The sequence below is a fragment of the Perognathus longimembris genome, chromosome 5, assembly GCF_023159225.1.
Source record: "Perognathus longimembris pacificus isolate PPM17 chromosome 5, ASM2315922v1, whole genome shotgun sequence".
In the NCBI taxonomy this organism is placed as follows: domain Eukaryota; kingdom Metazoa; phylum Chordata; class Mammalia; order Rodentia; family Heteromyidae; genus Perognathus; species Perognathus longimembris.
Window position 1 is genome coordinate 34,323,759 of NC_063165.1, and position 72,089 is coordinate 34,395,847.

General features: G+C 34.9%; 1 long non-coding RNA gene across 1 annotated transcript; it reads right to left on the bottom strand.

The window, feature by feature from the left end:
* Positions 1-23,537: 23,537 nt before the first annotated feature.
* LOC125351280 lies at positions 23,538-50,398 on the bottom strand. The gene is made up of 3 exons (XR_007210922.1): positions 50,230-50,398; positions 33,570-33,577; positions 23,538-23,548 (listed from the first exon to the last, which is right to left on the bottom strand). It is a non-coding gene; the product is annotated as an uncharacterized LOC125351280 (long non-coding RNA).
* Between the last annotated feature and the right edge of the window lie 21,691 nt (positions 50,399-72,089).

Here is a 72,089-nt window from a genome sequence, read left to right on the forward strand (position 1 = left end):
ACATTCTAGCTATGACAAATTGTGCTGCAATGAACATTGTTGTGCTGGTGGCTTTAGTGTGTTCTTGTTTGTGGTCTTTTGGGTAGATGCCCAAAAGTGGGGCTGCTGGGTCATAGGGGAGCTCTATGTTTAGCCTCCTGAGGAATCTTCATAGTGCTTTCCAGAGTGGCTGAACCAGTTTACATTCACACCAACAATGAAGTAGGATTCCCTTTGGCCACATCCCCTCCAACATTTATTATTGTTAGTTTTCTTGATAAAGGACATTCTTACTGAAGTGGGGTGGAATCCCAATGTTGTTTGGATTTGCATTTCTTTTATGGCCAGTGATGTAAAGCACTTTTTCATATGTCTCTTGGCCATTCTCATTTCCTCATCAGAGAAGTCTCTTTTTAAGTCTTTAGCCCACTTGTTGAGGGGGTTGTTGGTCCTTTGCTGTTTTGTTTTGGAGGAATTTAATTCTTTCAGTTCTACATATATTTTGGATATGAGGCCTTTGTCCTTTGCATGGCTGGTAAACATCTTTTCCCAATCTGTGGGATTTCTGTTTATCTTATGAGCTATGTCCTTTGCCCTGCAGAAGCTCTGCAGGTTGATGCAGTCCCATTTGTCCATCCTTTCTTTGATTTGTAGCATTTCTGGTTCTTTGTTAAGGAAGTTTTGTCCAGTGCCAAGGAGCCGAAGTGTTTCTCCTACTCCTTTTTGTAGTGTTTTCAGGGTATCTGCTTTAATTTCAAAGTCTTTGATCCATTTGGAATTGATTTTGGTGCAGGGTGATATATAAGGATCTGGTTTTAGTTTGTTGCAGGTGTTGAACCAGTTTTGCCAGCACCATTTGTTAAAGAGGCTATTTTCTTCCTTCCTATTTTTTTGGCTCCTTTATCAAAGATTAAGTAGGCATAGTTCTGTGGGCTCATTTCCAGGTCTTCAGTTGTGTTCCATTGGTCTTCAGGCCTGCTCTTGTGCCACTACCAAGCTGTTTTTATTACTACAGCTTTATAATATAGCTTGAAGTTTGGCATTGTAATTCTCCAGCACTGTTCTCTCTGCTTAGGATTGTTTTTGCTATTTGGGGTCTTTTATTGTTCCATATGAATTTCTGAATTGCTTCATCAATTTCATTAAAATATGGTGTTGGGATATTAATGGGCCTTGCATTGAGTTTGTAGATAGCCTTTGGCAATATTGCATTTTGATTATATTAATCCTCCCAATCCAGGAGCATGGGAGGTTTTTCCATTTCCTTAGTTCTGACTTAATTTTGTTTTTCATGTTTTCAAAGTTCTCATCATAGAGGTCTTTCCCTGTTAAGGTTATTCCTAGGTATTTTATGTTTTTTGATTCTATTGCAAAAGGAGTTGCTTTCCTGACTTCAGCCTAAGTCTTCATATCATTATCATATAGAAAGGCCGTTGATTTTTTTTTGGGGGGAGGGTTATTTTTATCCTGCAAGTTTGCCAAAGTTTTGGATGAGCTCTAGCAGCTTCGGAGTAGAGTCTATGGGGTTCTTTAGGTATAGGATCATGTCATCTGTGAAGAAAGTTTAACTTCATCTTTTCCTATTTGGATCCCCTTTGTGTTTTCTTCTTGCCTAATTGCTCTGACTTGCAATTCTAGTACTATGTTGAAGAGGAGGGGTAAGAGTGGACATCTCTGTCTTGCTCCTGATTTTAAAGGGAATGACTTTAGCTTCTCACCGTTTAGAATTATGCTTGCTCTTGGTTTGTCATAGACTGCCTTTATTATATTCAGGAGTATTCCCTGGAATCCCAGTTTTTCCAGTGCTTTTATCATAAATGGGTGCTGGATTTTATCGAATGCCTTTTCTGCAGCTTGATCTGCAGGTTGATGTGGTGGATTACAATAATTGATTTGTGTACATTCAACCAACTTTGCATCCCTGGGATGAGTCCAGTTGATCATAGTGTATGATTTTTTGATGACCTGTTGAAGTCGATTGGCCAGAATTTTGTTGAGAATCTGTTTATCAATTGGGCCATCCAGTTTAAAGCTATTATGAAGAGTATTTAGAAGACTTGTCTTTTGTCTGTTAACTTTGCTCTTTGTGTGCGTATGTGCTTGTGTGTGTCTGTTTGTGTCCACAGCACTATAATTTTGTTGGAGCCTTGTAAATTTCATTAGGTATTTCTTAAAGGGATGATTATGTTTCTTTAATTGTATAACATAGAGACAAAAGAGACTATTTCTCCAAAAGGCGTAGAGATTTTTCCTATGCCCCCCAAATACTGCATATTCTTTGGTATTTCCCTTAAAACTCTGTTTAACCTCTACTTGTCAAATGAAAAAAAATAATGAGACTGCCTTGGAGGAATGTTGTAAGGTTTTATAACATAATTCTACATATAAATATTTCTCTGTGCTTTTGGCAAAAGAAGTACATTTTAAAAACAACAAATTAATTTCATATTTTACATCTGCTAACATCTGTTTCTGTTGTAGCCTGATTAAATCAGTTTTAAGAAAAGTTAACAAACAAACAAAAAACTCGTGTTTCTCTAATGCCATGCAATAATGATAATGATTTTTGAAAAGTGCCTTCTGAAGCTGTCAATAATTAGAGAATATTATTGTTTTACAATTGAAATAGAACTATAATCCCACAATTCATAAATTTCACCCTTTACTGTGACCTCGAGGTCTTACTGTGTACAGAACACAAATGACTTCTGCAGACTACAGTATTCGTGTATAAACAAAGCAATCCTTAGGAAGCACATTAGTTAGATGCATAGCAACACTGCATTTAATTGAATCCACATACTTATCTGAAATAAAGTAGAAATATCAAAAATAAGTTATGTGTTAGTTTACCGTTCTCTTGATTATGCTAATAAATAGGAATTTTAATTTAGCACCCAATAATCCTCCTGCAACTGGAAAGATGGAATTAATACACACCAAAAATATCAGAAGAAAAATATTTGAATTACAGCATATATGGAGAAGATTTGGGTTTGAACATAGTAAGCTTGCAATGTATGACACTGAAAAGAATGTTGATAAACTTTGCACCAGAAGAAGCAAAGATAGGGATAGTAAAATAGCAGATTAAAAATATACATTGTTGATGCACAAAACATATTGAAATTTCAGAAGACCATCCATACATTTTTATGCAAAGTAAAATAAACAACCTGTTATAAAACCTAGAAACAACTAAATAATTATTTAATTTCAAAGTCAGTGTATTTTTATTTAGAGGAATGTAGATCATACACTTTCTACTCATAGTTCTCTAATATAGTCACTGAGAAAATTCCTCCAAAAAAGGAATTAAAAACTACATGATAATGCCATCTTAGGTAGTTACTTAACAGTAGAGTACAGATATTAGTAATTTTTTATATTATCCCAATTAAAACATGTTTATTACAGGAATTACAGGACACTGATGATAAATTAGACTTTAAAGAAAACCTAGTTTGAGATAGTCATGTGATTTACTCTCAGGATTAAGTCTCATGAAATTTATAGTGGTGCTTAAAGTTTTGTAGTGCAATAAATTCAGCCATTAAAAAAAGAAAAGAAACTTAAAGGCAACAGTTAACAATGCCTGAATGCAAACCAAACATTGAGTGGCAAACCTGGATCAACCCCAGGCTTTGCCTCTCCAATCTATGTATTTTAGCCCTCCATTCCTGAGTAATTTAAGTATTTGTTTTAATTTGTACTTAAAAGAGGAAAATTTTTAAGTCAAGCTACACTAAGATTTTGTTTTATTTTATTGGAAAAATGATGTTGAGGAGTTACATTTACATAAGTAAGGAAAAGAGTATATTTCTTTTCAAACAGCCATATCCACTTCCTCATTTTCTCCTAATTTCCCTCCCTCATGACTCCCTTAAATGTAAATGATTTATGTTTTTAATATTAATGATTTCAAAGCCAAAAGGCTAAAGACACAAAGTAAGAAAAATAGTAAACAGAATTCTTACAACATCCTATATAATATTTTGTGGAGAACCACAAAAAAAACCCACAAATAATAATATTCCAAGAGTAAAAGATTTATCCTGACAAATTCATGGGGTGGTCATCACTTTGTTTTTATTCTACCATAAATCATTACATTGCTCGTTATGCCCAGAAAGAATCACCTTGTGGAGCAAGATGCTCAATATGGATGAAAAAAATAAAAAGAAAGAAATTGGTTTTCCTCCTAAAGGTCACCTGAAAATATGGAAATTTCTTTTTTTATATCATCTGGGTATAGATAGTACCAGACTGTAGTTAGAACTAGATCTTATTTAGTGACCCTGGTGATATAGTCTTCCTTGAGGGAGTGAGGTTTAAATAGGAAAATGTCAATGACTTCTTCAGAGAGCACTAAGTTGCCAGGATATCTGATAGTATTTTAAAATCTGGAAATTGAAAGAACCAGTATATACATGTACATATACATATACATATACATATACATATACATATACATATACATATACATTCATATACATACACACACATCAGATCAATACTGGAGCAAGAAGGGAGAAATATAAAATAAAACCAACTATTCTCAAACTTTGTGAAATGAATACTTGGCCAATGTATACTGAAGTCATTCTTTATGAAGAATAAGAATGCAAACAATTAAAGGTACTAAGAATCCTACATATCCACACTATACCATCTTTTTGTTGATTTTCTACTGAGGTTGTATTCTTACAACTCTAGGTCTCTGCTATTGTAGCTCTGGAATAGGATCAAACATACATATTCTGAAAAGCAAAATGGATCTTTTTTTCCCCTTTAATTCTCTTGGACTCATCTGTCACCCTGCTAGTAGTAACAGATTGTCTAGAAGGAATGTGGAATTTCAAAGGATTTTTAGGTCAAAGTTCATGCTCTATTGCTTAAGTGTATAATATGTAAACCAATAGTATAGCACATTTTGGAGAGGAGAAAATTCAGGAAAAAGAAATTCCTCAGGAGTTACTTGCTATTGACTTCCTGAAGAGTAAGGAAAATAATTTCTTCTATGGACCCCAGAATATAAGATGATCTACAAATAGAGGTCATATGGGATAAGAATATTAGTATGTGGTTAGAAATTTCATTAAATGGAGCAATGGTGTTCCTACTAATTATGCTCTGTATGTAAACTAGGATAAGAGAAATATGCTGACAATGTCTTAAAATAATGAAAACAAATGTGAAGACAGGTAAGATGATTTTCCAAGTCCATTAACTTTTCCAAAAGAATCATTTTAAATGACAGACAAAAAAATTCCACTTATAATGACTGAGCATAAATTAGTAGCACATTTTTTTGTTTTTCTTGCTAATTGTAGCCATGACAGTGACATTGAATGTTTGGAAACCAAATGTTGTTCATCATCTTATAATTTACAGAGACTTTCACAAGGAAGACTTATCCAAAATGCCATTAGAACTAACGTTGAAGTAACTTAGTGTAAGTGTAAAGTAAGCCAATGTTAAAAAGCAGTGAAAATGCACTTCTATAGAATATTTATGGAAGTGTCACTGTGGCTCAAAGTGGCAGAGCCAACAGCTCTGAGCAAAAAAGCTCAGGGGCAGTGCTTACAGTGGAAGTTTAAGCCACACATCCCACAAAAGAAATAAAAACCCAAACTGCTGCCATTAGCTAGATGTAGCTCCATGGCAAAGCACTTGTCTAACAAGTGCAACATCCTAGGTTTGATTCCCCAGTACGAAAAAAAAGTAAAGACAAAAAAAATATAAACACTTAACTACCCACCAGAGCTGAGACTCTTGAAATCATTCACTAGAAGAATTATAAATCGGTTCATGAATGGACTCACAAGGCAAATTGCTAGTGGAGAGAGATTCATTCATAAAAATGGAGGAAAGGCAGGTGACATATAAAAAAATAAGTAAAAGTACTGACAAGCAGAAAGTGGAAGTTAAAGGCTCAATGGCATCATGTTTCAAGAATATTGGTACTTTGTAACTAGGCTGGAGATGTCCAGTTTAATTTTTTTTACCTATATTCAAACTACCAACAACTTCTAATCATCCTAATTTGATGCAGCACCTTAACTTGGAGACAATGAGTCTCAATGGCATTCTGTGCATTGTACTCATAAACTGATATGTTGAGTTGAAGCCACTTTGAACAAAAAAGTAAAGAAAATTAAATGTAAAGATAATTAAAAGAAAAAATTTAAAAATCACCATATCAGGTACATTTCTACTATGGGACAAATACTAATCTTAAAAATATATATACTTAATTAACATCTAGAGGAGGGAAAAATTTAGGAGTTTTGATGATAATAATATATACAATGTATGTTGCAATGTATTTTAAATAATTAATTTATTTTTTACTGCTTTCTTAATTCTTTATGGTCATGATTCTTAGCTTGTGATTATTTTCCAGTGTCTTCTGTCACCATTTCCTATCTATCCTGCCTAAATACTACATGAAAAAAAAATAACATTTCTTGATCTCTTCTGACCTTGATTGTTGCAATTACTTCATAGAAACAGACATCTGCCTTTATTTTAAGGCAAATGTTCCCAACTATGGCTTTTGTTTCTTTTTTTACTTTTAGTTCCCTAGTTACCTTCAAAAGGAAAGGGAAGTTCGAAGTTTGGTGCCTGTCATTAGTAAACTAGAGTGAAGTTACAGTCACTTCTGTTTAATTACCATTATTAAGGGTCACCAAATACTGCTCTAAACTGCTGTGTTGCCCTTTGTTTTGATTCTTGATTCTTAGATTAACCCTGCTCTGACTGTAAATGTCAAAACAGAAATTTTAAAGAAAGATAATAGAAGGAAAAAAATTCTTAACTAAAATGGGTCAAGATAACATTGACATTTGGAAGTGGATAATTGTCCATTTTCTAGATGTCTCAAGATCAAATTACAATTTTAATGAAACACTCAATTTAACAAATCTATGTATATTTTGGACCTGCTCTGTATTCAGTGTTTAGCATGCTGTGCTACATAATGAAAATTGAGACTCACACTTTTCCTGTTCTGTTCTAGAAATAGAATGACTAGTTTAAGACTATGCTACTTATCTCCTCCTTTCGTAGACTTAATAATTTGTAGAATGTGATTGGTTATAGAATACACATTTCTTTTAGTGGTGAGAATGAATAGTTAAAATAATGCCTAGCATATATCAAGTCATAAATATTTAGCTACTTTGTAAATATAAATTTATAAGTAGAGAAGGGATTTGCAAGTGAGTAGACTATGTACAGTAGTCTAGAAAGAAAAGCTTAGGAGGTGTTGACAAATGCTTAGTGGCTTGGTGAACCTAGATTAATAGCAATGAGAAACCACCATTAATTTAAAATAACTAATGTCAGGTTACAGTCAAAATCACCACAGATTTAAAGATCATAATAATGATCCTATATTTGTGAGGATGTTGGGGGATAGTAATAAGGGGTTTTATAGAAAGATTTTATTAATCTCCCTGGCATTCCTCTCTACTGGCAGTATGAAGTGTACACTGGGAGATAAAATTGACTGAAGTAGAACTTTGGAACAATTTCCACAGTAGTTCTTAAAATTTTATAAAGTTGGGAATGTGTCTTAGCAGTAGAGTGCTTGCGTACATGCACGAAGCCCTGGGTTCAATTTCCCCAGCAGCACATAAACAGCCTGAAGTGGCACTGTGGCTCAAGAGGTAGAGTGCTAGCCTTGAGCAAAAAGAAGCCAGGGACAGTGCTCAGGCCCTGAGTCGAAGGCCCAGGACTCGCAAAAAAAAAAAAAAAAAAAAAAAAAAAAAAAAAAAAAAAGCGAAACCATTTGGTGTAAACCAACTGTACAACTCATGGGGGAGAGAGTGAGTCGGGGAGGGGGAGGAAGGAAATGAGGAAGGTAAAGTTGAATAACAAATGTCCTTACTGCCTTACATATGACACTGGAACCCTTTTGTACTTCACTTTGACAAAAAAGAAAAAAAAACTGTGTAAGACACCAAAGTTTGAAATAAAGTAATGTAAAGATGAATGGAAAGAACAAACATTGGCAAAATTTCCTGCTGGAGAAAAGGGAACAAAATGCTTTTTGTACATGTGTGAATAGGGTGGGATAAGAACTCAGTCATTTCAGTTTATATCTTTTATATTACTCCTTGTCAATTTGCATTTTTTATTTTATCTAAGAGTCAATGTCTACTGTCTCAAATTATGTGGGTTGTCTCTGGCTAATCAAATTGTAGATAAGCTTTATCCTAACTGAAAAGAAGTGTGCAACTTTTCTATTATCACAAGAAAAATATTTTTGAAAAGTAACAATAGTCTTTGTGCCAAAATTGGATCCACTTGAGATGCTCCATGTTCACTATAAGGTTCTATCAGGAAACATAAGCCATAGTTTAATTGCATATACATTATATACTGAGGGAACATTATAGAAGTTACCTGGAACCTTATAAAATAAAGTATTACCAATTTAATATCAGTACCTAAATTTTGAGCATAAAAAGTTTACTTTATGAGCATTTCTTTCCTAATCAACTATGAACTTGGCATTCTTAAACCAATATTTTATATGAGAAACAAGTTTGCTTCAGGCACAGTAATTTTATTGCATATTATCAATAATTTATATTATCCTAAATAAGTAGAAATATGATCAGAACATTTTTATAACCAGTGATGCTTAGAAAACAAATGAAAAAATGCTTTAATTATTCACCTAAAAACAATTCAAGCAAACTATGGTGTTTAATGTTACACAGAATCTGTCACAGTCAGGAGTATAATTGCATCATTGCATCATGCTATGGCTCCTAGTAACTATTATTAAAAATGAAAACAAGAGGCTTATGAAAAATGTCCTTGTTAAAAAATTTCTAAGCAATGAAGTAGAGTGTTTTGGTCTCTAATGAATAGTGGCTTAAAGTACCCACCGTAAGTCAGAAAGAAAATATAACACTACAATATGAAAATATGGATGACAAACATTAGAAAGAAAAAAATGGTTATTAAACATACACATACAAATAAGTTAATACATGAAAAAAAAACAACTGTAGCCATTGCAAATGCCAAGTTTTTCTTCTATCAAAATGGCAAAGCAAAGAGACAGATGACACAGCTGGGCATAGGTGGCTCATGTATATAATCCTAGATACTCAGAGGCTAACATCTGAAGTTAGCTCACCCAGAGAAGTCCACAAGATACCATCTCAAAAACGACCAGCAAAAAGCTGACTTGGAGCAATGGTTTCAGCCATACTTTGGAGGTAGAACCCCAGTCAAACAAATGTGGGAATCTTAGTTCAAATCTTGGTACCCTCACTAAAGAAAAGACCACAATATACTAAAATATTTTATTAGATGACATATGCTCTCATATACTAGTGAATGAAAGTTGACAGACTCATATATATGTATATGTATATAGAGATATATATATATATCATATATTTAGTACATAATTATAACACTAACTTTGTGGAAATAATTCACATGCTCCAATATTATGGTTAACTTTTTTTTTTTTTTTTTTTTTTTTGGCCAGTCCTGGGGCTTGGACTCAGGGCCTGAGCACTGTCCCTGGCTTCTTTTTGCTCAAGGCTAGCACTCTGCCACTTGAGCCACAGCGCCACTTCTGGCCATTTTCTGTATATGTGGTGTTGGGGAATTGAACCCAGGGCCTCATGTATATGAGGCAAGCACTCTTGCCACTAGGCCATATCCCCAGCCTATGGTTAACTTTTTGTAAAACATAAATTAGTCTGGCATCAATGACTCACACCTGTAAACCTAGCTCAGGAGACTGAGATCTGAGGATCACAGTTCAAAGTTAGTTTGGAGAGTAAAATCTATGAGACTCTTATCTCCAAATAACTACCAAAAGGCCAGAAATGCCACTGTGCCTTACAGTGGTAGAGTTTAGGGACAAGGCCCAGACTCTGATTCAAGTCCCAAAACACTCTCTCTCTCCCTCTCTCTCTCTCTCTCTCTCTCTCTCTCTCTCTCTCTCTCTCCCCCTTTTCTCTCTCCAATAATTTAAATGTGTTTCATTATTGTATTTTCATGTATGCATAATGGACTTTGATAATATTTACTTCAATCAGTCTCTACTTTACTTTTGTCCCTTTCACTGTCCCTCCAGAAACTCTCCTTAATGTGTGTTTGCTACTTCACATCAACTTTCTACTTGTTAGAGAAATTGCATATTTACCTTTCTGACTCTCACTTATTCTATTTAGCATGATAACTTTTAAGCTCTATATATTTTCCTGCATATGATATAATTTTATTCTTCCTTATTTTGTAATAATACTGCATTATATGTATTATTTGATCTACCAGTTCCTTTAAGTGTGCAGAAGCTATTTAATTTCATGCAGCAATATTTTCAAATTCTTACTAATTTTCTGTAAACAATTGGCAACTGAATCAGAATGTGTTCTTGGTCAATTGTCTTGGAAAGTTTTCCTTATATTCTCCTGTAATAGTTCCGGAATTTCAGGTCTTGCACTCATTTAGAGATGGATATTCTCTCTCTCTCTCTCTTTTTTTTTTTTTTTTTTTTGCCAGTCCTGGAGCTTGGACTCAGGGCCTAAGCACTGTCCCTGGCTTCTTTTTTGCTCAAGGCTAGCACTCTGCCACTTGCTCCAGAGAGCAACTTCTGGCCGTTTCCTATATATGTGGTGCTGAGGAATCGAACCTAGGGCTTCATGTATACAAGGCAAGCACTCTTGCCACTAGGCCATATTCCCAGCCCCGGACATTCTTGATTATCAACTTGATAGGATTGATATCTACATTAGTAAAGTATATCTATGTGCAGGTATGTGAAGATAATTCAAGCAGTTCAACTAGGGTGTGAAGACCTGCCCTGAATGTAGGTCAAATGATTCCAACGCTAATGTAATAAAACAGTGAAAAGGAGAAAGTTAAATTTTGTATTTTCTATCCCTTTCTCTTTTTTTTAACCACCCTCCCTTTCTTTTACCCTCTATCCCTACATCTCTCTCTCTATCCCTCCATCTTCCTTCTCTCTTTTATCCATGGCTGCTATATATTTTGAACCTCTCCAACTGCTAGCTATTCATTCTCTTAAAATGTTCACTTCAGATATCTGTAACAGATGAATAAGTATAAAGAGCATGCCTATCAGTATGACACTTTTAAATATATACTAGTCATCATTCAATAGTATAATGAACAGATATTAAAGGAAATTATTTCTGAGATACTTTGTTGGCTAAGAAATAAAATGGCAGAGAGTTTATATAAAATTCTGGTATGTTAAATGAAAATATGTTTATGTATGTTTGTATTGAAATAGAGTGCTTATGGATGAAATTACAAGATTACAGTAAAAGATAATACATCCCATTTGGACAATTGAGTGCTTGAAGAGGGGCCTTAGTGTTCATGGTTTAGGTTTACATAAAATTGAATGTTGTCTCATATATCAGGCTTATTTAAAACATATGTTAAATCATGTTTATGAAAACCTATGTAGAGAAATAGTATGTCCTTCCTCTTATAAACATGGATTGCTGTGAATAACAAGTGTTTGTAATTAAAATACTCTCCTCTTGCTCTAAAATATATTAAAAAATATTTCTGTTTTCCTCAATCTCTGTAAATTTGTATGTTTAACTCCTCATTTCAAGGTTCTATTGCTGATTATTTCCTCTTTTTCTTCACTTTTCTAATTTGTCAACCACAAAAAAATGTCTTGCAATCTTCTCAGGAGATGTTCACTGAATGTCTCTGATGTTAAATAGTAAACAGATCCAGGGATTCACTAGGCTGCAAAAGAACAAAAAAATGTGAATAATATTCAATTCTCATTATGGCAAAAAGGGAAACACTGAGGTGTAGTCACAAAACATTCATAACATTCTGAAAAATAAGGAATAATATTTTTTAATTTCAAAGCCTTATTATAGTATCTACATTGACACATATAATACCTATACCCTGCCAGTATGTTTTCTTAGAATCCTTTCACAGCAGGAAAATGAGGATAAGTAAAGTATAAACAGTCACTTAGTAAAATTTGTGGCAGTTTTATCTTGGGTTCCAGTATACCAATAATTTTGTAAATGTTATTGCTATAATATGAAATTTGAAACACGTATTATAGGTGTGAATGACATCTTCTTATGCAGAAATCACAGTGAGGAACAATTCCAAAGCTAACCTAATAAAACAGTGAAAAGGAGAAACTAAGTTGTATATTTTCTTTCCCTTCCTTTTTTTTTTTACCACCCTCCCTTTCTTCTTCCCTCCTTCCCTACATTATTCTCTCCATCCCTCCATCTTCCTTCTCCATTTCTGAGATATATTGTGAATTTTTCAATATTTTCGTACCATTTTTTGCTTTTAAGCAACATTCAAAAGCCATATCATTTGTTTTAATTAATTAATAATAAAATATTCTGTCACTTAACATATAAGGTAAATTTAGAATTATCTTTGCAATGGAATTAACTAGAATATCATATACAAACATAATACATTGTATTAGAGATTGTAAGTAATCTGGAGATTTCTTTTTCTTATTTCTTCCTAAATTCTCTTGTTATAACTAAAACAGGCCCTTGGTAAAATTTTCATATTGGGAAACTGTCCTTTTTGTTATTCATCCTAAAATGATTTTATAAGTAGTTCTCAAGGACCACCTTCCCCCCCTTTTTTTTTTTTTTTTTTGGTTTATATTTTGACTTTGGATGAGGGAATGAGACCAATACATCATCAACGACAATGGCAGACAGGAAACCACAAAGGAAGCAGGAAGATACTTAGATGCCAATTTCCCTTCAAGAGAAGCCTCTCCATAATTTACTTCCTCCTACATTGATTTACATACTAACGGTTTCACCATCATTCAATATGGCCAAAGGCTGGCAAACAAATCAACATATGGTCTTTGAATGAAATTTAAAACCCAAACTATAACAGGTGGCTAAAATTTGGCTAGTAAATCCCAAATTCTCTGTGCATAGAGTAGGTAAATAAAATATTAACTCTTATTTTTTTTCTGAGAAATTTAGATAATTGTGTAATTAGGTAGATACAGAAGATAGGAAACTGAGATAGGAAAGGGAGCCTCAGATTCACCATAAAAGGGAGTTTCTTGGTTTGTTGAAAAGCATCTGTACATGTATATTCCAAACAAATGTAATTTGTGTTTTCAGTGACTCAAGTCACTGCTTATTACAGACTTGAGAGTTCAGTTTGAATGCAATCAAATTAATTACCTCCTCACACATAAACAAATTTGGATATCAATGAAAATGCAGCATGCATAACATATATCATAGACAATGGCAAGAGTATAAAACAAAATTATTCACTGTACAGAGAACCTGAAAAAGGCCAGACATTCTCAAGGAAAGACAGGAAAAGGTGTAGTCCTGAAATGTACTGCTACTGAAATTTTATTTATTTTAATTAAAAAAATATGTGATTTAAAACTTAAATAAAATAAGTTATATAAAATGTTTATTAGCTATAATATCCTTGAAAATAAATAAGCTATATTATTATTTACTCAGTATATAGGATGGGAAAATATATGCATAGTTTTCTCAAAAAATACACTAATGTTTAAAAGTCAAGTTACAATCTATGAAATATGGTGAAAAGGAACTGTTATCTAACATTGCATGTTCAGAAAAGAATAACTTGCTTACTTAATATAAATTATTGTTGGAAGAATATTTGTCATATATCTCTTTCCTCCTTCTGTGTTATCATATTTGTAAATGAAGAGGGTTTCTTCCAAAATCCACCAAAATAGCCTTAAAGCTTGTATTTTGTCCTTTGTCTTTATGAGATCCAACTTAAAATATTTCAGTTTCTTGCTTAGTAACTAAAATTGCCAGAGAGTAGAGCTCCCTAATTGAACAGAAATAGTACGTTCAAAAGCATTTGTTTCACCATTCTAGATGTCATTGAGACCATTTGTGATTCATAGGATGAAGTCAAAATTTCAATTTTTATAGTTGAGTTTGGCAGAAATTGTTCCTAGGCCTCCTGATTACTTTGAGAGGTTCTGGACTTCAGTTGGAGAATGTCATCGCCACTAAGGAAATAAATAACTAAATTAGCAGGGGAGCCTGAAAGAGTCATTGAATTGCTAAAAATTTTATGATTCAATTTGAACAGGTGAGAAGTTTACTCATGGATGAGCAAAAAAAATAATTTATGAATATGGAATCTATTCCTGCTGATGTTACTGTGAACATTACAAAAAATAAGAATTTACATTATTGCACAATCTTACTTGATGAAATAGTGGCAGATTTGAGAAGATGGACTTAAAGTCAGTGTTACTGAGCTCCTACTTAAGAAAGTACTACTGTGGAAACTAATCAAATTATATCACTTGAAATATAACAATCTATTATGAAAGAAAGTCTATTACTTCAGCAAACTTTATTCCTGTCTTATTTTTTAAAAAGTTGTCGTGGGCATTGCAACCTTTAAAAAAGCACTATCTAAATCATCTTCTTGTCATGAACACTGAGTAAAAACCCTTTCCCAGTTATAATTTTCCAATTCAATGTTATAAATCACTAAACATTCAGAAGATCTTTAGCAATTTTTACACAATACATGACTTTTTAAATTAAGGAATATACATTGTTTTTAGATGGAGTGCAATTTCATCCTCAATAGACTATGGTTTCATGTATACTTAATTTTGTATATACATGGGCCCTTCCAAGAAAATTTTGTGATTAGATTTACTCATATTTGCTTTATGACCATGATATGAAATGTAAAGGAATGTAAAGGAACCCATGGTGTTACTGTTAATAGATATCTAGCCAGCCTGCTAAAAATATATCATCCTTATTTTTAAACAGCACATTTTCTTTTTAATCTAACAAGAGAATATGTTTTTAAAAATATAGCTATTTTTATTAGAAATCATGGTACTTTACTTAATTTCTATGCATTTGAAATGCGCTGCATACTATTTTAAGTGTTAAAAAATATTCTTTGTCTATCATGAAATAATATTACTAATCTGAGACTGTTCTCATTTGTTTTCTGTTTCTAATCTGCGACCTCGTACTGAGATTTTTTTCCATTTTATATAAATTAAAATTAATTGTAAAAGATTTAAATTAAATTTGTATTAAAGGAAATCCTTAATGTTATATAGATGGTAAAATAATGTGTTGGAGTCAGGTGGGAAAAGCACATAAAACTTGTGCATAAGCCTTGTTATGTGATAATAACTTATTTACTGTGCTACTGATTCTAAAGGAGCAAAGACATCTGAAAACATTAGAACTTCCATTGCCAGAAATATTGCCTGATTTATTTTGTTTCCAAATATTTATATTATTTATTTTGAAATATAAATGTGTACCAATGGTTAAAGAGAAAGAAAACATTGATAATAATGTCAAGGCATTGCCAATATGGGTTGGGTAACATTACTTTTCTGCCCTATCAGATAAGCCAGGAGGCCATCTCCAGCACCAGGAGGCAAAATGATGTTTACATATTTCAAAAAATGAGACATTGCAGACCAGAAAGGTCCATGGTGTTTGGCCCAGCAGCAGTCATGTAATTGGATCTGGAGGCTGATGACACTAATGCACTCAATGACAGGAGGTGATGGAGGCCCATCTGTGCTTGCCGGATGATTTGATCAGATCAAGGGAACTGCTGGTCAGTTTTCCCTGAGTGACTCAGAGCCAAAATTAGATTTCAGAAAAATTTCCATCTAATAGGAAGACAGTAGAAATCTGCTATTGTATGAATAAGAATAAATGTACTAAGTACATTAGGAGTCTTCTTAATTCATGTACAGTTTTAAGCTGTTCTGTCAAACATCTTCCATACCAGAGTTTTGAATTGTACTGGTGTTTACTATAAGCTATTCTGTTTTCTATTCTGATTACATCATTTAGGGTTTTTTTTTGTCTTTTAAATAAATAGATTAGTAAAGTTCACTTGCAAACCCACAATTTTGCCAGTTTAGGTATCTAGCTAGTCTGTTTTTCTCTTTATAAGGAGGTTAACAGAACTTTTACATCAAATGTTAGGTATCTATGTATTTTTTTCTTATTATAACCATAGGCTAATTGTACAAAGGTGTTTCATTGTTATAGTTCTACATATGCATTTAATATAGTTGAACCAACTTCACTCCAATGTATTTTCTCATCATTGTAGACACAGAATACATTAGTTCATATGAATGTTCACATAATGAATTTTTTAGTGTTAAGAATAATATTTCCAAAAACTTTTTTTATTCCATGAAGCTTCGTGTTGCCTATATAGTAATATTGAATAGACTCATGACTCTCTTCATACAAATCTGGTATCTGGTATTAGATATATTGGCTTGCATGAAATCACGCTCACAGGCTAATAAATGCAGTCAATTCTCCACCTGCTTTTCTTTTTATAATATCTGTTTGTTCTGTTTGTGCTGTTGCCTTACATATTATTTATGTTATTGAAACACCATCATGGAATTTTTTTTCCTACCCAGCTTTATTGGAATTCTGAGCAACTGAAGTCCCTCAGAAAAGAACAATTGTGGCTTAAATGTTTTTGTGGATTGCTCTCACTTTAAAATTGTTTATAATATGGAATTGAAAAGTTGAGATTGAGGAGATTAAATCTGGTGCCTGTTGTAGATGTCACTGCTTGCCTGTGCCTGACCAACTGCTGTGACTAAAACCGTTAGTCATCTTTCTGTGAGCCAAACAGAAGCTGCCTCTTCTCTAGGTGGTGTTGAGTTGGCTTCCAGTGTGATTTAGAGTGGGCAAACTGTCAAGAAGAATAAAAGACAAAGTTTAGGGAAGACTTTTATTTTCCCTTCCTTCCTTCCTTCCTTCCTTCCTTCCTTCCTTCCTTCCTTCCTTCCTTCCTTCCTTGCTTCCTTCCTTCCTTCCTGTCTGTCTTTCTTTCTTCCTTTCTTTCTTTCCTTCCTTCCTTCCTTCCTTCTTTTTTTCTTTCTTTCTTTCTTTCTTTTTTTTTTTCTTTCTTTCTTTCTTTCTTCCTTCCTTCCTTCCTTCCTTCCTTCCTTCCTTCCTTCCTTCCTTCCTTCCTTCCTTCTTTCTTTCTTTCTTCTTTCATTCTTTCTTTCTTTCTTTCTTTCTTTCTTTCTTTCTTTCTTTCTTTCTTTCCTTCTTTCTTTCTTTTTCTTGTTTTGATAACAGTTTATATGGGTAGCCCTCAAAAATTCTAAGGGATGCTTGCAATTGTAAACTATCTTTCCTTTTTAATCTTTAATTATCATCTCTTACCACAGTAGCCACATTTCAAGAAGATATCTGTTAATTATTTGAATTTGTCTTTACTGTATTCTATTCCTCAGCATACATTTGCAAAATTCCCTAGTTTAAGACATTTATCTTCTCACAGTGAATAAGAATAATTAAAAAACAGAAATACGGAAGTGGTGTTGTAGCTCAAGTGGTACAGTGGTAGCCTTGAGCACACAGAGGCCCAGGCCCTGAGTTCAACTCCCAAGACCAGCAAAAAAAAAAAAAAAAAAAAAAAAAAAAAAAAAGGTTACAAAAAACAGAAATATGATTTAATTTAAGAACTTTTTGCATGGTCTATTAATGGTCATTTAAAAATTCACTTTGATTTCACTCTAGTGATATCATATTCAGACTACCTGGGTAGAATTTATCACCCAACTCCCCCCTTTTTATTTAGATTTCTTGAATTATTCTCTGAAATCAGCAGACATTAAAATATATTGGTGTTACTCTACCCTAGAAGTCATCTAAGTGAATTAGTATGGATTATATTAACTAAGCCTACATTACAAAATCAAGAAGAATGTCTTGCATATAGTTGCCATTTTAAATAAATGACAATTGAGTAAAATGTAATAACTGCATAGATTTATTGATCATCTCATCTAATAACCTCATCACGTGAATTCATTGAGTTTCTGACACTTGGAAATGAAATTAAGAATTCCTTTTTTTCTTTCAACAAATGAATATTTGAAAAGTAAAACAAACAGTAGAATTAAATAATGCCTCTTACGTTGCTATATTATGTATTTTTCTTTTTAAAAAATATTTTGCCTCAATGACTATATTTCTTTTTCTGAGTTTCATTAGGACATAATTATCCATATACCTCACATGTATATATTAAAGAAATCTCTATTTTGTTTATTCAGATGAGTTTTTCCCTTACATATGATGTCAAATTAGGTCAGCTGAGTAATAATAGCATCTAATTAGTTTTGCTACAAGCTATTAATTTCTGTACCTGAAGCCAAATAGAAGATTAGGTGAGTCTGTGGAATCAGCAGGCTAATCACTAGTGGTCTTTGCCATTGAAACACATGAAAAAATGAAGCTAATGTTTCTCTTTATGGCTAAATACATTGAAACAATCAACCCAGGTGTGATGCAATGTTGAAAATAATAAGATATATGTAGCTTTTGTTTATATCATAAGTGTTTTTTAAAGATATTTTATTAACTTTTTTTAATATTTTATCAGGAATGACAAATTTTCTACTACATAATGGTTACTTAGAATACAAAACTCAGTGTGGCTTTTAAATGGTATAAATGAAGCTATAACTACTTAGCACACATTCAGTGAACTAAATTGATATGTAACAAGAGACTCCCAGTTAAAACATTGACAATAATTTGGTATTACTTTGAACATATTAGGAAATGATAGAGGATGTATTTTTTTTAACAAAAGTGGTGATGATTTCAATTTAAGTAAAAGGCTTCCCATCAAACACATATTATTAATTTTTATAATTTATGTTTTTCAGATTGAAATTCTGACCTAGTTTAGGTCAAATACATATTTTAGAAGAATTATCTTTGAGAAATCCAAAGCTGTGATAAGTGAGATAAAGTATCTTATCTGAAAAGAATGCAGTCTTAATGACAATACTCCACCCCAAAAGAGATCTATCTCAACTCTTCTGGTTCCACTGAACACTCATAGAAAAAGCAACATTCTTTTTCTTTCTTTCTTTCTTTCTTTCTTTCTTTCTTTCTTTCTTTCTTTCTTTCTTTCTTTCTTTCTTTCTTTCTTTCTTTCTTTCTTTTTTTAATTTTTGCCAGTCCTGGGCCTTGAACTCAGGGCCTGAGCACTGCCCCTGGCTTCTTTTTTGCTCAAGGCTAGCAGTCTAGCACTTGAACCACAGCGCCACTTCTGGCCATTATCTATATATGTGGTGCTGAGGAATAGAACCCAGGGCTTCATGTATAGGAGCCAAACACTTTTGCCACTAGGCCATATTCCCAGCCCCAGAAAATGCAACATCTAGAAATGCACTGTAATCACAGATAATTCCTAATTATATCAAAATTAATTTGTGATCACACTGTAATTTTCCTCCATTCAAATATAAATTAGATGTAGATAGGCTTCTATTTAGATATTCTACTGATGTGGTAAAAGCTTCTTTTTTTAATATATGATGCTAGTTGTAATACAATGTATACAATGAATGTAAGAGTCTATGCAAAGTAACTATATCTGTTAGTGCTGTGACTCGTGATGCTATATTACTACAGATAAATGATATGACATAAATATTTCACTCACCAGGTTAAGCGTCTGATTGGTCTTTGGAGCAAATGAGTTGCAAATGCTCATTATTTCAGAATCTGGGTTCAGGAAGGTTTTGATTATGTTGTTCTGCAGATGTGTGTTGGAACACAAGTAGCTAAAGTTTCAAGGCCTCTGGTTAGAGTGAAGGGGATTATCTAAGTCACATTCTAAGGAATTATAAGTATAAGAAACAAACTCACATTCTTTAGGGTAGTGCTAGGTTTTGATAGTTTTCCCCCTACAGAATTTGTGTTTGATTTGATTGCTATTACAACAGTATTAAAGAGCAGCCCTGTAAGTAGTGAGGAGGCCAAAGCTTCATAATCACAGGTCACGTGAAGATGCTGTTATAAATGATGCCCCTTTTCTTTTTGCTCCTATTCTCAAAGGTGATGCTATAACAAGGCCACACCTAGATTTCTCCTGAAATCTTTATTTGAGTTTCTTTCATTTAATTTCTGAATTAGCATATCTTTGTCATGTGAAAGAAATTCTTTATGATATTGCTATATATGCTTATAGTGTACATAGAAGAAATTCACATTCCCACGCTATATTCTTCTACTTTCTCTTGCCTTTTTTAAATGACACTTTATGGGTTTCAGAATACAGATAGATAGGATAGATAGATGTCACCTAGATATATCCCTTTTTCCATCTAACTGATCCTTTGTCTTTGTAACATTTCTATCATCATCATCATCATCATCATCATCATCATCATCATCATCGTCGTCGTCGTCATCATCACCAGCATCACTTCAGTTCTATACTCTACAAATAAGAGAAAGCATACAATGTTTGCCTTTTTGAGCTTGGCTTATCTTGCTCAACCTGATGATCTGTAGTTCTTTCATTATTCCGAAAATGATAGAATTTTTTTTTTCCTTTTGGTCTTGAAAAACCCTCTTGATACACACCACATTTATATCCACATACATAAATATGTGAATAGGCATGCTCATAGTATTTGCATGTAAATGCATATTAAAGTCTATAATATGAACATACATTAAATGCATATATGAATATATGTATATATATGTGTGTATATATATAAAATTTCTTATCCACTCATTGTTCACTGGGCACCTCAGACCAGTCGATGAGTAGCTACTCTAAACAGAGCCTCAGTAAACATGGGTATGTGCATTTCTTTTTCAAATATTGTTTTGTTCTCCTATTTTTCAAGGGTCCTAAAATAAAGTCATATGGATGTCTATTTTTAGTTTCATATTCAAATATCCACACTGATTTATGTATTTTGAGCTACCTTACATTCCCACCAGTAGTGTATGAGGGTTCCTCCCCATCCTCTCTTCCCTGCCTTCTCACTAGAATTTCTTTTAATTTTTTTTGACAATTTTTTTCCTGAATGGAGTAAGAGGAAATCTTAATACACTATTGATTTGCATTTTCATTATGGCTAAGTATACTGGACACTTATTTATATATTTATCAGACGTTTATGTTTCTTCTGAGAATTGCCGCTTCAATCCACTTGTGCATTTATTCATTTGGTTATTCATTCTTTTTCTATTTTATTTTTTGAGTTCTTTGTACATATTGGATATTTACTTTTTTTTCTTTTTTAAAAATTTTAGTGTCAAACTGATATACAGAGAGGTTACAGTTTCATAGTTAGGCATTGGATACATGTCTTATACTGTTTGTTACCTCCTCCCTCATCCCCCTATTTCCCTTTTCCCCCCATGAGTTGTTCAGTTGATTTACACTAAACAGTTTTGCAAGTATTGCTTTTGTAGTCCTTTGTCCTGTGTCTCTCGATTTTGGTATTCCCTTTCAGTTTACTAGTTCTAATACCAGTATACACGATTTCCAATGTACTCAGATGAGATACAAATATAGTACAGGTAAACCACAGGAAAGGGATACAAGAGGATCATAAATAATAAACGCTATGGTTTCACATCGCATGTTGTAAGTAATTACAGCAGTCGTATAACAGTCCTTTCCATAACGTGGAGTTCATTTCACTTAGCATCATCTTATGTCTTCATAGGGATATAGCTATTGGGATCTTGTGATCATCTGTTGTGACTTGCCTAAACCTGTGCTAATTATTCCCTATGAGGGAAACCATACAGTCCATGTTTCTTTGGGTCTGGCTCACTTCACTTAGTATAATTTTTTCCAAGTCCTACCATTTCCTTATGAATGGAGAAATATCATTCTTTCTGATAGAGGCATAAAATTCCATTGTGTATATGTACCACATTTTCCTGATCCATTCGACTACTGAGGAGCATTTGGTTGCTTCCACATTCTAGCTATGACAAATTGTGCTGCGATGAACATTGTTGTGCTGGTGGCTTTATATGTGTTCTTGTTTGTGGTCTTTTGGGTAGATGCCCAAAAGTGGGGCTGTGGGTCATAGATAAGCTCTATGTTTAGCCTCCTGAGGAATCTCCATAGTGAATTCCAGAGTGGCTGAACCAGTTTACATTCCCACCAACAATGAAGTAGGGTTCCCTTTTGGCCACATCTCCTCCAATGTATGTTATTGTTATTTTCTTGATACAGGACATTCTCACTGGCGTGAGATGGAATCTCAATGTTGTTTGGATTTGCATTTCTTTTATGGACAGTGATGTAGAGCACTTTTTCATATGTCTCTTGGCCATTCTCGTTTCCTCACAAGAGAAGTCTCTTTTTAAGTCTTTAGTCCACTTGTTGAGGGGGCTATTGGTTCTTTGCGGTTTTGTTTTGGAGGAATGTAATTTTTTTTAGTTCTGAATATATTTTAGGAATGAGGCCTTTGTCCATTGTATTGTCGGTAAAGATCCTTTCCCAATCTGAGGGCTTTCTGTTTATCTTACGAGCTATGTCCTTTGCCCTGCAGAAGCTCTGCAGATTGATGCAGTCCCATTTTTCCAGCCTTTCTTTGATTTGTAGCATTTCTGGGTCTTTGTTAAGGTAGTTCCTTCCTATGCCAAGGAGCCCAAGTTTTTCTCCTACTCCTTCCTTCAGTGTTTTCAGGGTATCTGTTTTAATTTCGAGGTCTTTGATCCATTTAGAATTGATTTTGGTGCAGGGAGATATATAAGGATCTAGGTTTAGTTTGTTGTAGGTGTTGAACCAGTTTTGCCAGCACCATTTGTTAAAGCGGTATCTTTCTTCCAGACTTTTTTTTGGCTCCTTTATCAAAGTTAAATAAAGTAGGCATAGTTCTGTGGGTTTAATTCTGGGTCTTCAATTCTGTTCCATTGGTCTTCAGGCCTGTTCCAGTGCAAATACCAAGCTGTTTTTGTTACTATACCTATATAATAAAGCTTGAAGTATTGCAATTTCTCCAGCACTGTTCTTTCTACTTAGGATTGTTTTTGCTATTTTGGGTCTTTTATTGTTCCATATGAATTTCTGAATCGCTTCCTCTTATTTCATAAAAAAATGGTGTTGGGATATTAATAGGCATTGCATTGAATTTGTAGATAGCCTTTGGCAATATTGCCATTTTGATTATATTAATCCTCACAATCCAGGAGCATGGAAGGTTTTTCCATTTCCTTAGTTCTGCCTTGATCTCGTTTTTCATGTTTTTAAAGTTCTCATCATAGAAGTATTTCCCTTCTTTGGTTAAGGTTATTCCTAGGTATTTTATGTTTTTTGAGGCTATTGCAAAAGGAGTTGAATTCCTGATTTCAGCCTTGGCTTTCAGGTCCTTAGCATATAGAAATGCCATTGAATTTGAGGGTTTATTTTATATCCTGCAACTTTGCCAAGTTTTGGATCAGCTCTAGTAGTTTGGGAATAGAGTCTATGGGGTTCTTTAAGTATAAGATCATGTCATCTGCAAAGAGAGAAAGTTTAACTTCATCTTTTCCTATTTGGATCCCCTTTATATTTTCTTCTTGCCTAATTGCTCTGGCTAAGAATTCTAGTACTATGTTGAAGAGAAGGGGAGGGAGCAGACATCCTGGTCTTGCTCCTGACTTTAAAGAGAATGGCTTTAGTTTTTCACCATTTAGAGTTATGCTTGCTGTTGGTTTATCTTAAACTGCCTTTATTATATTCAAGAATATTCCTGGCATCCCAGTTTTTCCAGGGCTTTTAGCATCAATGGGTGCTAGATTTTATCAAACGCCTTTTCTGCATCCAGTGTTATAACCATGTGGTTCTTTACCTTGCTCTGGTTGATGTGGTGGATTACATTAATTGACTTGCTTATATTGAATGAACTTTGCATCCCTGGTTTGAATCCATTTTGATCATGGTGTATGATTGCTTTGATGACCTGTTGAAGTCGATTGGCCAGAATTTTTTTGAGGATTTTTGCATCTATGTTCATCAGGGAAATCCGTCTATACTTCTCTTTCCTTAATGAGTCCTTGCCTGGTTTTGGGATGAGGGTTATACTGGCTTCATAGAATGTGTCTGGTAGTGAACATTCTCTTTCAATTTCATTGAAGAGTTTGAGAAATATTGTTGTGAATTCTGTTTTGAAGGCCTTGTAGAATTCTGCTGTGAATCTGTCTAGACCTGGGCGTTTCTTGGATGGGAAATCACTTATTGCCGTTTCTATTTCAGTGCTGGATATGGGTCTGTTTAGAAAGTTTAAATCTTCGTGGTTGAGTTTGGAGATATCAATTTTTTGTAGGAAATCATTCATTTCTTCCAGGTCCTCAAATTTGTTGGCTTTAAGGTTTGCAAAATACTCCCTTATTGTGTTATTTCTTGGTTGTTTCTCTGGTGATGTCACCTGTTTCATCTCTGATCTTGTTTATTTGGGTGTGCTGCCTTTGTTTTTTGGTCAGGTTTTCTAGGGGTCTGTCTATGTTGTTGAATTTTTCAAAGAACCAACTTTTGTTGATTCTTTCTATGGTTTTTTTTTCTCTAATTTATTTAATTCTGATTTGATTTTAGTTATTTGTCTACGTCTATTGACTTGGGGTTTGGCATGTGCCTCTCTTTTGAGGAGATTAAGGTGCTTCCTTAAGTTGTTGAGTTGCTGTTTCTCCAGTTTGTTAGTGTAGGCACTCAGAGATAAAAATTTCCCTCTGAATACTGCCTTTGCTGTGTCCCAAAGGAGCCAGTACTTTGTGTACTCATCTTGGTTGTATTCCATAAACAGTTGAATTTCTGTTTTAATTTCTTCAATCACTGATGACCCACTGATGGTTCAGCAGTGTGTTATTTACTCTCCATGAATTGTAGGATTTTCTGAGGTAACTGTTTGAGTTGAGCTCTGATTTTATTCCATTGTGGTCTGAGAGAATGTAGGGAATGGTTCTGATACTTCTGAATTTGTACAGATTTTCTCTGTGCCCTAAGATGTGATCTATTTTGGAGAATGTTCCATGTGCTGCTGAAAACAATGTATATTCTGTTGTTACTGGATGGAATATTCTGTATATGTCAGTTAAGTCTAGTTGGTCTATGGCCTTGTTTTGTTCTGTAGTTTCTTTGTTCAGTTTTTGGCATGTTGATCTGTCCAGAGGTGACAGTGGGGTGTTAATGTCCCCAACTATCAATGTGTTTGGGTCTATGAGTGTTTTTAGAATCAGTAGTGTTTGTTTGATGAAGTTGGGTGCTCCTTTGTTTGGTGTATAGATATATAGGATGGTTATATCTTACTGTAGGAGAGATCCCTTTATTAGAATGTAGTAACCTTCTTTGTCTCTTCTTATCGTTTTTAATTTGAAGTCAATTTTATCTGATACTAGGCAACGCCAGCCTGCTTATGGGGGTCATTTGCTTGATAGATTTTATTCCAGCCTTTCACTTTTAGAAAATGTTTACTTTTGCTGGATGGATGTGTCTCTTGCAGGCAGCAGAAAGTTGGATCTTGATTTTTGATCCAACTTATGAGCCTATGTCGTTTAATTGGAGAATTAACTCCATTAATGTTGTGAGTTCAGATTGAGAGATGATCATTTGTTCCTTTCATTATAGCTGTCTTGTTAAAGGCTGTGTTTTCCCAATTCTTGATCTAATATTCTAGTTTTCTATTTAGGGTTCATTTCTCTGTCTGTATTGTGATCTGGGTTATTTTCCATGTGTAAGATATCCTTGAGAATTTTCTGTAATGCTGGTCTGGTTGGGATACAGTTTCATTTTTTCCTTACTGTGGAAAACCTTTACTTGACATTAGGCTATGAATGAGAGTTCAGCTCGGTACAGTCTTCTTGGTTGATAGTTGTTTTTACTTAGGGTGTAGCATACCTCATTCCAGGCTCTCGTAGCATTCATAGTCTCTGTTGAGAAGTCTGTGGTTATTCTGATTGCTTTTCCTTTATATGTGATTATTTTCTTCTCCCTAAAAGCTTTAAGGATTCTTTCCTTGTTCTCTATGGATCCTGTTTTGATCACAATTTGTCGTTGGAATGTCCTATTCTGGTCTGATCGGTTTGGGGCTCTAAATGCCTCTATTATCTGGATAGGCCTATCCTTTTGGATATTTGGGAAGTTCTCGCCTAATATTCTATTAAATAGTTTGCCTATTCCATTAACTTCTTTCTCCAGGTTTTCCTCAATACCTACTATCCTTAAATTGGGCTTCCTGATTGTGTTTTGGAGCTCTGGAGTGATCTGTTTTGTCGATTGGATTGGTTTTTTATTGCTTTTTGATCTTTCTCCATAGATTCTAGGCAATCTTCAGCTCCTGAGATTTGATCTTCTGGTTCAGTTAGTCGGGACTGTAGGCTAGCTACTTCACTTTGAATCTCTTTTCCTTCTGACTGTACTTTCCTGATGATTTCCGTGTCCTTGCTATACTTATCTCTTAGGTCCTGCATGGACTTCTTTACTTCATTAACTTCATTAATTTTGTTTTGAGTGCTGTCTCTCAAATCTTTTCGTTGGGTAGCTATCTTTTCATTTGACTCTTGAAGTTCATTTATCTTCTATTTGTGGAGGCCATGAAATTTTCCTTTAATTTTTGCTTTGCCTCCCCATGCTCTAGACTAGTTGACTGAAGAGATTCAAACTTTTCATTCATCATTTTTATCATTAGACTGTGTAGAGCATTTTGAGGTTTCTCTTCTATCTCTTTGATTGACTGCTCTGCTCCCTGCTTGTTTTGAGTGGGAGATGAGACTCCATTGTTTGCCATCTTTTTTGTGTTTCTTCTGCCCATTTGAATTGGGAATGCCAATCTACAAGCACCTATGAACACCGTTTAAGCAGACCTTACCAAGCACTGTTGTGTAAATCTTAGAAGTTCACAATTATATACAGATACCTTGTATACCTGTGTATAAATTTAGATTTGGTGTTCCTAAAGAATACAATTTTGATATAACAACCAATCCTGAGCCCTGTATTCAGTAGTTACTTATTTACTGTTACAACCCTATGAGCAATTTTTGTAATTATATTAAGTTCCTTTTGGACTGGCTGGCTTTCTCTTAGAACCCCTTTGATTTACTCAGATTGAGCAGGGTTACCCTCTATCCAATAACCAGGGGTTAATGGAATCTGGAGGTCCTGGAAGTGAATCAGGAGGGTAAGTTAGTGATAGTGAAGAGAATAAAGTGTGTGGGGTTTGTGTGTGTGATGATTTTGGTTGCGTTTCAGTGACGTGGAAATGAGAATAAGAGTAGAATCAGTAGAAAGAACAAGGTTAAAATGATAGACAATGGAGAGTTATTAGTAAAGAGTGGAGGTGTTATTCATAGGAGAGTAATTTTTGAAGAAAGAGAATGTGAAGAGAGAAATAAAGAAAAAATACTGGAAGATAAATGCACAAAACAGAGAAAAATTATAAACAAAACAAAACAGAAAAATGAACACCCCAGAAAAAACAACAACCAACAACTTGATAAAGTGAACAAATAAAAATGGAAAACAAAAAAAAACAACATCTCAGGAATGAAAAGAAGAAAAAAAAACTTTAAAAAGTGTTTGAAAAAATGGAGTCTTCCTTGTTTTGGTGGGCTTTCTACAGTCTCTGGTTTTCTTGTGATGGTCTGCATGCTATTTTGCTGCTTGACTGGCTTGACTTGCTTTCAGTTTGCAGGGGGTCGATCTGCTTTGACACTCCCCCCTTGTTAGTGAAATCCTTGGGCTCTGTGGTTCACACAGCTTGCAGGTAGGACTTCGGTGTCCTCTGTAGATCGGGGATGTGAACAGTCTTGGGAACTGTGGCTCTTCCTCTCTGCTGTGGGGCCGCTGGCTTTAATGCCTGGCTGTGAATAGGCTGTGAACTCAGCAGGGAGGGCATCTCTGGCCTGGTTTACCTGGCTGAGAGTTGCTTGCTGGGGGGAGGCTCCTCCCTCCTCGGCAGGGCGGCCTCCGGGGCTGAGCTGGCTATGGAATTCAGCTCCATTTCGGGCTGGGAATTTGGCTTTCTCTGTGACGGGACTGTTTATCTGTCTCAGGAACTGTTTGTTCTCCCATCTGGTTGTTCCGTGCCACTGGTAGCTGCTTGCAGCCTTCAGTTTTAATTTAGAAATTCCCGTGGGCAGGGTAGGGCACTTCTGGCTGAGTTTACCTGACTGTGTGAGCCTTGGCCCTGGATGTGCCTCCTGCCTGCCCAGGGGTTGTTCTTCTGGGCAGAGCTGGCTCTCACTGATCAGTCCCTCTTGCCCTTTTCAAAGATCCCCCTTTGTCCTGCTTTCCCCAGGCCCGCTTTAGTTCCAATCTGGTCTGAACCTATGCCAGTGTCAAAGATGGCGCTTTGCTCTGGCAGTGGGGGAAGAGCTACCTTCCAAATTCTCCTCTGTGGGCGAGAATGAGAATGTCTTTTGTGGGGTACTCATGCTTTCTCTGTGATTTAGGCCCATCCTTGCTCAACCTGCGATCCGTGTCTATCTGCTGCCATTGGAAGGATTTCTCCCTAGTTGCAGCTATGTGCTTTAGGTGCATGGAGTTTGGGGCGCTGTGCCGGTGCTGGCACTGGCATGGCTACAGGACGCCGCCTGGAGCTCAAATCTGTGTTCTCAGGCCAGCAAAGTCAATTTTTCCAGAATCCCTATACTGTTATAACTTACTTGGCCTGACTTTCTAGGAGTAAAATTTCTCTGGAGTGGTAAAACTGCAATGTTGGAGGGAGCTTAGCTAGGGCTCTGCTTCTCCTCCACCATCTTCCAATGAAATGGATATCCATTTTTTATCTGTTCATTAGATGGTAATTTTTTTTCTTATTCTGTGGGTTGTCTCTTGTTTCTGTTCATTGTTCTTTTTATATTCAAAACCATAAATTTGAGGCAGTCCCTTGTATTTATTTTCTCCCTGTTTTCTGTGAAATTGTTGTCCTAACCAGAAAACAATTATTTTCTCCTTATAATTAACTAAGTTACAGGTATCCTATTGTACCTACACCAATACAAATAAGTTATGTAAGGGAAAATTTGTATCCAAAGTGACTCCTGATGAGATTCAAACAATAGGAATGTGTTCACTAAACCAGATCATCAATTCCAATAAATACTGATATATACTGATTGCAACAAATTCAGCTCAATTACTAGACAGAACAGTGTTGAAGACTACTCAGCAGGTGTGAAATTTCAGCTACAAGGCACAGTTAATTGTGAAAAATATACTGTAAATAATGAGATGTATCTTTATCAAATATAAAAACAATAGTAAAACAACATTTTTCCTATCAATCAGAAAATAACAATAGTTGGTAATTAGCATCTTTGTCAGTCTTCATATAAATGTAGTTTCTAACTTGTGCTTAGATATGATATCATTGCTTATATGATGACTCATTGTCATTTCCAATAACGGTATATTTATCAATAATGCAATGTTCTTCTTGTTATAAGTTGGTGAAATGTATTTATAACATAAAATATGGTTTTATGCTCTAATGCTTTGTGTAATGTTACCACTAAATGCTATAATGCACTAAATGCTGATCTTACCTTCCTATTTTATGTCTGATAACAAATTACATTTGAATTAATGGCCCCCTTTCACAATATGTATGACTTCACGGATATTATCTCTTTAAACACTGTTAACTCATTTTTCATTATTTTTCATCTCTTGTATTTATTTCTATTTCAGCTAATTTACTTTCTACTTGCTTATGGTGTCAGAAATTATTTTAAGTGTCCTTTTTTATATTAAAATAGGCATTAGTGAAAAACACAAAGCTTCCCACAACTTGGGCAACTTGATAGATCTTTCTGGATAAATTCTCTTCTTCTCACTCTGTGATAGTTGAGACTACATTGATTTTTCTAGCTCATTCAAGGTTTGATCAATGCTTAGCGATTGCGTACAAGTAAAATGAGTGTGTCCCCTCACTATGTCATTGAGATAAAGAAAGTATTTTGTTCCTGCACATGTTAGAAGTGCTTAGAAGATAAATTGAGTCAACATATATAATTTACTCAAGATGAAGTTAGTTTTGATTAGAGAAAAGAGAGCCCCCAATTTAAGAAACTCGCAAACAAACACAGATTTATGAAGATACTAATAAGTTTTGTGAAAGAAGTAATTAGATAATAATATGACTCAGAGTGGGAGTTCTATTAAACTGCAACAACTAGCAAGTCCAAGGTTGGGGGTATCAGAAACTGCTTTTAAGACAGCTCAGACACAGGCATTCTCCACATTCTGGTTAACACAAAGATCAGCCTTTGTTCAGGATTCAGAACAAATCAAAACTCTTCCCTGAGAAACCTCTTAAATATCAAGATTTTGTCAAGTGGTTTCCCCTCAAAAGGAATCAGTCAGAAGCCAACGTCTCATATTTCTTCACATTCAACTGGGTTCTCTAAATATGTGATGTCTTTTTCATTCTATTGCAGATGCACCCTACCTACCAGGCACACTTCAGAGACCTCAAACTTTAAAACGTTGTCATACTCCTCAGCTCATGTCAGTTTTTGTCTAGAAAAGCTGACAGGAGTCTACTCATAAAATTAAGTACACTGTTGACTGCCAAGAGATTGCCTTTTTAAATTCCCATCTCTGCACAGCCATCAAACAAACTATTCTGGAATTTAACAAAGAAACTTTGTTCCCTTATATCTGAATACAGAGTAGATATGATTTAATTGCATATGTTTGAAAAGTGGGTTAGAAACCAGGGCAGACAGTACACTTAATAATTTGTTCCATTATTCAATTTTTCTTATTTAGACTTACTTGCTCTTTTCAGTTTTCTCATCAAAGTAGTAAGAAAGAAATTCCAAAAAGTTGGTTAACTCTTTTATATTTTTTTTTGTACAACTGGGAAAGTTGTTGTATACATTGAGTTACTGGATTTTAGATGTCACTGGCTTTTTGTTCCACGAGGAGTTCCTTAGAGGTGAAGATGTGGAAGTGTCCATGTGTCTGTGGTTTAGGCTAGACTTTAAGAGACTATATGCACATTTTATTTGCCATTTGAACCTTTCCTAACTATAAAAATAGGATGAGATGACTTTTTTTGTGATGACAGAATATATAGTATGTTTTTCTGATAGAAAATATAAAAAAACACTATTATAATCTCTTAATATTTGGAATCTACTCAGAGTCTTAGTGTAAACCATCAATAGCTACTAATGTTTATAATATTTATTAACAAATGCATAGATAACTTGGTAGTCATTACTTTTTTGAATTATTCACATAATATCCTATAGTGCTGTACATAAAAAATGAAAATATTGATATAAATATATGGACTACATTAAACTCTAATTCAGTAAAATATTAGCTATTTCTTGGGTATAAAATATTAGAGAAATTGCATACACAGTCTTTCAATTTTTAGATTGCTGAAAGGTATGATAATAATGTTGTTGGGGTTCCAGACCCCCTCTCCCCGTTTCTCCCGTGGAGATACCCAAATCCCAAATTATGAAAGAAACACAGACCTACCCCTCCCCCTGGCAGAAGGAGTAAAGCATATCTTTGTGGACTGTGCTGAGCTGAGGAGAAAGTTGCCGAAACCTCCCTCCCCGTCCCACTCATGTGTCCAGAGCCGACGCAGGAAACAAGTTTTGGAGAGCAGGTCTGGATGGTGCAACAGTCTCAAAAGTGTCTTTACTCAGGGAGGGGGTTTACATAGCGGTAATGGCGGGAACAAAGAGGAGGGACTTGGGTTGAATAGCTGATTGGCTGAGCTGGCCTGCCCATCAGGTGATGTCATGAAACTTCCTCTATGGGCGGAGACCACAGCGCTCCAAGAGCTGGGTCTCTGGGGGCTCTGCCTCCATGATGGCATGCACGTGCTCACCCCCCAGGGGTGGGGACTTCTCTTCCAGTTGAAGCCGGAAGATGGGGGTGTCTAGCTTTTACACTGCCCCAGGGTTGGGGAAAGGGCAGCGTGAATCCCCAACATCTGCTCTTTTTTTGGTTTTTAAATTAGCTAGGGATGCTGTAAACACATGGCATGTGTAGGCATGAGGCAAATGCTGACATAAAATATATATGTGAGGCCCCTTCCACAAAAGGGGTGAGGGGTAGGTAAGGGGCCATCCATTTGGCTTAGTCCAGAGAAGTTGGGGTCCTTATTGTTTCTGCGCCATTCAAGATAGTGCAGACATCATCCCTCTTTTGGCGGTGAGGTAGAAGCAGGTTGAAGCATTGGCATCTCTGGTAGTTAACAGTAGTTGATAACTTAAACACAGGTGGTTAGTAAAACATTCCTTTTTCATACATTGAGGTGAAGGCGCTAAACCTTTACATTTATTTATTTATTTATTTATTTATTTATTTATTTATTTTGGCCAGTTCTGTGGCTTGGACTCAGGGCCTGAGCACTGTCCCTGGCTTCTTTTTGCTCAAAGCTAGCACTCTGCCACTTCAGCCACAGTGCCATTTCTGGCCGTTTTCTGTATATGTGGTGCTGGGGAATCGAACCCAGAGCCTCATGTATGCGAGGCAGGCACTCTTGCCACTAGGCCATATCCCCAGCCCCTTTACACTTACTTTTTAAAACATTTTTATCATGAAACATTGAGGTTGAGTGTCAAAGCCCTCAGCTCCTATTTCCCTCCCACGGGACTCCCTAACAACAGGGTGAAAGGCAAAAGGGAGAAACAGTGCAATGTCCTATTTCAGTCCTTGTGCAAAGCCGTGGGCAATATCATCACAGCAAAAAAAATTGTGCCACGAGAGACGCTCAAGAAAGAGTTTAGAAAGCACACAGGGAAAGAAAACTGGCTGTCTTCTACCGCTATCGCTGTTGTATGCAGGCAGGCTTTCTATATTCTCTTGGAAGAGCAGAAGAAATCCAGTATGGTCCTTCTTTTCCTAGAGAAAGCAACAAGACATTTCTCCAGAGCAAGTGCTCTGGGTTTCATTTTCCAATCTGGAAAGGCACATACAATGCTCCATCCCACACTGATTTGGGATGATTTGAATTTTTTAAAGATATTTAATATAAGCATAACTATTCTTAATTAATCATGGGGGCTACTCCCCCTCTTTTGTTTTTTAAAATTATGACACCGGCGGGCACCAGGCAGGGAGTATGGGTGAAGGTCTTTTCTTCTGCAGCTACTTCCTGCTGAAAGGGGACAACGTAATCAAGGGCCCCTGATCAGCCTGGCACCGTCCAGTGTGGCTTTTAAAAGTTCCCATCATTACCACAAGAATGGTCACTAGGGCCAGAGTGTGCCATGGTCTCCTTTGGCCAACTCCTCCATCTTGGGCATACCCTGAAATATCCAGGGCTGGGGTCTCCAGGGTTTGGGTCTGTGTTAGGATGACAGCTATGAATGGCAAGTTCCCAGGTGGTGATCTCAGCAAGAGATGTTATTCTGTTAAAAGAAACTTTTGAAAAGGCCAGGCAAAAGACTGATAAGTTTATAGGGCTAGTTAACATGAATGGCATAAAACATACCCTGGGCATAAGCCAGGAAAGTTCTATTTGGAGCATAAACTCAATTGTAAAATGAACAAGTAAGGAGGAATGACTGAAAGAAGTGTTTAGTGATAGAAAACCAGTTTGGTGTAGCCAGTCAGAGGCAAAAAATAAATATATATACGTATATACAACTGGCAGAAAAAAGGAAAATGGACAGGTATTATTTTTCTCAATTTCCCAGCTGTGATCCGTTTTGAAAGGGCAAGACAAGCCAGCTTTGTTTAGGATATGACACCCTTCTCCTCTCACTCCACTCCACACTCCTGTCTCCCGGGCTGGCTGAGCCCCAGGAGTTCCAGCGCTTGATGCTGGGATGGCATGCTCTCATCCGCATTTATGGGCTTTGAACTCGGGGCCTGAGCACTGTCCCTGAGCACTTCTGCTCGATGCTAGTGCTCTATCACTTGAGTCACGGTGCCGCTTTCAGCCTTTTGCTGTTTTTTTTGAGCCAAACTCTCAATCTGGCTCTCTGCTGGTTAACTGGGAGGTGGAGTTTTAGAGAGATTTTTCTTTTGCCTGGGCTGGCTTTGAACTGCATTCAAGGAGTTTTAGATATAAAAGCCCTTTTTATTTCCAATTGGAGCAACAAGGAAAACAACAGAGATAATCCATTTGTAACTTGTTGAGAGCTGACCAAAAAATGCTTGTTAAAGTTTTGCTGTAACACTTAGAGAACATGAGATCTATGTGCCATCAATCTGAATCATGCCATTTGATCTTACCGGCAGGTGAAAGAGAACACAGATAAATGACAACCAGGGGCAAAGGGTTAAAGTGGTGTGAAATTTTCAGTTTTAGCAGTGGCTGCGTCTTTCATCCCAAATTGGCAGGTTCCATGCCATGTGATGGAGAGATCTGGGCAAGGCTGCAGTGGCATCTCTGGATAGACTGTCATATCTCGTTTTGGGTTGCCTGCAAAATTTCTACACAGACTGGTTGATATTTAAAATCCCCCAGCCTTTCTGGCTTTTGTAGGCTGATGCCCTTCTGGTTTAAGCAGGGTAAAAGGATTTTCTTAATCACAAAATCCACATGGCTATCTCTGTGGCCACCAACATAACTATGATGTTTTAACCTGGAGTAACTTAGGATAGGACTATTCAAATCCTCACAAGGCTCGTAGATCACTCGAGCAGTTTCCAATGCAAGAGAAAGAGAGAGACCAAGGAATCGTTAGTAGTGAAACCAGGCAGCTTGGGAACAGACAGCTAGTACATGCGCTGGACCTGCATCCTAGGAAGCAAAATGTTCATTTTGGGTCCGGAAAATTTAGGTTAATGGTCACATTTGTATGAAACGATTCCGATTTCTTGATCTTGAGAGTTTATGAGAACACAGGAGAGGAGAGAAAAATGGGAAGGTAAAATCTTAATTTATACCAAAGAATTGTCAGGACTAGATGTACACTTGACTTTTAACACACTGAATATAAAGAATATCACACTGGTTTTATATCATTGTACTTATACCACATGCTGTATTATTTGAACCTTTTGGAGTTTTTCTTAGACATATTTGCCTGCATCCGAACATAACCGGTTTGGTTTGAAAACCTATAGTTTTTCTGCTTTCAAGTTTTACCAGACAGACATACAGACACACAGACACACAGACACACATATGAACCTTGAGCACTCTTAAAATTGCTTTTCTGATTGGCCATTTAAGTTTTCTGGAATTCCAGTGGCAAATGGTATTATTTTGCCCATAATAGAACCACGTGGTTGATTAAAACAACAACAACAAAAAAAAAACTTTTTCAGTAAACCAAAATTTTCACAGATTATCTGAGAAGCCACATTTTGAGAAACCAGTTTAGCTCCCGTGGGGAGCTTAAGGGAGACAGGACATTAACACAGACAGCAAGCTCACAGAAAGACACTTTCAACTTCCAGCATCTGAATTGCAAGGCACCTTTGAAATGCAAGGCCATATTTACAGAGTTCAGAGTGGGGGCAGGGTTACCGGGAGCTGGAAACTCCAAGTACCTGCCCTGCCTCTAGGAATTCGACAGTCCCATCACCTGGGGGATGGGTGGGACTCCACCTTCAACAGTTTTTGGAACCTTGAGGGAACCAAGATGGAGCTTGCTGAAACTGAATCTTTTGCCCGCCACGTGGTCAATGCTAGAGAAAAAGGATTTAGCCAACAACAAGCATAACTTAACCGAATCTCCAAGCTTAACAAACACCAATAACATAAGCAGAAAACCTTTCTTTGTGTCCTTCAAAGCAATTTTTTTTTTTTTTGGTATCTTTGCACTGGTAATTGTAGGAAATCCAACCAAATTACTTATAGCTGTATCAGAACTCTTTGTTCTAAACATCTCCAATTACTCCGTTTTTTGTCAGAAATTTGGGGCCTTTAGGACGGCCCCAGCTTCTGCCACCATGCCCCCGGGGCCCAGTGCACACCACCGCTCACAAATCCGAGTGGGGCGCCGGCCCATGGCTGCATGGAGCCCAATCGCGCTCCCCGGACATCCCACAACCCGTTCCCAGATCGAGACTTGAAAACACCAGGAGGGCGGGGGCTCCCGGGCAGGACATCCGCTCCGGCCACAGCTGCTGTGCGGCTGCCATCCCCAATGCTCCCCTGCAGCATCTCTGTTGGACGCACACCCCGCACCACCCCGCCTGGCACGAAGCCGCCATGGCGAGATAACTCTTTCTGGCGCTGCGTCCTGGGACTCACGAAGCCCTGCGAGCCCATCCCTATTATCTCTCTATGTGTTTGCGTTTGCCCCATCCTGGTGGGCACCCTCTCCTCTGAAAATCCACTTACAGACCACATTGTTTGAAATCTTAAACAAAATGGGGCACATACACATGCAAAAATCAATATTATATATAATTATTTACTGAATATACCCTATCATAACAATATCCAGAATATAATGACAGTAAGTTTTGGAGCAGTGAGATACTTAAACCATATAGACCTACAGAAACTTCTATAGGAGTCACATACACACATTAAATTTACAGAAATTAGATTAAAACAATCTGGCTAATGCCTTTAGCAACCTCTCTATTAGGACCTGGGTAGCCTTGTAAAGAAAAAAATATATTTCTTATGCTTCCTTATAGTTTTGTTAATAAAGACTTTCAATTCTGGAGCAAGGGTGTCCCATCATGTTATTGATACACCCTGAAGAAATCTCTCTTAAGACATCAGACCTTCTACACAGTTTGAGCACTGTACAATTGTGGCCAGTGTGATATACACAGAAGTATGAGTCTTCCTATGAGTCTTCCTGCAATGATTTAGAAAAGCTTTTTTCTCTCTGTCTCTTTTTCTGTTCAGAAAAGTACTTGAAGCTTATCTTTAAGCTAACTGTGTGTTCCTATGCAGTCAGTGTTGACGATGTTTACATATTTATTCTGTTGACTGTTTGGATTTTGGCAATACCATTTATTTTCTCATTTATGACTTGTCCAATGTATTTTTGAAATGATCAGATGTGAAAAGAGAAAGTAGAAATGGTACTAAATATACAGGGTTTTAAAGATGCTTCTAGAGTAAATATTGAATTACACAGATGCTTTCTCACCAAGAATATATCGCTTTGCTAATTCAATTTAACATCTCAAAGACAGGTAATTGCAAGTGTTTGCTCTTATATTTGATTGATAAGAAATAAGTATTATACCTAAAGAAATATATGTAGAGCATAGAACAAGGACATAAAAATGATTTTGAAATTTACTATTGTTTAATAGATTTTTATAATGCTCAACTGAATGTTTTTCCATCTATGGAAAAGGATAAAATATTCCATTAAAATTTATTACTTAAAATTTTATAATACCTCAATTATCACTGTATAAAAATTTTGAAAGTGAGAAATTTCTGTTCAAATATTTGAAAGTACATGTGACTCTCAGAAGCAATCACATGTAAGCCACAGCAGATGGAAGTTGTTATGAACTGTATCTTAATAATACGGTAATAGGTGTGATAATGTGTAATTTATTACATAGCTATAAATTTCATGGAATATGATTTTATAGAAAAGTGGTATGTATAGTTCCACTGAGTTGCATAAAATTTATAAAAGATAGATTAGTGCTATTGTTAAAATTCTTGAAGTATTAGAAGCCTACAAGGTGTGAAAATCATTTTTAGTGATTGCTTTTAGTTTTATGGATTATTCAAAGAATTCCTCTGCTTTTATTTTCTCAAAAGAAAATGTTGGCTAAAGATGTAATCATAACTATAACTTTTATTTTAGAAAAGAAATGGATGAAGTAACTTTCACTTTTCTGGGTTTTGTTCTTTGTGGATGGCATTTTGTTTATTTATTTTTTTAAAAAAATTTTGTACTTTTTTAGTGAATATACTAACAAAAATCTTTGCCTCAATTATCACTTCATAAAATAAGTTAAAATGCATCTTAAATAAATATTCCACTTTTTCTCTACTCTTAAATTTGTATTTGATGTTTCTAATAATTTTCACTTCAGTTGATACCCTGAATATGTTTATGCCTATTCAAATTATTTTAATATTTTGGATGCACTGCTAATATCTGTAAAATATTTCAAAATTTGGTTATCATCCAAATCATCCTTTACAATCCAAACTCCCATTAGATAGGTTATAAGCTTGAAAATTAAGTTCAGTGGAAGTTGTCACTTCTTCTACTATTTTGAAATGTAGGTTACTGATACAATATAATCTAAACATACTGCTGTTTATGACTTATGTTTTCAATTTGATATGATACCTGGAAATATAACAAGCTTATTTTATTTATTTCTATCTCTATTACATGAGTATCTAAAGAGTTCAAAAATATTGATTTAAGAATATTCTGTCTGTCTGTCTATCTATCTATCTATCTATTTATCTATCTAGCTATCATCTGTTGCCAGTTCTGGGGCTTGAACTCAGGATCTGGGCACTGTCCCTGATCTTCTTTGTGCTCAGTGCTAGTGCACTACCACTTGAGCTACAGTGCAACTCCTGGCTTTTTCCAAGTTGTTTATTGGTCTCATGGACTCTCTTACCTGGACTAGCTTCAAACCACCATCCTCAGATCTCAGCCTCCTGATTTGTTAGGTTTACACGTGCAGGGCTTAATACTTAAAAACATTAAGTCTGTATGTATGCAAAATGTTGATATCAGCATGTAACTCCTTGGGATAATTTTATATTATGTAATGTAGAATTGGAACATATTCTTTTTAATGTATTGCTAACTTAGAAGTTATATAATTTTATATATAATTAGAAATTATATATAAAATTTAATTACCTACTTTCTGATAGAATTTGCTGAGATAAGACCATACAGTCCTAAGGAGTTCCAAATTGCTATCTTGATTCTTGGTTTGCGACACTAACAATGAAGAGCAATAATTTACACATTTTAAATTTGCTTTATTCAAAAGGTCTTTATTTCAATGGCTATAGAAATACCCAAGGAGGTCAATACATGACAGATGTTCACCATCCTTATCAACCATATTATTGTTTCACAGCACTTAAAAGAAATACATAAAGCAAAACATCACCAGTCACTTTTCTGTCTTAGAAATATTTTTAACATTCTGATTATGCCAACAAAAAGATAAAGTAGGTTAGTTATTGACTTGTAACTTATGTGCCTACTTCAATTTTTTTTACACTTTTCCCATATGCCACCAGATGGGCTTACTGATATTACATCATCCATCAAAAGAAATCCTCTAAATCTGCAGTAGAGCTACGAATCCACGCACGTCTGTCCAGTTGTGTACTTGAGTCTTATTACAAATAGGAGCAGAAGAAACAGAAGGGCAATGTTGTGAAGAAACAGCAGGGCAATGCTTTACAAAAATGGCATTCTTAGAACCTTTTTAATTTAACAAAGAGGCAATCTATCACCTTCTATCCTATCACATACATATGTGGGAATAAACTTGCATAACTGGCAGGCTATAATAGTAATTGCCTTCTATTACTCAGATGGGTTGTTTTTTAAATGGCTATGCACTGTTTTAAACCTCAGTGTGCAATCAATACAGCACTTAGGTGGCATACTCCAATATTAATAATATGTCAAGAATATGGATATAAACACATAAATACAGGCTTAGTCTGAACTGCCTACAAACAGAATACTTTCAGGAGTGATTTTGCATTCACATATTTTCTTGTGAAGATTTAAGGTATTAAAGCACAGTTGAGTGACCTAGTGGAGAAAGCATGTTAGGTCCAATTCAAATGAGGCTCTGCTTAATGCTGGCAATACTTGTGCATTAATTATATAGCTTCTCTTTTTTTTTGTCTAGGAAAAGTCATATGACTTTCGTAGGAAAAGCATAGATGGACACAACTGGGCACAAAAATAATATTAGCAAAAACTGCATTGTTACAATAGCACCTTACCTCTAAGTACTCACTGTGCATTTCTTTAAATATAATAACACAAAAGATCTGGATAGCAGTGGCTTATCTTTGAAATTCTGGCTACTTGGGAGGATGAGATCTGAGGATCATGGTTCGAAGCCAGCCAATGTAGATAAGTTTGTCTGACTTTTATCTCTATTAAATACCAAAGTCAGAAGTTCAGCTGTAGCTCAGTGGTAGAACACTACTAGCCTTGAATAGAAAACTCAGAGACAGTACCCAGGCCCTGAGTTCAAGCCTCAGAACTTGTACACACATGCACACACACACAACACACACACACACACAAAGTATTTTTGCATAAAACCAAAAAATAATTATCAAAGTAAGAAAATAGAATCAATCAACTATTAACAAGTCCACTTTCTGCCATTCATGCTCTTTTCACTTAAGACATGGATGTCTTGCTTCTGGGGAGTTGGTTTCCTGTTTTCTTAGAATTTAATTCAAGTTATGCCCTTTGAGAATATTCTGCAGTAATATTGTCTACGTATGTCATGATAACTCTGGTAATTTGGTGTAGAGGCTATAATAGATTCACCCTCCACCCACCCACCACAAGGGAGGGGATTCTTGGTTCCTCCTAGAGTCCACCAGTCTCCAGCAAAAAGATGATAAAAGGATAGATTTATTGGGGAAGTAAAAAGTGAACTGACCTGGCCAGGGTCGCAGCCCAGACTCGGGAGCTGAAGCTGTGACCATGTGCGGCCTTTCAGACCTGGTTATAAAGGCAAACATTACATAGTCAAACCTGCCACATACAGGTGGCCAATGGGGTTACAGTCTGTCTCACAGTACCTGTTTGAACCAAGCTATTATTCTAGTTAGAATTGATGCATGGATTTGGCAGGGCTCACTTGATGTAGGTGGATACACCTACTCATGGGAGGGCACAGGTTTAACCTTGAATGTTCCTTGAATCTTCCACACCTCAGGTGGTCAAGCAGTTTACACAATCTTAACACAGTGAAGGGAACTTCCCTGGGTTCTGAGCTGACAGGGCACACTCCCAACCCTGAGGCTCAGCAGTGCCAATGCCTTTGTCCCTTTGCTATGTCCCCAATCATATGCACATACCATTTGAAGGATTGACCCTTACCCCATTGCCTCAGGCACATACAGACACAGGTGGAACCTCAATATGTGAACATGCTTTCATATGCAGGTAGGACATCTCACCTAGGCCCAGCTGTAAACAACCCTCTGTGGGCCCCAACTTCCTCCTAAACCTAGTGGAACTTTCAATAACCTGCTTCCTTGCTCAGACCCCATATAAGCCTGGTCCCAAATTCACCCCCTCACACAACCTCCAAACCAGCAGGAATGTCTGTGTCTCAGTTGTTCCTCAGTAAATAGTCCTAGCCTGTTGATGATGGAGTCTGGCCTATTCCTTTTCCTTTCTCCTCCATTTTCCCAACACCATTTGTTGGGAAAGCCTCTCAAATATTTGTACAGGCTGACCTTGTACTGAGATCCTTCCAATTGCAGCCTCCCAATTAACTAGGATTGGGGACATGAACCATTAACATTCTGCTTGCTGTAATAATTTTTTTATTTAAGTTTTCAGCAGTATTATTCATGAAATGATCTGCTTTTCTTTCCCTTTTAAAATAAAACTTGCTTTCTAGTGCCAAAATACAGGAGATGACATCTATATAATTTCAGTTTCTAGATGTTCATTCAGTTTTTTCCCTGTTCAATGAGATTCTCAGTAAGATTAGCATTATTTTATACCTAAAGTCCTAGAAATACAATCAGTGGAACAATGTAGATTAAAAGTTTTTATTGTGCTGTTTTCTTTTAAGCATACATCTAATTTTAAAGCTAGATACAGAAAAATTACAACTGTCTTGCTATTTCAATTTCAGGTTCAATTTTACTTAGTATGTCTTATTAGAAATACCTCACTTTACTTAAATATTTTAATATTGTTTTATTTTTAAATGTTGGTTTATTTTTTATCCTGGACTCAACAGGGAAACAAAATCAATAAGACACACCAATTTAATCTAAATATAAAATCTATCTATCATTTACCTAGCTATTAACTTTTATTATTAGGCTTATATAACAGTGAGTTTTGGTAAGTCTGAAATCTGTAGGGAAAGCTAGATGGATGAATTGTTAGGTCAGAATTGTTACTGAACTTAGACTCAGAAAGCAACAAGGAAGGCCAGCAAGCTGGAAAGTCTGGCAATGTTTCTATGTTGTAGTGTTTGGTAGGTTTGTTTTAGCTTCTAGAAACTTCAATTATTTCCAGAAAGACTATCAAATAATTGGATGAGGGCCATCCACACAGTAAAGTGTAGTCTGCTTTACATATAGTCTAAAATCAGTTGATCTCATGATAAGAAGATTTTCTTTGTGAGACTACCCTAATCACAGAGATCTCTGGATTTCAGTCTATAATAATATTTTGAGTGTGCTAGATTATTTTTTCTCTTATTTCTAGTTAGGAAATTTTATATCAGTGTAATTTATAGTTCATTAGCCTACTCTTTCCTGCTGAATGTCTAATAGTCTGTTAAATTGATCAATTTTGTTTTTAATTTTGTTAATCATTTCTTGTTCTAAAATTTTTCTTTATTATAGATTCAACTAGCTGGGAAATTCTTATTTATTTTTTTCTCCTACTTTCTCTAATATCTTAGTTATATTAAGTCATATTTCTTTCTTTTTCTTGTTTCATTTTATTTCTCTTCATTATCTTCAAGAAGTTGTACCAAAGAGTTGCCCTTTAACAAATTAGTTTATAAATACATCATCCCCCCACCCCCCCACCCCAGTCCTAGGGCTTGTACTCATGGCCTGAGCACTGTCCTTGGCTTCTTTATGCTCAAGGTTAGCTCTCTACCACTTGAGCCACAGTGCCCATTTCTGGCTTTTTCTATGTATGTGGTGCTGAGGAATCAAACCTGGGGCTTCATGCATGCTAGTTGAGCACTCTATCATGAAGCCACATTCCCAACCCCAAATATAATAGATTTTGATCAATGTAATCCTTTTCAACATTCTCAACCACCCTTTTCTTCCAACTCTGTTTCTCACACATCATTTAATAGAATGATATTTGTGAAGAAATATATAAAGAAATACAAAGAAATTTGTAAAGAAATGGAAAGAATTGGAAAAGGCATGTAAATTTATGTTAAGTAAGTCTAGCCCAGAGGGACAAAGAATACATACATGTTTCTATTTATATGTAGAAGCTTGAACTAGCTTATAAATTTATGTTGGTGGCATGCCAGTGTATACAAATGTATTAAATTTTATAGATTCAAAGGAGAACTCAAATCGGGCAAATTGTTAGAAAGACAAATTTCAGTGAAATAAAACACCAGGAAGAGAGTCCTTGAAAGGGGTGTGGTGGGGTCCAGGGAAAACCGGTAGACAAAGAGGGGAAGAGGGAGTGAATGCAGTCAAGAATCCAATGCATAATCACATTTCTTTCTTTATTTTTCTTTTATCTTTCTTATTTTGGAAATACTTTATATTTTCCTTAGGAGATATTTTTTTCTTAAATGATTGCCACAGTATTTGAAAACATGAATATGAATGTGTCCTTCTAGAGAGTGAATATATACTTGATTTACATGTTGAGAATAAGAGGAGGTATGCACACATAGGCACAGGGAGGATATGACTTCCTTCCCTTCCTCTCAATTTGACTGTGAACCTGAAACACCTGTAAAATAAATGCAGTATTGATATGAGAAAATTAGTCAGAACACAATTTGATTGGAGGGTACTTAGATCTTAGAGGTATTTTATAAAGCTACATTCCTATCACAAACATGTATACCCATTCCCCTCCACATGTGTGCCCTGTATTCTACTCTCATCAACTTTAATGACTATCTTCCCCACATAGGAGTGGAAAACTGTAAAAATAATGACTGATTTTTCCTATGTGTTTTGATTGCCTTTTGGCTTCCTTTGTAGAGTTTCCAATTCAACAAAATATATTGGGGTGAGGAAAATCATCAGAAAATTTAATCTATTTTATAACTGTGATTTCTTATTGGGAATATGAAGTCTGAAACTTTATTACTTTTTCCACCTACTTCAAGATATTATTAGTACCTATTTTGGTCTCTTTGACTCCTTTTACTCATTTCTTTTTTTCTTCCACAAAGAATCTTTAGGTGTCTTTACTCTTTACTGACACTTAACACTAGCCAATGGTAAAAAGAGAAAATGATTGCTAAATTTTTTGTATGTTTACATATCTCTGTAGATATTTTCTTCCTTGTTGCTGATTGTTGTTCATTAATCATTATTGAATAAAAATTATTTCCATTTAAAAAATTTTATCTGTAATAAAAATGTTATATTTTTGTCAGTTTTGTCTTCCTTTGTTGCTCATGTTCATCAAGTGCAAGTTTCTCATTTGCATTGAGACTAATCTTGTTTGACTAATCCTTGTATGAAATATGTGTCAACATAAACAAGTGTTTTTATAGAGTAGCTCAGTATAACTAGTTTTCAAAATACTGACTTTAGAGCTGTCATCAAAATGAAGCATGAACCATTTAAAATTTAAAAATATTCTTACTTAAAGTATATTTTTATTTAGGGCTCTTACTTTACATCCTTAATATTGGAATATGTAAGTTAGGAAATCTCAGGGCCTTTTGTGAGTCAAAGAAAATAAATGTTCTGCATAGACTTCATAAAGTATCTTTCTCATTGGAGGAAACATAACTGAGACCTGAAAAAGGAATAATTTAAGATATAATGTAGAAAATATTTAATTTTCAATGTCTTATGACTACGATTTCAGTTCCCATAAGTTTTGTCACTGAAAAACAAACTATATCATTTTAATTTTAAAACTTAATGTGGCTCTTTCCAAAAAGTTATTGTTTTATATTAAATTGTCTAGTGTTATCTAGATGTTATATTTATAAAACTTTATGTTAGTAATAGTCCTTTCAAAAATTAACAACAGAAATTAAGGTCTTCCCCTGTTTTCTAGTTTTATGTTTTTTTTTTTTTTTTCCTGAGTTAGGATTAATAGTTTGTACATGATGGCAAGTTTTAAGGTCTGTCCCTTCTGTGAATTATTTTACAATTCAATTGCATGTTTTACTAAAAAAAAATAGTAAATCTATTTTCTCACTTGAGATTTAAGAAGGAAGTGAAATATGCTTTATTAATATATACGGTAAATAAAGCCATGAAGTTCTCCCCCAGAGCTGAAAAATTATCAACAAGTAATATTTTTAATTTACCCAAGAATACCCAGACAATATCATATTGTCTGCAATATACAAACATGTGAATTATATTATTTCTCCTACTGAACTTTCTACTATGTACCAAACAACTATAAAGAAAATATGAGCAAGGGAAAATTGCAAGTAAATTGTTGGACTTAAGAAGTAATATTGAATGTGAGTTACGTAGAATGTGGGTTTAAAAATTATTGTGTCAAAGAGTCAATAAAGCCAGGGCAAATATACAGCAGAGAGAATTGACATTAACTTAGTATACAGGTAGAAAAAAAAGGAATTAATATTGTTACCTGAGCCAGAAAAACTAGCAAAGAAATCAGATTACAGAAGGGTCTTAATGATAGAAAATGTGGATGATGGAGAAAAGAAAAACAGGAAGTAATCAGTTGAATGATATAGTTATGAGACCATTGAAAAATCTAAGTATGTTTTATAAGACTGGTAAAAATGAGCAAATATTAGGTGCTAATGGCTCACATTTATAATTCTAGCTACTTAGGAGACCAAGATTTAATAATTATGGTTCAAAGACCGCCTGGGAAGGAAAGTCTATAAGACTTCTATCTTCAGTTAACTGTCAAAAGCTGGAAGTAGAGTTGTGGCTCAAGTGATAGTGTACTAACTTTGAGCAAAATAGCACAGAGATTGAGGGCAGGCCCTGAGTTCAAGCTCTAGGACAGAAACAAAAAATGTGAAATTATATGTACCAATTTTAAAATTAGAATATAATAAAAACTGTCATTGGATATAAGGTTAAAATTTTTAAATCATGCAATAATGGCACAAGACAATCATATTTGAAGAAATTTATTACTAATTAATGATAAAATAATGTAATAATACAAATTTTAATTATGTGAAACAGGACAAAAAATGAAAGATCAAAGATTAAATGCTGCGATTAATCTTTCAGGAAAAATATGAGGAATATGTCCTATTTTAAGTAGGAGAGGGAGAATAACCCAGTGTTGACTAGTAGGGGAAATCAGACATAGTTAACCTCTCTCAAAGTCAGCTTTGATGATCTACCAGGATATAGGAATGATAAGTAGTCCTTGGCACTATAGAAGAAAGTCTGAAAGTTTAACATTCAGACTAAACCTGTTCTATTGCTGTGTTCAATGAAACAAGTGAAGGAGTGAAATTAGAAAAATAGAAGTCGTTGCAAATTTCAGCAGAGCTTTAAATGAAATTTACCTATCTTTGATTTAAAGTCACTAATTAAATTTTGTGTCCATTGTGTCTAGAAGAATGTGATATGGAACTGAATCTCCAGACTCTGTGCCTTCATGAACCATATTCATTCATAAACAGCTCATTTATTAACTTTACCACAAACATATGTGTTTTTTTAAATCTACTCACATGACCTCTCTTTGATTAATAACATTTAACTATTGCCTGGGGCCACATAGTAAACCCATGAAATGAGATATGCAGCATAATTGTTATATTCCTTCTTTGCTTTAACTATAGTTTCAACACAAAAAGCTTAACTGGTCTTAAAAAGCCATCAAAATAGCATGCAGATATTTCTTTTGAAGCATAATGGTTAAAAAAATGAGATTCCTAGCAAGTTATAGGTAGAAACAAGATTAGGACCCCATAAGTTAGTAATAGCAATCCTATTCCTGATGAAACACATAAACTTAACAATCTTTTAAACCGCATAATACACAGCACCAATCTTCTAGAGCACACATATCATCACACCGTTTGGCAATCTCCAGTACAGATGGGACCAATGTTTTCTGTGTGGTACATTATACTTGCTATTATAGAACCTCTATAGGTAATAAATATCTCTGAAACAAATTTAAAGAGACTCCATTATGCAAATATAATCATAACTGCATAAAATTCTTAATGCTATAATTTAGTACCATGTATCAGCTTGGTGTTAGTGACTCCACAAAACAAGTTTCTTCCAACAAAAGACAAGACAATAAAATCAATGCATGTGTAGCCTTGTAAGAAAAAGAAGTGTCATTTAAGGCTCCTAGTTTATCTTTAGAAATTATTTTTTTGCTCCAAATACAATAAAGATTAGAATTAACTATAGTGTGATGAGTAGTACACTAAAATTTTTAAGAAAAGATACATCTTTCTTTGTGACATTTTGACATCATTTCCTCCCTAACATATATGTTTATAATATGTATAAATACAAAAAATATATATAATATAATATATATATTCCTAAATGAAACTGCTCTGCAGTTACAGGTAACATAAGAATATAAGTATAGAAACACATATGGACACACATCCTAGGGAATATTTTTTATCTCTCCATTCTCCTACTTAATTAAGATTATGTACTTTTGAATCTCAGAAAGAAGAACTCACTGGACATGGAAGAAAGTTGAACTGTACAACTCTTTTTTTTCTTATTTATTGTCAAAGTGATGTACAGAGAGGTTACAGTTTCATACATTAGGCCTTGGGTACATTTCTTGTACTGTTTGTTTCCTGCTCCTTCATTCCCCCCTCCCCCTCCCCCTTTTCTTCTTCCCCCATTAGTTGTTCAGTTGGTTTACACCAAATGGTTTTGCAAGTATTGCTTTTGGAGTCGCTTGTCTTTTTATCCTTTGTCTCTAGATTTTGATATTCCCTTCACTTCCCTAGTTCTAATACCAGTATATACAGTATTCAATGTACTCAGATAAGATACAGTGATAGTGTGGGACAACCACAGGAAGGGGATACAAGAGGATCATCAACAATAGAAGCTACAGTGAACTGTACAACTCTTGAATGGAGACAGAAGGAGGTGACTGGGAGAGAGTGAGAACACAGAAGACACTGTATGAAAGGCAATGTACTCATTCTCAACTCATTTAATTGTAATACTTCTGTGCATCACCTTCATACTATCAACAAAATAACTTTATTATAAAACAGTATACATCTACTTAAAGTACTTCTACAAGTCAATAAGTAAACCAATATATTCAGATTTTATGAATTGGAGATCCCAGTACCTGAGACAAATCCGAGGCAAATTCGAAAATATTCACTCTCAGGCTTACACTTTCTGTTTTATCATTTCTCATTCCATGTACTATGGGCTCTATGGATGAACTCATGTTCAAGCCTTTGTGCTCTCAACCAGAGAAGAGAAGATTTAACAAATAAAATCAGGAAGTTCAGTTACATTTAAATTTCAAATAAATAGCAAATATTTCTTATAAGTATAATTATGTCTCATGCTACATTTGGGACAAAATTATGTTAAAATTTATTATTTTTCCCTGAAATTCAAATTCAACTGGACACTTATTTGCCAACTTTAGTTTGCAACTTAAGTATGCAACTTAAGTATAGAACTTAAGTATGGAAAAGAAGTAATCTGTAAAATACAAGTAAATATACCAATTTTCATCTGGTAGCTTAGTTTTTAGTCTATTTAAAGTAAGAATCCAGTAAAATTACACAGTTCTCTTTATACACAAGAATCATGGTATTCCCCTAATTATCCTAACATAAAGGATGGAAAGCATATATCAGAAACATTCTAAAATTGTGTAGCTAGTTATAAAATGGAAAAAGTTTCAATAAATTGTGCCTAGATATTAGTTTAAAAATGGTTTAGCTTGACTCCTGAGTGTTTTCATCTATCAACATTCTGTAAAGCACTCAATTCTGTGTCTGCTGTGACCCACAGAGTCAAACACACCAGTTCATGAATATGCATGCACCACCACACTGCTATACTTGCAAAGGTATATATACAAGAACTAACATCTGTAATGATGACACAAACTCAAACAAAACATAGTTCAACATTTAGTTTTTAATTGTGTCTTGCTATCCTTAACTAATTGTATAAAGGGGTTACCATTCAGCAAATCTATCAGTATAATGCAACTTGATCACTATCCCTCTTTTAATTATTCTTCCCCATCTTTCCAAGCCCAACTCTGCTCAAATTTCATAGTTTCATAGGAAATACATAGAAAATTATGACTATATCCATGAAAGTCAACATTTCTTGAAGATAACTGGAAATGAAAAGAAACAAACCTATTTTTCTTTTATTTCTTCCTAGTTTTGTATAAACCTAGATTTGAGTTATGTTAGCAGCCATACTTCCTCATCTACTCATATCAAGTTGTTCATTTTGCATGATATAATTACAAGTTTTCTCTTTAAGAATTGTATAAGAAGAGAGTAAGAAGTCCTGAAACCTTTGGTGTATTAGATTCATTTAAATTAAGAAAACAAGAGTAAAAACAAAAGAGCATGAAATTTTTTTTATCACTATTGAAAAGCTCCCCTAAACTAAAACCCAAACAGGGCGTCTCATTTCTCCAAGACTCAGATAATTCCTCAGCTCCAGACACCCAACGTTATATATGCCATGAGATGGGTGAATAGACCTCAGGGAACTCAGAGGGAAATAGGTTCTGGGTTTTGAGAATGGCAGAAATGATGGAGGCTTTAAAGCAGTTGTCACTATTGCAGAAATACTGCTGCTCACAGAATTTTTGCATCCATCAGTTTAACTTGAAAAATTGTATGTTCCCCCATCAAAAGGAGCCAAGTTACTTTTTTTTTTTTTTTTTTCAATTTCTAGTGACCTGTGTTTCTAACCCTTTTAGACTTGTCTCTTCACTGGTCTTTTGGGAGGTACCATCAGTAGATGCCTACACTGAGTCCCAGTTCCCATACTCAGTCTGCAACAGAATGACACATACATCTCCTGCCTCCATCAGCTGAAAAAAAATTGCATTGGTGACTAAGTCAAAAAGTTTCACTATTGCTTTAAGCATCATTTTTGGCTGGGGCATTCATTTTCCATTTTCTGAAGGGTTAGAAATCTTACCAAATATCAAAGCAATGAAATTATATAGACTAGTAGGTACAATCAAATAAAAACAAAGACAGCAAGTTGAATATTTTCACTGGTTCCAAATATATCTAATATTTTTCCCTAAACCCTACTACAGTTGTGATGCCTAGGAATAGCAAAGTGAACAATGCAAAGTCCACAAAGAAGGGAATAAAGTTCAGCAACAAAATCATACACGAATTATATGTATGGTTTCAGAGAAACCATAGTCAAATACATTCAAGTTGTAGCTAAGAGAAGTAAGACTCCTAAATATAGGTTGTTCAGGTGAAATGCTGCATAATTATGAGTTCTACTTAGCATATGACACTGCTCTATACTGAGCAAAGTAAAATCATTTTGAATACTTTATCTCTATAACTCACCAAGAAAGAATATGAAAGCATGAAGGAACTGGAAAGGACTTTTTGGCAATATAACTAGTGTGATACTAGGTATTGCATACATGTTTGTCTTAACTAGGGAAGTAAAGGGCAACATCAAAATGGCAAGACAAAGGGTAAAAGGCTAAGCAAATGCAACAGCAATACTTATAAGACAATATGTTGTAAACCAACTGTACAACTCAGGGGAGGAGAGGGAATTAGGGAGAAGGGAAGATGGGAGAAAAATGAGGGAGGAGCTAAGTTTGATGATAAATGTTCTCACTGCTTTATGTATGAGACTGTAACCTTCTATACATCACTTTGACAATAAAAAAAGGCTAGTAGGATTAAGTTTTTTGTCATATATTCATTAAAGTTCAGTTTGAAGATAATGAATATACACTAATGTCTTTTAGTACAATAGAATATGACTTAGTCTCTAAACCAGACATCATAGATAAGAAAACTGAAGGCCTTACATGCAATGCACTTCATAATTCCATCCATCCATTAATAATTAATTTTTTTGTTATTATAATTTCTATACCAAACATATGTTGGTCAGATGATCTTTGTAAAATATTTAAACTCATTTCCTATGGTGGCATCTTCTGAGCTTTCTTGGAACCTTGTCTTTCCTCCTAGATAATACGGTATGAGTTCCTGTGGCTGAATGATAAGAGTGTCATGTATTTAAGATGTGTCTGTGTACACAATATCATCACTATCTATTTAGTGATGTTTATAGTTTTACAGTATTTTCATGACCACTTTGAAAGATCTATAAGGTGAATTTTATTTTTATTTATGTGTTTTGTTTTGCTTTTTGTTTTCTATTTGGATTCCTGTCTGAGAATTACCATCTATCCTTCAGGAAAGTTAGGGGGCCATAAGACATTTTAAGGTCAGCACTAGTAATAGTAATTTGTAGCTTGAGCATGTATTTTTTCCTAGTATTTTCCTATACATACAACCCTCTTGTAACTTTAAAGTATAGTTTTTCTATGAGTAAGGAGTGGAGGTTTGTTTGTTTTTTTTTAACACTTGTTGGAACACATATATTAAATGAAATGCCGAAGGAAAATGACATGAGTTTCAAAAGCAAATGATTCAGTATTGCACATAGCATATTTTGAAGACTAGTATCTCCTTTTTTTTCATTTACCCTGTGTACCTTGTGATAGGGAACAGACCTGAGGCTAAAGAATTTGGAAATGAAAAGACAGAAGCTCAAACTAATATTAACCTATGAAATACATACAAATAATATTTTAGAAAGTTTTCCTGGAGAACAGTTGTCCTTAGTCAGTAATGAAAGCTTTACAATGAGACTGGCCACTTTAAAATTTAATAATGAGATTTGAAAATAGAGTAACTGTATTTTATAATTCTAAAAAAGTACATCTCTTCATCTGGAGGATTAAACTCTGATTTATGGAAGTGGTGTACATGCTACACCTCCTTGTGTGGCAAATTGCCTATTATATGAGAATGCCTTTCAGTATTAGATATTAAGTCGGTCTCCCCACTGCATCAGCTCTCACTGTGGTATGTCCTATATACCTATGGCATGACGTTTTCCATTGTTTTATCTAGAATATTCAGTATTACAATGCAAACTTTTAATCATAATCCAGGGAAACAAAACATTTAGAATTTTAGGAAAATAAAACTGAGTTTGGGGGCTGGGGATATGGCCTAGTGGCAAGAGTGCCTGCCTCATATACATGAGGCCCTGGGTTCAATTCCCCAGCATCACATATACAGAAAACGGCCAGAAGTGGCGCTGTGGCTCAAGTGGCAGAGTGCTAGCCTTGAGCAAAACTAAGCGAGGCACAGTGCTCAGGCCCTGAGTCCAAGCCCCAGGAATGGCCAAAAAAAAAAACCCAAACAAACAAAAAAACTGAGTTTGAAGTGACTGTTTTCTACCATATCTGGGTACATATCCAAGATCTTATTGTATGAATTTACAGAAGATGAATCTAAAAGAATTAGTTTTTTTTTTGAAATAGTGTGTGTATGTGTGTGTGTATGTGTGTGTATGTGTTGTGTATATGTGAGCCCATGTGTGTGCACATGCTAGTACTGGGCCTTGAATTAGTCATGGCCAAAGTGCTATCACATAACTTTCTTCCTCAAGGATGACACTCTTCCACCTGAGACACAGCTCCACTTCTGCCTTTTTTGGTAAATATTTGGAGATAAACATTCATGGACAATCCTACCTCAGCTGGCTTCAAGCTATGGTACTCAGATCTCAGACTCTTGAGTACCTAGGATTTCAGGCTCCCGGTCACACAAATCTTAATTACATGAAAAGCAACCTATTTGTATTACTAGTTTTTTTTATATTTTGTGTACTGTTATAATTTAAATATTCCATTATATCTCCAGGACCATGCCAAAATACTTAATGTTTATTTATTTTTATAATGGATAGCTTTCTTTGGAGACCTTGTCTCCTAAATTTCTGAGTGTACATGTCTGGAAAAGCACTCAATTTCCTTTCTTCTGTATAATCATATTTTATTTATTCACAATAAGAACTCCTGTAGAAGAGGATGGGAAAGTACTATTCAGAATTACATTCTCAGAGATGTAATAAATAGCCCCAAAGGGGAAAAGGGATGAAATAGCAGAGACTTTTCTCTAGTATTTCCTGGTGCCTATCTGTTGCTGAGTTGAGAATTTTTTTCATGACTTCGTCTCATATTGAAGAAATTTAAAATTTTCCAATCCATATTTCTTAATTTCTGCAATACTATTTCCATTTTATGTGAAATAGATCATGAAAAGATCACCCTAAAAATCTCTAAAATATGAAAGCAAACATTTTGATGGGATACAGGTTAATGGGGATGGCAAATTTACATCCTCCAATAAGAACCATGTTTGTGTCAGTGAAATAGCTTCGTTGAAACACTGCAACAATAAATGAAAACATTTATGGGTGGCTGGCTTTTACTCTGACTGGCTTCCCAGTAGGGGTGTGAAATAACCCAGGCATCAGTAAAGTCTATCCTAAATCAAAATGAGAGTCTTCTAACCTAGCAGAGAGAGGTCTGGAGTATTATTTGTAACAGAAAATATAGACATTTGTACTATGGGAGGTATTTTATCCTATGAACCAGAAAAAAATCGGGTGCAAAAATATGTGCTGTCACAACAATAGCACCTTCAGGACACAAGGATGGTCCCAAATAAATCTCTTCCAATCATAACAGTGGCAGTTTTGTAGGAAAGAGTCTCAGCCAAGGATAAAACCTGTGGCAAAGGAAGATTCTCTTATTTCCCCAAGACAAGCTTGAAAAATAATGTTGAAAGCTGAATAAGCATGGATAAAATGTTTAGATAGAATATAGGTGCACTCAAACTAAAAATAGATTTTAATTTAACAGATTTTTTTTTGTGTGTATGCCTGCACATTTGTGTGTGCACGCATGTGTGTGTGTGTGGGGGGGGGTGACCTTTGCACTCTACCACTTGAGCCACAGCTCCATTTCCAGCTTTTTCATGATTAATTGGAAATAAGTCTCTCATACTTTCCTGCCCTGGCTGGCTTCAAACTGCAGCGATCCTCAGATCTCAACCTTCTGAATAGCTTGATTTACAGATGTGAGCTAGTGACACCTGGCAACTGATGAATTTTCAAAGCATTACAAAGCATTGTTGTTGTTGTATTTTATTTCTTTTCTTTTTCTTTGTTTGTTCATGTATCTGTATTTGGAAGGTTAAGGGGAGTTACAGATAGGAGGGACAAATGCAACAGTGGTATCCTGTAAACACCATGCTGAAAATGAACTATACAACTTGTAAGGTGGGGAACTAGGAGATCAAATGTAGGATAGACTAGGGAAGCAGTGACACTGTCTAAAAGAAATGTGCTCATTACTTGACTGATGTAACATCCATCCCTCTGTACATCACCTTTATAAAAACAAATTAAAAAGGAAAATACATATGAATCTAATATTGTTTTCAGTTGTTCTCATATTTCACTGAGATTTTCATTAGTATGGTTGAGTGGCATGTTGGATTGGCAATAGTTAGGACAATCTTCTGCAAAATACTGATTCCGCTAGTGAAAACCCAGAAAAAAATTATCTTAGAAAACCTATGTGTAGTTCTGGGTGAGGAGCCTGGTTCAGGCTGCTTGTGCACAATTCTGTACATGGAACATAAGTCTTGTTCTCAGTTTTGTTTTCAAAATAGTGGTTTTAAAGGGGATTCTCAATTTGAATTTGGAGACAGATGAATTCAGATGGTGGTTCTTGATCTAATAATATTGGGAACATGGCAAAAAAAAAAAAACCTATGTGTAAATTGTGGCACTCAAGTAGATATGAGGCAGATGATGAGATATGAGTAGATAGTTGGTGAACAGAGAGAGCCTAATTGCTCAGATGTCCCTTCTGCAACTTTGCCCCTCCATCAAATGTGAAATGTTCAACTCCTTTGTTCTTCAGGCTCACAGTCAGTGCTTAGTAGACCACCACAGGTGAATTACATAGCTTATTGGAAGGATAAGGGCACTGCAAAGAGCTAGATTAAATATCATGCACAAGTTGTGTATGGGAATCCTTAGCTGTGGATTAGAATGGAAATGGCTGTGATTCTGACATGTGTACCAAGCTAAAACATTAAGTTGGAAGAGGCAACTAGTGGAAGTCGCTTGAAAGGCAGTTGGCACTAGCTACTCTGATTGCAGTTCAAATTTGAGTTTTGCCTGCTGAGGAGCTGAGTGGCAAATTGAACATAAGCAGTTAGAAGATATGTTACATAACTACTCCACTAAGACAGTGAGAATTCAGAAGTCCACCTGGTGACCTACATATACCCTGAACACACACACAAGAGGCAGAAGCTAGCTGCCTCAGGAGTTCAGAAGATGACCTTTTTAGAGAGCCACTGATACAGTTCCATATTTAAGAATAAATCAGACCTAACAGGCAAGCATCAGGAAAACAGAGACCTTGAATCATCACTCTCCTGCTAGGTTTTCCTGTGCTTTGCACTGGAAAACCAAGGGGCTGGTGATAGATTTCATGTAATCCACATATAAAAACCTTCATGATACAGGGAAATGTGAACAAGAGGAAAAGGGGTTAGATGTGGGATTTCTTAGTTCATATAAAGCAAAAATATCTAAAGTGGTTAAAAATGCCTCCAACTTGAAAGAACTGAGATAGTCATTAACTATTTAGTGTTTGATAATGTTGGCTATGTTTTATACCACTATTAGCAGAAATACAATTTTGGAACCGTTCAAGATCCTAATACAAAAAAACAACTGCCTATCCATATACTGTATTAATGTATAGAATATAAAATATTAATCCTTGTTACCCTATATTTGGAAAAGTTTTGAAAGAGAGAGGTAAATCAAACAGACAAAATGTCCCATACTAAAAAACAGTGGCAGTTCTTCACCAATACTCCTACAACTTGGGATGTCTGGACTTTGATTGTGTAAGCAAGAGGACAAATGGAAGTATAGATAAATAGATAGAAAGACAGACAGACAAGACACATACACACACACACACACACACACACACACACACACACACACATACACCTCTGAAGATCAAGATACAAAGTACAACTTGAACAACATTTAGAGGAGCTGCTGTGAGAAGACACAGAAAGGGTTCTCACAACAAATGTTCAGAAATAGTAACACTGAAAATCAATTAAGAATGAATAAATAACAATAAAAGACAATGTAGATGAAAACATTTAACAAACAAGTAATATTTATACCAGATAAAACATATAGGAACAAAAATAGCAAAAAGGAAGAAGGATGTTTTTTTAAAAGGGAATATTTGTCTTCCTGAAATGAACAAAAGAGACTGCAAGAGAGAAATGAAGGTAAGAAACTGGGAAGTCTGATAGAAAAATAATGGAAAAATTAAATTTTCATAATTAAAAATAAAGATCTTAAAAGTTATGAAATCTCATCTGTACTGTGAATCTAATAACTGTTAGGTAAAACAAAAATATATTGATATAATGATTTGCATTTCTTAAGCATCTGCTGTATTCTTATCATTGTATTAGCTCCTGGGATATTCATAATGAGGAAGATAAAGCAAGTGAGAAAGGGGAACATGAAAGAAAAGAATGAAAGAATTCCAACTCACATAATCTTCAGTCTTTGAAACAATGTATCTGACTGCATTTGCAAAAGAAACAATTATTGCAGGTCCACTACCAAATAAGATATTCAAGGCATAAGACAGGAAAAAAGGATCCCCATTCAGAATTATCAAATATTTCTCACTGTATTCACAAACTGCTTTGTTAAATAACAACTCCTTTGTACATCTACTTAAATTAATAAAAAAAAGTACAGATAATAGTTACACCACAAAATGAAATACTCAAAAAGTTATCCGTAAAGGATGAATCAACAAAATTTTCTTAACAAGAAAAACATGGGCCAATCAGAATTTTAAATGTATCATCCATCATTTGGGTGCTGATTACCATATTCCAGGTTATCATTGAAATATATTTTAATATAAATCTAACTAAAAAGTTCTATCACCAAACTTTATAAAGTTTCAGCTGTAGTTTCTAGTGTGGAGAAAGTTTAAAGAATTTGCCCAAGGCTGTTCAGTTACTAAATCTGATTTAGAAGCAGGTCAACTTGACCCTATATCCTACAAAGAATAGATTCTGAGAAGTAGTGTTTCTTGGCTAATTATTATGTCTGAACTAAATAATACAATTAATTAAACATAAGAACATGTCTAAAAACCGAAACGAAACTTGTCAAAACTAAGGAAAGTATGAAATTCGTAATAACAAAGGATTCAAAATGTACCAGATTAAATTAATCAAAAGCCCCCAAACTGGCAATATCCCTACCTGTCAATCTGGTATTGTCAATATGAAGAAAATGGGGCTGGGAATATGGCCTAGGGACAAGAGTGCTTGGCTTCTATATATGAAGCCCTAGGTTCCATTCCTCAGCACCACATACATAGAAAAGGCCAAAACTGGCACTGTCGCTCAAGTTGGCAGAGTGCTAGCCTTGAACGAAAAAAAGTCAGGGGACAGTGCTCAGGCCCTGAGTTCAAGCCCCAGGACGGGCAAAAGGAGGAGGGGGAAGGGAAAGGGGAGGAAGAGGAACTAAAGCCATGTTTAAATATTCAGAGAAAATTAGTTATGCAAAATCAGTAGCATGTTTTCAAGTACTTCCCTTTTCCAGAAAATAGAACTCCAAAATGGTGAAGATCATTCACAGATTATAATGCCAGCTCTTTACAGAACAGACCGAGAAGAAACATATATTTTCCTGGGCGTTTGTTAGAAAGACCAGTAAGGCCAAAGAAAGTCTTAAGGATATCCGAGTAAGGTAGAGAGAAATAAAACTATGTTCGTTTGTAGATGACACATCCTATGTCATTAAAAGACCCAATAAGACTCCTATTTCAATTTCTGATTTCCTGTTGTTTATTTTGATGGGTAGAAAGGCAGAGTGGTAGAATTTGGAGGCAGGTAAACAATGCAATGTGCATCCTACAAGATTTCAAAAAGTGAGGGAAGAGGTGGGTTGGAAGGGAGGAGTGAGAATGACGAAAGGGGTGATATTAATCAAGATACATTGTATTTGTAAACTTGTTAAATGGCAACTCATTTATACAACTACTTAAAGATAACTTTTTAAATGAATGGATACAACATATTTTTGCAAAATTAACTTCTGGTCATGTTATAAAGATTATAGAAAATTTTTGAAAATTGGGCTTAGACTCACGTCTAATTCCTAAGATATTCAAAGATTGAAAGTAGCATCAAATCTGAAAAACATTTTATACCTGAAACACTTCTGATTGTATTTCATATCAGAATCAGCTCACATACTTTCTAAAATGAAATAATTGTTGCAAATTTCACATATATATGCATATATATATATATTACTGTGGTCAACTTGGATTATATTTTTAATCAAATAAAATTATTTAATTATACTTTGTTATTTCAGAAGAAATAAAACTGACTTAGACATCTATGAAAGTAACCTTTGTAATTGATTCACCTTTTAGCTCATTTGAGTTTAATTTTCTTATGCCAGTGCAACAAGACATTTCAAAGAAAAGATGTTTTTATGATTATCTTCTTATTTGCAATCAATCATCCAGCTTCAGTTTTCATGGACAGCAGCAAAAACGTGCAACCATTTCTTTAAACATTTTATTTACCATCAGCAAGACCTGTAGAGCAAAGAGGCATATAATTTTCTTCTTTTTTGAATAATACATTAACCAAGCAAAGGCATTAAAATAATAAATGTAAATCTTTAAGAAGAATGCTCAATTTATTTAGTTTTAACTTTCTATTTTCTGCAGAGATTATTTTTCTGAATGTGCAGTGGTCATTTTAGGATCTGCCTGACTGTACTATTTTTTATCCTATGAACTAGTCACTGGAAAATTAAATTTTGGCTTATTTGATCCCTTTATCTTAAAATTGTAAAATTTAAAAGATAGTTAAGTAAAGAGCCACCAATGAAGACAAAATAAATTCAATTTTGAATATAAGAATATATTACAGTAATAATCGGACAAAACAAATTATCTCTCATATTTTGATTAATGTGCACACATTAATAAGAAAACAGCTGCTAATGTAAATGTGAGAACTAAAGATAAGTAGTGTGGCACACAACAATTCTGACATAAATTGAGTTACTGAGTTGCTTATACTCTTAAAATGCTTTGTTTCTATTGTTATAAGCAAATCTATCTCACTGTGATTTGAACATAAGTATCTAAATATATGACTGCTATACATAGTGACAAAATTCAAAATGGATAAGTATCTTTATTGGTTCTAAAATAATTGTGAAAATTATAATAACACATTCAGTTTAAGTTCACAGCTTGCTTTATGAACTAGAGTAAATGCCTAAACTATTTATTTTTCAGTTATCCTAACCAGAAATTAACAGGCACAAATCATATTCTCTCTTGTATATCTATCCATGTCTGTAGTGGCTGGTATTGAAAATTATTTTTTAATTATTTATACTATTGTGGCTGATGCAATAAGGATCAAATATTATTTCCCAATTCAGTACATATTAAACTCCTTGTTTTCAATCATTTCTTTGAGTCATTTTATGCGCTGTCATTATTGTTTATTAAACCTAAAATAATTGATACTAATAGAGTCTGTTCTTTCACATTGGATTGGAAACCATTCACGGTGGGACCTCCCTATTAATGCCAGCCCTCGGGAACCTGAGATAGGAGAATGTGGAATTCCATACCATCTTGGAGTATAGGGAAAGATCAAGAAAGAATAAATGTAACTAAGACTAAAGGAATTCATGATGAAAAGTGGTTTTGACTGCTCTGATGCTGTTTAATTTTCTAGTTCAATAGGAAATCTTCCCACAAATCCTTGTTATATTAGTGAGAACATGAAAACAAAAATGACATAGATACAAGTTAGTTGGTTTTATGAAATATCAAATAATTATTTCAGTTTAAACCAACAAAAAGTAGATTCATATCCTGGACTATTAAATGATCTTCACCTTGAAGAACAAAATACACTCACTTATAAATATGTTACAATAATGTTTAAATTAATGAGTACATCAAAAAACAAGTATAAATATGAAACTGAGTAGGAGGAAAGATGGGAAATACTATTTATCTATGCAAATAAAAATAGACTCATAACAATTGCCCTAAAGGAACTTTTACATATGGTAAGAACATATAAACATTTTATAAATATAACATATTCCTAGGGATTAACCAATTTTTAGGATAAAGATAACTTGATATATATACTTATATATATATATATATACTATAAAATATACTATTGACAATTGACAATTGATGATGTAAGAAACTTAGTTTGGAATTGTCTCTTAAAACTGAGATATGAAATGTTAATTAACAGGGTGAAGTAATAAAATTTAGATAGCTAAAACTACTGTAAGGTAATGTAATTCTTGCTAGAGGACATTGAGGAATACAAACCGTGCTGTTTTATGAAAGTTAGGGAGTTTTTGCAAACTACTTTCTTTTAAAGTTCTTTAGAAAAACGTAGCAAGTCAGATAGAACATATTGTTGTTTTGTTTTGTTTTTTTTTCCAAAAAAGCCATGAGTTATTATAGGCCGCTGGCATCGTTGTCACAGTGAGCCGGGAAGGTAGCACCCACCGCGAGCTGCAGGGCATTTCAAGTGGCAGCAGCTCACCACTGGTTCGGAACATGGCTTTCCTCAACTGTGAATGCAATGCTAAAGCATTTTTATAATAGAATATGAAGCTGCCTGGACATCGAAAAGAGTTCACAGGAAAATATTCTACAATATAAGTTCTGCAGACTGAACTATAACGTGGGCAGCATGCTATATTTCTGCCCTTATACATCGACATTTTATCCTTTATGACTGTTAGATGATCATTTTTCTTCCCCCCGTCCCCCTTCAGTTTCTGGTACTTGAACTAAATACCTAGGAGCTGTCCCTGAGGTGTTTTGTTCAAGGCTAGGGCTCTACCACCTGAGCCACGTATGAGTACTACTTATATGACTTTTCAGTGGTTAATTGGAGATTCCAGATTCCTGGACTGTTCTGCCAAGGCTGACTTTGAACTATCCTCTCAGATCCTAGCCTCCTGAATAGTTAAGATTATAGCTACCAGCACCCTGCTGGATGACCACTAATCATATCTCCTAAGCCAAAAAGTTCTTGGTTCCCTTATTTCTGGCTTTACTAGTACTGTAAATTTTATTACAGCAGATTTAATTATAAACTACTAGAAATACATAACTATTCATGAAAGACAAATATCAATGAGAGGAAATGTTTGTCTCTTGTCAGCCAGCCATCTCTTTCCATAAATCAGGGCTGCATTTGTAGGTCCTGATTTAATCAGTGATTTCCAGTTTGCTGAAGTTGCATCATGAATACAAGTTGAATTTTGTCAAATGTTTTCTGCACATGGATTAACGAAACCCTATGTTTTCTTTTTGTTGTTGAAGTAGACAGTTATAATTATTCACCTGGTTATAGTAACTGACTGATAAGCTAGTTGACCCAGCAATCTTACTTCAAATAAAAATTTACATGCACATGAAACCTTTCAAAGAAGAATTCATAGCAGCCTTAGTTATTATTTCCAGAAGCTGTAAGTTCACATGTACTTCTGTGAACGAATAAACAAGTAGAATTAGGTAAGTCTGTTGACAAAGGCTTTCTCCTTTGAATAAAACATTACGTCCCTCTGAGTCTTCCTTCTCAGTTGGATAGAGCCCTGAAATTGGTCCACTGTGCACAACCATATATTTAGTACAGTTTTAATAAGAATTCCTACAATCTTTTTTCTTCAAAATACTGTACACTTGGTAAGAAATTTAATGTTATATGTTTTATGTCACTTATTTGAATACCTTGGCCTTCAGTAAGAATCTTTCCAGTATCTTCAGCAAAAGTCTTCATTATCCCCCCCCCTCATTTTTAGTGATTTCTAAAAAATCTACTAACCCTATTTTTCTTATTAGCTATAATTCTCCATTTATTCTTGTGGTATTAGGTGTCAAGGGTCTTCTCTCCACTCGGTGAAAAACTCCACTGTTGTACAACCCTCTTACTTTCATAACAGTCTTCCTTTGAATGAAATCTTTCTTACCATCATTAATAAATATCATTTCTTTCTTTATTACCAGACAATACAATACTATTAAGCCGTAAGAAAAGAAAATAATTCAGCATTATAGGTGATTCTCATCAGTGAAAACAAAAAACTAACATGAAATGGAATCAAACTATATGATTATATTTACATGCCATTCTGAGAATGACAAAAATCTAAAATAAGAGATAAATAATTGTTTGCAATGGATAGTAGATGTTTAGTATCATAGAACAACTGAATCTTCAGATGTTGGAATTATTTAGCAACCCTGTATTTTTTCTAAAGTTTTATTTATTCATTCAAACTTATGTAAGTAACCAACAATAACTTCAAATTTACTATGAAAATTTTCAAAAACCTAAAATGCACCATTATAAATCTTTCTTCATTAAACATACATCAAAACAAACTTGTAAGGTTTCGTATGCTACTGAAATTCAACTAATGTATTAACAACATGTCATCACCCCTCCCGAAGTTCAAGGACTACTGAAAAGAAAATAAGCTTAATTATCTGCATACCACTATGCTACATACAAACTCAGAATAAACTCTTATCTCTATATTTATTAACATAAAGTGGGAAGCTTATTTTAAGAGTATGGTATTTGGAAATATTACAGTCTCAACTCATACTTAGCATTTCATTAAAAATTTACCCAATCTATTTTAAAAAAATATAGAATAAAGGAGGAGACTAATGCAAAGGGTCATATAGATCAGGATTCATTATGCTCATAACCTGACTTATGGAATTGTAACTTCTTTGTAACACTACTTAATACATTTTGAAAAGGGCCATGGAAAAAGCTATTGCTTGTACTAACAGCCTTTGATATGCATTTCTGTCATTAAGGACACTGCATTAATGTGGAACTTATTTCATATCATCATGATTTTTTTTCTCAAATTTTTATTATCAAACTGACGTACAGAGAGGTTACAGTATCATACGTTGGGCATTGGATACATTTCTTGTACTGTTTGTTGCCTTGTCCCTCATCCCCCCCTCCCTACCCCCCTTTCCCTCCTCCCCCCTGGAGTTCAGTTCACTTACACCAAACAGTTTTGCAAATATTGCTTTTGAAGTTATTTCTCTTTTTTTACCCTGTGTCTCTCGAATTTGGTATTCCCTTTGAATTTCCTACTTCCAATACCAGTAAACACGGTTTCCAATATACTCAAGATTACAGAGATAGTGTAGGTACAAACATAGGAAGGTGATACAAAACATTATCTATAATAGAAACTACACATACACATAGGACGTTGAAAGCGGTTACAACTGTGATTTATCACTTGTTTCCATAACATGGAGTTCATTTCAATTGGCATCATCTTATGTGTTTCTAAGGGTATACCTATTGGGCCTTGTGATGCTCTGCTATGGCTTGCCTAAACCTGTACTAATTATTCCCAATAAGGGAGGCCATAGAGTCCATGTTTCTTTGGGTCTGGCTCACTTCACTTAGTATAATTTTTTCCAAGTCCTTCCATTTCCTTACAAATGGAACAATGTCATTCTTTCTGATAGAGGCATAAAATTCCATTGTGTAAATGTACCACATTTTCCTGATCCATTCATCTATGGAGGGGCATCTGGGTTGGTTCCAGCTTCTCGCTATGACAAATTGTGCTGCGATGAACATTGTTGTGCTGGTGGAATTACTGTGATTTTGTTTGTGGGCTTTTGGATAGATACCCAACAGTGGGGCTGCTGGGTCATAGGGGAGTTCTATATTGAGCCTTCTGAGGAATCTCCATACTGCTTGCCAGAGTGGCTGAACCAGTTTACATTCCCACCAACAATGAAGTAGGGTTCCCTTTTGGCCACATCCCCTCCAACAATTGTTATTATTAGTTTTCTTGATATATGACATTCTTGCTGGGGTGAGATGGAATCTCAATGTTGTTTTGATTTGCATTTCCTTTATGGCCAGTGATGTCGAGCATTTTTTCATATGTCTATTGGCCATTCTCATTTCCTCATCAGAGAAGTTTCTTTGTAAGTCTTTAGCCCACTTGATGAGGGGGCTATTGGTTCTTTGCAGTTTTGTTTTGGAAGAAGGTAATTTTTTTAGTTCTGCATATATTTTAGAGATGAGGCCTTTGTCTGTTGAATGTCCGGTAAAGATCTTCTCCCAGTCTGTGGGCTTTCTGTTTATCTTGAGAGCTATGTCCTTTGCCGTGCAGAAGCTCTGGAGTTTGATGCAGTCCCATTTGTCCAACCTTTCTTTGATTTGTAGCCTTTCAGGGTCTTTGTTAAGGAAGTTCTGTCCTGTGCCAAGGAGCCCAAGTGTTTCTCCTACTCCTTCCTTTAGTGTCTTCAGGGTGCCTGTTTTGATTTCAAGGTCTTTAATCCATTTGGAATTGATTTTGGTGCAGGGTGATATATAAGGATCTAGTTTTAGTTTGTTGCATGTGTTGAGCCAGTTTTGCCAGCACCACTTGTTAAAGAGGCTATCTTTCTCCCATACTATTGTTTTAGCTCCTTTATCAAAGATTAAGTAGGCATAGTTCTGTGGGTTTAATTCTGGGTCTTCAATTCTGTTCCATTGGTCTTCAGGCCTGTTCCGGTGCCAATACCAAGCTGTTTTTATTACTATAGCTTTATAATACAGCTTGAAGTTGGGTATTGTAATTCCTCCAGCACTGTTCTTTCTACTTAGGAGTGTTTTTGCTATTCTAGGTCTTTTATTGTTCCATATGAATTTCTGGATTGCTTCCTCTATTTCATTAAAGAATGGTGTTGGGATATTAATGGGTATTGCATTGAATTTGTAGATAGACTTTGGCAATATTGCCATTTTGATTACATTAATCCTCCCAATCCAGGAGCATGGGAGGTTTTTCCATTTTCTTAGTTCTGACTTAATTTCATTTTTCAAGCTTTTAAAGTTCTCTTCAAAGAGGTCTTTCACTTCTTTGGTTAAGGTTATTCCTAGGTATTTTATGTTTTTGGGGGCTATTGCAAAAGGAGTTGCTTTCCTGATTTCAGCCTCGGTCTTGGGTTGTTAGCATAGAGAAAGGCCGTTGATTTTTGAAGGTTTATTTTATATCCTGCAACTTTGCCAAAGTTTTGTATCAGCTCTAGTAGCTTGGGGGTAGAGTCTATGGGATTCTTTAGGTATAGGATCATGTCATCTGCGAAGAGAGAAAGTTTAACTTCATGTTTTCCTATTTGGATCCCCTTTATAATCTCTTCTTGCCTAATTGCTCTGGCTAGGAATTCTAGTACTATGTTGAAGAGCAGGGGAGAGAGTGGACATCCCTGCCTTGTTCCTGATTTTAAAGGGAATGGCTTTAGTTTTTCACCATTTAGAGTTATGCTTGCTGTTGGTTTGTCATAAACTGCCTTGATTATATTCAGGAATGTTGATTTTTTTTTTTTTTTTTTTTTTTTTTTTTTTTTTTGGCCAGTCCTGGGGCTTGGACTCAGGGCCTGAGCACTGTCGCTGGCTTCTTTTTGCTCAAGGCTAGCACTCCGCCACTTGAGCCACAGCGCCACTTCTGGCCGTTTTCTGTATATGTGATGCTGGGGAATTGAACCCAGGGCCTCATGTATACAAGGCAAGCACTCTTGCCACTAGGCCATATCCCCAGCCCCCCATCGTTATGTTTTTTTCTGGAAGTGAGGTCAATTTTGATCAAAATAAGACATTATGTAAATTCATTGTCTTGAACTCCTTATCTAATTAAGTTTTTCTCCTACATTGTATGCCATATTGGTACAGTAAATATTCAATGAAACTATTTTATGTACATGAAAGTATCTCCCACATATAAGAATTGAAAGCCTATATAAATAGGTTTACAAAACTGAAACATTTGATTTTCAATGGTTAAGGAGAATCAATTTTTCAGTAAAGTTTTATAAAAGTAAATGAGTACAGTAATAAGTATAATGTAACTTGGTTTTTATAAGGAGTTTGACCATATGCAAGAACTAGAAAAAAGACAATAGATAATAGATAATGAATGGTATAGGCATGAATATAAATTTTGTAGTCTTCATTTCTCTTTTTGTTAATGCTTAACCAAAACTTTTTTTTTTTTTTTTTTTTTTTTTTGGCCAGTCCTGGGGCTTGGACTCAGGGCCTGAGCACTGTCCCTGGCTTCTTTTTGCTCAAGGCTAGCACTCTGCCACTTGAGCCACAGTGCCACTTCTGGCCATTTTCTATATATGTGGTGCTGGGGAATCGAACCCAGGGCCTCATGTATATGAGGCAGGCACTCTTGCCACTAGGCCATATCCCCAGCCCCTTAACCAAAACATTTTGGTAAAACATTTTGGCTTTGTAAATTAATCATGTGACTATAAAATATTCAGTGCACAATCAGAATTCCCTGTCACCAGCTGGACTAGTCTAAGCTGTATATCACAACTGAGAATTAGGGACATTGGGCTTACTTTTTTGTGGTTTAATTATAAAATTCCTGTCTTCTTTCATATCATATTTGCTTCCAGAGAAAGAATAACAATTTCCCTTCCTTGAAAGAATTTCCATTAGAAACTATTGCACAAAGGAGGTGGGGTGATATGAAATGTATATTGCCCATGAGGTTTCTATGACCACAGAGGAATATGACTTTTCTGTGAACCAATACAGAAGTCTCCATTTTCAAAACAGAACTTCAAGTGCAGAAAGACATTTTTGTCTAAAATTCTCTCAACGCAGCTACTTATTTTACGTTTGTTCAGTTTATATTTAGGATAAATGTTTTGATGGAGAAAATTTTAAACTAAAGCATTCTGTTACACAGAAATTACTTTTTTCCCAATACTTTAAAAAGTTGCTCTTCTGGGTAAAAATGCTGAAGATGTCAGTCAGAAAGCAAAAAGGATCATGATTTTTATCTCTAAGTTGAACAGTATGGCATAACATGTTATACTAATTTAATAAGTTATGAAATAATTATAATATAATAATATAATGGTATAATAATATAATGATAAATATGACTATTTCTTCAGTGAGATATTTTTAAATTACAAGAATAAACTGAAAATGAGACATAGTTACTATAGTTCATTAACCCAAATATTTTATCTATGATTTTTATAGTCATGAATAACAGGTAATTTTTTGGTAAGTTTAAAATAAATATTTCTCTGAGCTCATATCAATTAAAGGAAAACCAAATGTCAGATTGCAGACTGCTTTATTTTCAGCCAAAATTAACCATTCAGATTTTTTTCCTTCCAGATCAAGTAATTTTCATATTACTTATAATTAAAAGTCTTGGTAAATGCAAATGTTGTATGTTTATGCACACCATGGGAAAAATGAAAATTTCTTTCAATTTATAGTGTTTTATATCTATAATGAAAACCAGCAAATTTGATCTGCTTTTAGTAAATGTTGATTTTAAAAAAAATAAGATATTATAGAGTGGTTGATTTAAGCTGGTACCCAGAAAATGAGGAATGAATTGTACGTGCAAATTTATTATTGGAAACTTTTGCCATTATACACATGAGTTCAAATACTATAATTAACAAGCAGCTGAAACTATTTTAATATATTATCTTATTTTTGAGCTATGCAACACTATGTTCTCATTTCTTTTCTTTTTTTTTTTTTTTTTTTTTTTTGGCCAGTCCTGGAGCTTGGACTCAGGGCCTGAGCACTGTCCCTGGCTTCTTTTTGCTCAAGTCTAGCACTCTGCCACTTGAGCCATAGATCCACTCCTGGCCTTTTCTATATATGTGGTGCTGAGGAACTGAACCCAGGGCTTCATGTATAGGAGGCAAGCACTCTTGCCTTAAGGCCATATTCCCAGCCCTTATGTTCTCATTTCTAATAACAGAATGACAATACTTTAACCTATTTATACAGATTCATTCATTTTTAAATGTCCTACTGAATAAGTAAAGTTCCATTTTTAATACCTTTTTCTAAAATTTTCATATAAAGTGAAATATCATAATATTTCTCTTCCCGTAGTCTTATCATCTTTTTCAGTGGCACAACTAGATGTTTGCCATTGGTTTTATTTTACCAATGATAAATTGCATAACTATCCATGAGTCATGGAAAATACTTTCCTGAAGAACAATGATGGCATATTGGATAAGTCAGTTCAAGTTTGTAGCCATAAAATGAAGTAAATTGATGAAATAAATCCATAGCTACACCAAGAGGGAGTGAAAAGCTAAAAACAAATTAGGTGGATATAGTCATTTTTTGAAGGTTAAAATTAAACAACATTGACTTCCAATTCAGTCTGATTCTGCATGTCCTTGTGACTCTACTAAAAGGAAAAGTCCCATAACATCTTCATTATTTCATATTTCATCACTGTCTTATGAAAATTCCTCAAACACTTACAAGTATGCCATGTGCTGAATATTCAATGTTTTGAGTTCAATGTACCAAATATTCACTGTTCTGGATTACAGATCTCAAACAGTTAATGATAAAAAGGCTTTGGATATCAGCGAATAGAGTAATAGGAGACCTTATTTGTTTGGATTGATTCATTATATATATATAATATCTGTTTGGTGAAGTTGATGATGGTGTATGCTTGTTAAGCAAGGAAAGAACAAAAAAGATGTGTATTTGCTTGGGGCATGTATAGACAAAATAAAAATATAATAATTCTGTCATTCCTATACTGTCCCATTTTCCTGTGGATTTCAGATTCTTTTCACTTCCACACACCCATTCACAAGCAATGTTTACAAACCTTTTTATTTCTTTTGATTTTAGTCTAGTAACTCTTACAATCTTCCTAAGCAATGTAATACTTTTAGTTACAGAATGATTACTTTTTTCCATTGCAATTACTATTTCCCTTTGTTTCAAAAATGGTATTTAGGGGCGAGGGATTTATCTCAGCAGAAGAGCACCTGTGTGGTGAGTGCAAGGCCCTGAGTTCAGTCCTCAGCTCTGGAAAAACAAAACAAAACTATAAAAGATCAAACATGGTATTTATCAAATTCTTTCACAGCCTATAACTATCCATTTAGTTCATAATGTTTTCACCTTAGTTTCTGGCTTATTTCTTTGACTTCAAGGTATTTTCCTGACTACAATGACTGTTTGTTCACCTCCCTCCATCCATGCTTATCTTTAAACATTGGAAACCTTCTAAACTTTTACTATAAATGTTTTCACATATAAAAACAACTTTAGGAGAGATTGCATCATTTTTTATTTTCATACAGGCTACTTGAAGACTTACAATCTTCTCTCAGAACTTCCTAAGTATTGTCCACACAAGCACATATACAATAATTAGTATGCATAATTTAGTACTCAGTGTTTGTTATACTTCCTCTCCCCATAAAAATCAGTGATATCACAGAAGTTACACATTTGTTGACTCTTTTTGTTTTTGTAATAAACAATAAGCTCTGAAGCTATGATCTTTGACATAGAGTATGGTGAACTGATTCCCCCCCCCTCCCCTCCCCAGGAGGCTATTTTTGAGAAGTTGTTACAGAGAAGAAAAAAACTGAAAGCACGGAGCCTGCTGAGGACAAATTTGAAAGGAAGTTGCCATAGGATGAAAATGCAGAAAAAATAACTATAGAAATATCCATGGGATAGGCCTCAGTTTCTATTCTTAGGCAAAGATATGAATAAATATGCTAAGTATGTAGAAGTTGAACAGTAAACAGGTTTTGAAAGTTGAACAGGGCTGAGCACCTTAGCACTGCATCAAATATCTAATTCTCAGACTTTACTGAAGAACCTGACATGAAGTTGGGAACTCAGATATACTACAATGTGTGATGCTACTCTAAAGTAGAAGTAAGGCTTACTCTGCCTCTGCTGTTAAAATTCAAAGCCTTGAGAGTACTACAATGCATTTGCAAACTGAGACGATTCAGTGAGTCATCTATCCCAGATGTTTTGGAGCACTCAAGAAACTACATTTCCTTAGGAAAATCATGATATTTTTATTATGTGTCTTAATCGGGTGACATTGAGGAAGTATGTACTGATGTACCTCCTTCACACTGCCAGTGTTCCCACAGTCCCACTCTGCACACTGAACATATGGTGACTTCTGCAGATAGGCAGCAGTGCACAAGTGGAAATAGCAGTGTTGAAGACTGGATTTACAGCTGACAATGACATTGCCTTCTGTTTCTTAATCTATTGAATATCACCAATACAATGTGAAGAGTGGATCTTAGTTTGTGGAATAGATTAGAAAATAAAATCATCACATACTCACTGGAAAATTATTAGCTTGAAATGAGCTGTAGGACATACATGACAATAAGAGATCACTTGTTAGATTCTGATGGAGCCACTTCTCAAACAGGAATTATGATGCAAGGCTCAGACTCTACATTGGGCAGGGGAAGGGAAATGTGTACTGTAGACTTCATGTTGCTGTACCTCTGAAATTTATATTTTGAAACCTTACTTCCCAAAGTGAGGATAATAGAAAATGTGCACATAGGAATTCATTCAGTCATGACAATAGAGACCTCATGAATAGGAATAATGTCCAAGTAAGATAGTTTTCAGAAAACTATCTTGTTTCTTTCACTATGAAAATATACACCAAAAAATCACCCTCTATAAACTAGTACATTGGGACTTTTCAGTGAGTCTAGTAAGTACCAGCCTCCAGGAGTTTGAGAAACAGTAGTTAGCTGTTCAGTTATAGCATCTATAGGATTTTGTTATAGTTGTCTGAATAGAAAAGGCCAATTTGGACATGGGTATTCTTCTGATTTCTAATCAATGAAGGGCAGAAAAAAGATAAGATAAAGAATTGGCTTTTTTGTATTGGAAAGCCATTATTAAACCAACTGGTTGTAAAGGTTACATTGTGCCTCTCATAGCTAATAGATGTCTTTTTTAAAATCTACTATTACATGTATACTTTCTGTTGATCATTTTCAAAAGCATCCTAGTTGATACTGTATCTCCAGCTGTCCCTGTTATATCAATATTTGCAAGTCTTTAGTAATTTTCTTGCTGAATGGGACTATTCATGAGTTCAAAGTCAGTTATTCAGTTCTGGTTGTGAAACATTTTTGTTGTTGAAGTAGGGTAAAGTGAAACAACACATTTTGTTCTTCATGTTGATTCAATGGCCAGAAAATGAACCATCCAATCAATTTCACCAATAACTTCTCTTCATCTCTTTTGAGACGTGCTATAGAGCTATCGATAGATCTGTTAGTATAAACTTACATTTTTTTATTCAGCAGAGTTGACACAATGGAGGATGGGATATTCTTTTAGGGTTAATTACTTTGCTTAGTATAACTATGTATTCAAATTTTCTTTCATTATTTTCCTTTCATGTATAAAATGTTGCTCCTAGATAATGTATTTCTCACAATATTTTCAATTTTTTCTGTGTATTTCCTCACTCATAATTTTTGACCACTGTAAGATTATTTGTGGGAGATAATCTATTTTATACTCTTACATTTGATGGTTATGATGACAAAGCCATTATAAAAGTTATATTCCGAATGCTTTATGAAGGTTTAATTGCACTCAGACTTTACTTCTGTCTAATGACAGCTTCATGCTCAGAAATAGAAGATTGAAATTGGATTTAGGGAATCTAACTTTCCCAAGCCATCACTATAGCTGTTTCTCATCATTCTGTCAATTCTGGCCCACTTTTTGACATTTAAAATAAGTATTGCTTTTATTTATCAAGGAGCAATCTGAACATTTTTGTGTTACAGAAAGATGTTCTATTGACAATCAAAACAGGAGCACAGAAGGAAGTGAATCAAGAGAATGCAGAGAATCAAATTAGATATGCCTCAAACCATTAAGCTATTGAAGTCTGTCACTAAGTATTGGAGCAATAAGTCACCCAGAATTGGTAAATATGAGAAAGAACACTAAGATAGTATTTCATCTGCTGCTTTTTAATACATGTCACACAGATTTGCTGGCAAAGTAGCATACTACATGTATTTCATTTCTATAAGAATACAGGTGGAATATATTTTACATGACTTTTCACATACATACATACATACATACATACATACATGCACACATGCATACATATCTCAGTTTGAAAATAACTGCCAGTGATACTAAACTGTTAACATCCCCAATGATCCAGGACACTGGCTCCATAAAATACTGAGAGCTAATGCTGAAACTACAGGATCTGTTCCTCTCCACACAACTTATCACACTACAAAACAACTACTTACCTCAATTTTACTTACAAAAATCCTTGCATCATTTACCAAGAAAAAGTTACAAGGCATAGTCAAGTATAGTAAAGTAAGTTTGAAGAAATA